The sequence below is a fragment of the Drosophila santomea genome, chromosome X (assembly GCF_016746245.2).
Source record: "Drosophila santomea strain STO CAGO 1482 chromosome X, Prin_Dsan_1.1, whole genome shotgun sequence".
Taxonomy (NCBI): domain Eukaryota; kingdom Metazoa; phylum Arthropoda; class Insecta; order Diptera; family Drosophilidae; genus Drosophila; species Drosophila santomea.
In genome coordinates this window covers 14366846-14435221 of record NC_053021.2, presented here as the reverse complement: position 1 = coordinate 14435221, position 68376 = coordinate 14366846, and the positions used below count along the sequence as shown (strand labels likewise).

Here is a 68376-nt window from a genome sequence, read left to right as displayed (position 1 = left end):
GACTCTCGTGCTCATGATTTTACTGATTTCAAGTAACATTTCACACAGCCACAGAAATCTTTGGCTCTCAGGGCATTTTCACGATTTTCCATTGTTTTGCCATCTTTGTACTACTTATGTATTTATTGGCTAAGACTGGGAAATCTCTGCTATGCTTTTAAACTGATTTTTTTAGGCATTTTTAGAAGTTAAGAACTTAACTAGTTCGTAAATATTGTTTTCTACAAATAAAGCCTAATGTAGAAAACTCTAAAATATATTTGAATTTTCTTTTCAAATGCAACTCACACTCTAGAGGGAATTACCCCAGGACATTAGCATTTTTCCAGCCATCTGAATATCCTGACAGGGCCATAAATCTGGTGTTTAATCAAATCACTCGACCAAAGCCAGCTGATTGATTGAAATGTCACACTAAATGCGCTGCTGCTGCCATTTAAATAGCACAAAAAAATTAAAAAAAAAAAGTAAAGTAAGGGAAAAAACGCATCAAAAATGCCAAATGAAACATAAATGTCACAAGGATTCAGGAGCGTTCAAAAACGAGCGGCAATGGGGCAACCGCAACCCGTAAAATCCGAAACCCCCTTTTTCGTGTGCGTTTGTTTTGTATTTGATAAGCATGAAAAAATGGCAAAAAAAAAATAAAAAAAAATATATAAAGAGACAAGATTGTTTCGGGGGGTGTAAGGATATGAACGGGACTGATGGGCGCACAAAAATAGAATCCTTAAAAAATAGTGCTACTTAAAAGTGAAAAGTGAAACAGAAACACAAGCGGCAAAGAAATGAAAAGTGGCTGTGGGGTGGGTTTTATTTTGTATTTTGTGTTTTTTTTGTTATTCTTTTTTTTTTTTTTTTTGTAGGGTGGCAGTGGCCAGCAAATGTTTTATCGCTTATACTTTTTATTTCTGCGTTTGTTAAGTTGGAAAAATGAGCGTCGATTAATTTAATAGAGACAAAAAGCCTTCGCACACAAACGAGCCTCGAGTTCGTAACCGTAAGCGAATAAAATGGGAATTTTGGGGTGAGACCTAAAAAAAAAGAAAATTGGAAAGAGGGCTATGGAAATGTACATATACATATTTAGCCCTGCAGGCTCAGTATTTGCTAAGGTCCGACCAAATATGACCAAGTACTAGGTACTTCTAGCTACTTGCAATATACTAGCAAAATATCCTTAAGACCGTTCTTTATCATTAAGCATCTTTAAAAATAAAATAAAATATATATATAATAAAATCAGCATTTGTCTTATAATTTCCTTTATTTACTTATGAATAATGCCAACTGAAGCGCTATCTGATATTCCAAAATTCCACCTATAACGAGCTGGGGAATAGCACAACTTGTGCTATATGTTCAAGATTACCCAACTGACCGCTTGAATGGCAATAGCTCCCAACAGATTTTCGTCCTGGGCAACTTTTCATATCAAGCAAACAGCGATAATACAAAATAGCCAACATTTGTCCAAACGTTTAGCCATTTATTAGGGGCTTCTCCGCCCAAAAGGATCATAAAAAAAAGGAGGAAACAAATGTATCGACCCAATAAAAGCAAAAAAAAAAAAAAAAAAAATACTAGAATGTAAAGAGCGTAGCATATAAAACTAATGAAATCCTTATTAATATGCCTTGGACCTTTGCTGTGTGCTATTTGAACGCCCTTGATGTCCTGCAAAGAACCCGAAAAACTCAAACTCAAACCCAAAACCCGAAAACCTAACCAAATTGAATATGCAATGAATTGTAAAACGCAAAAGTTTTGCATAAAACAAGAAATATATGGATAGGAGTGTGGGTGGCGAATGAACGACTCTACTTGGTCAGCTTTTTGGATGAAAAAAATGTACGCACATTTTTCAGCGCATATTATGTAATTTTTCACATTTCTCCAACGACCCAACTGACCAGTTTTTTTTCTTTCTATTTTCTTCTTCAGCTTCATCTTCTTTCCTTGGGCTTTTCATTGTGCTTCCTTTTTTTATCGTCCTGTGTGTGTGTGTGGCTGTGTGTGGGTGTGTGTGGGGCTGTGTGTGTGGGTGTGTGTGTGTGGGCGAATTTTCCTCTTTACCAAAATGGGAAATGCGTCCAATCAGCTGCCTGCAGTCGCACGATTGGCTGTCCTCGCACTCGTGGATCCGAAATCGAAGACAGGACCTCGCAGACCGTCTCTTTCTTCCGTCCATCTGCCATCTCTCTCTCTTATATTTCCCATATACGAGCATGTGCGTGTGGTGTGTGTATGAGTGTGGCGATTGATATCTGATGCGTATTCAATAGGTTTCGATGCGGAGGGGCACTCGCGCACGCGTCTCTATATCCATATCCTTATATCCATATGGATGAATGGCTATATGGGGGGTGAAAATCAGACACTGCACTCGTTCAACCCTTTGGCGTGGGTACATTGCCACATTGCCACATTGAGTGCATGCGTATATACGTGGAACGTAGAGGGTACGGATATTGAGTGGAATGGCACTTCATATATTAGGTATACAATGCTCCATGTTCCATGCTAACTCAATCAAATCGATGTATCTGAGTAGTAGACATAAAACCATTCGCCCTGCGAAAGCGTCTCTAATTTTCACTCGTCGCAAATGTGCCAATAAAAATACTTCAACTTCATTAATAAACAATTATGTGCCCCATTATTGCTAGCTAAGCGCAACGAATTAATGGCCCTTTGTTGGCTTCAATAATTTTAATGTCCTTTTCGCAGACCTCCTATGTTCGTATATATGTATGTATATTTGTGCCTCCTATTTGCAACCATCTAGAGCAGAGAACAGAGAAGGCAAACTACCTTCCTCTATCGCCCATAAAGGTCCATTAAAATGCCAATGTGTTTGCTACTATGTAGCAGGCCATAAATTAAGGGGCACATTCAAAATGAACGGGGAAAATGTAAAAAGAAAAATGTAAAAATAATTAATAACATACGAAGAGTATGTGCGAATGAATCAAGAGTGAAAATCGAAAACTCTATGGACTAGTGATTACTGTGCGTTTACCTATATGAATTCGTTTAAATAGTATAGAAAACTTGTAATCCATTTGGAAAGGCGATACAGCTGCAGTATGCTAATTTTAAGCAGATTAATGCATGATGAAAATGAGAAAACCTTTCGAAGAAAATACCAACCCATCTGAGGAGCAATAATGAAAGTGCTACCCTGGACCACTAAAATAGTCCCCCCCCAACTCCCAAAAAACTGAAATGATAATACATTATCAGGCCGGAGCATTAATGAGCTGAAGCTCAAACGCAAATAGAAACCGGGCCGAAAAAGGGTTTAGTGTGTGTGTGTGTGCGTTTGGGTTACGGAGTGCCATTAAATTTATGGGCCGCAAAAAAAGGACCAAAAATCAACGACAGCCAAAAGCCAGATGAGAGTGCCAAAGGACGAAGCAGCGAACGTAAGAGTATCAATGTGTTTTTAGTCATGGGGGCCGAAGAGTGAAAATGAAGTTTCTTTGGAGCGCGCGGGCGGGCAGCGAAGAGCTGCAAAATAATTTTATAGCATATTTTTCGGCTGTTTTTATATTTATTACATTGGGGACTTTTCATTGTTACGCATCGGTCGTTTGCCAACACACCAAAACACACCACCCACAACCACCCACTGTTGACAATGTCTTAGGTCTTGCAAGACGTAAGCTCAGCAGCAACTTGCCACCTTGCCACCTTGCCACCCACTATATCTTTTTTGGCCGTGTTTGCTTTGGCTTAAATTAACAAATGTGCTTTTGTGTGATAATTATAATTTTACATTACCTTTTGTTAATTGTTCAACGCTATACGGTGGTGCTGGTGTTGGTGGGTGGTGGTGGTGATGGTGATGGTGGGTGGTGCAAAGGTGTTAAAAAGACGTAAATAAGATGATGATGTCGCTTTGGTTCAGTTTCGCACACTCGCACACACACACACACACACAGGCAACCCTTCCACAGGATGCGTGTGACATATTGGCAATTTGATCAAGCCTTGTGTGCCACAGTCAGCGGCAAAATAATGGCAACTTTATTAATATATTTGTTATGTACAAAAAAATTAAAAAAAAAACCTTTTTTAAGGGATTGCAAATGCATGCTTTTTATTTTGTAAATAAAACAAATTCTCATAATATAAATAAGTATATTATATATTTGTTTATAAAAACCTCTAGAACGATTGATGTTCTCTTTCTTTGCCACACAACTGTTCTCACTTGTAGCACTCCCAACTTGTTGTTGTGTGGGCGTGTGTGTATGTGTGTTATGCATTAATGGCACAAAATTTTTAATGATGTGCTACGTGTTAAGTCATCTCCAGAGTGCCGCAAAAAGCCTAACGTGGCAAGTGGAACGTGCAACACCATCGGCACATCAGGCAACAACACCAAAACCCATTGCCATTGCCAAGGTAATAATCGTAAGCAACAAAATTGGTAATTTTTGGGAATATGTTTTGCTGCTTGCTGCGGGACACCCCCTCCATTCCTCTTGCCCACCATCATTTTATATAAACATGTATATATGTATGTATACGAAATTGTAATAAGTAAAATTATGTTTCCCGCTTCGGATGTGCGATGCTTTCATTATGCCCATCTTAAAAGGTGTTGAATGTTTTCGGTTATTTTTTGTTGTCGGTTGTCGGTTGTTGCTGCATCTGCTTTTGCCTAATAATGAAATAGTGTTCGTTGTGTCGCTGCTAATAGGCTTTTTGGTTAATTAGAAATTTTATGTGGCACCTGCTAATGGCTGAGTGCGCCATTTGGTGTCACTGTGGCAGGTGGCCACACTTATCGGCGGACAGTGTGGCCCCATTGAGATTTAATGCGAGTTTTACAAGTTTACAAGTTAATACAAGTTAATATACGTTATAAGTTATGTATAGTTTGAAATTGGAATCAAATGCAAATTGATTGCCAGTGCTAAAACTTGGCCACTTCGGCTTCAATTTGGCCAGCGCAATAGAAGAAAAATACATTCATCAGAGCAGATAAAAGCGATGGCCGAGGGGGAGGGGGAGAAGCGTAGCAAAACTGTTTGAATTATTTGCAACATTTGTACAAATTAACTTTATGACCGCTGGCTAAATACAGTCAAACATGGCACGGCTAGAAGATTCTGGAGAGGCGGACGCAGGTGGGCCAGGTACAATGTGTATACAACACACAAAGCATAACAAGGCAAACACAAAATATGAACCGAGGCGAAGAAGCAAAAATACTCGTATAAAACGTAAAAAAAACAAAAAAAAAAAAAAATGGAATAAAAACGAAAACGTCGACATACATACATATATATGCTGTCTGTTTTGGTAGCGAAGAAGGACGAAGGACGACGGCGGGGTGAAGAAAGAAAATTGTAAACATTGTTTCCGCTTCATTGTTAGAACCCAGGTCCTGTTCACGTTTCTCAGGTCCCACGTCCCACGTCCCGTGTACCATGTCCCGGGTCTCAGTCTCGGGATCCGGGGCGGGAAACTGTCACAGCTCTCAGCTGAGATTCAGAGATCCAGCGCGAGCCGTTCCAACCAATCAGCCACCCAATCAGACTAACAAGCCCGCCTCGGAGTCCCAGGCTTGCATTTCATAGCAGATGTCCTGCAATGCCGCTGCACGGCAAGAAAAAGTGCGTCAATCGTTGCCCATAGCTGGTATGTAACTGCAAAAGATTGAAGCAATGAAAAAGTGTTGCCCTAACTAGTAAGTAACTACAAAAGGCTGAGGCAATGTGCAAAAATGTTGCCCTAACTAGTAAGTAACTACACAAGAATAAGGCAATGAAAAAGTGTTGCCCCAACTAGTATGTAACTTCAAAAGATAGAAGCAATGAACAGGTGTTGCTACAACTAGCAATAAAGCTTTGAAAAAGTGTTGCCCTAACGCGTCGCATTGATAAGAACAGTGTTACCCAACTAATGTGTAAAACACGTGCCTGTTGCACGATTGCAACTTTGCTTTCTTTTCTAATAGGTTTGTTTATTAAATAAAGACTTCTCTATAATGCATATATCACATATTTCTCGCTGTGTATCGGTCTTTTCTCGTGTCCAGGTGCAGGCCCGGTCACAGTTCACATTTTGTTTTCTTACCGCGCTGACTTTATTTACATGGACAGTCGGGGAGGCAGAAAGCCTGAGCTGAGCCGAGCGGCAGACGGAAAATTGAGGTTGATATGAGGTCGGTTGGTTGGTTGGTTGGTTGGCAGCGTCGAATGCCGTTCGCCAAACTGCAGTAAAAACTCAATGATTTAACAATGAATGCAGCCAGCCATCGCGAGACGCACCCAGTACATCACTACATCAGTACATCAGTATATCAGCACATCAGCACATCAGCACATCGGAGCTTCGGAGCTTCGGGGCTTCAGAACATCGGAGCGAGCAGCCGGTAAAAGCAAGCCAGCAAGCTATACAAATATATGCAAGTCAAAGAATAAAAAAATGAAAGCAAAACATTGACAGACAACATGAAGGACCGAAAGGATGATGCTGCCAGTCCAAAGTGCACTCAAAAAAAAAATAAATAAATCAAAGAAACAGAAATGGTAAAAGTTATCAATAACATAGCCAACATTGTAAAATAGTTTATATCATTCGATTTCGCAGAATTCTTCCTTAATTTATTTCTGAATACATGATGGCATATACTACGAAAATCCAAGCAGCTGAGTGCTTTTTTTTTCCAGTGCACTAGCATTGCCTGGACCACAGTGTGCGTGTCGAAGGACGTCCCACTCTGGGCTGCAGCAGAAATATGAATGCCTCACCGGTTCAAAATGAATTAATAATCAGTAATTCTTGAACAAAAAAATAGGGAAAAAAAGACAAAAACAGCACAAAAAAAAAAAAAAGAAAATAGAAAACCAAGAGAAATCTCTTGGCAAAGGTCGGTCGCTGTCTGCCTTTGGGCTGCCATCGCCCACCATTGTCCCCACCCCCCATTTCCCATTTTCCGGCGCTTTCCTTTTCCACCTGCAGTGACAAGTACAGCCGGACCCGGTAGCTTCGGTGGTTGACTGGTCTGTGACTGATTGGCGCAGCTGAGCACCTGACTGAACCACCCTGCACCACCCTGCACCACCCACCCACTCGCAGCACCACCCAACGCCCCCCAAGTGGGCTGGGAACTGAAAAGGCCATGGATTTTAATTACAAGAAATTGTATGCTTTTTTTTCGCTTCTGCAAGCTTTACAAAAGATTTCGGGAGACAGCGCTGGACTAAAACAAAAGACTGCGTTATGATTTCTATATAAACACGAGATATATTTATATTTATATATATATATATATAAATTAATATGTATATGCAAGGAAAAGGCATCAGCAAATCCAAATTGCAATTTCTTCGACCATCAAATACATATTTTATATTCGTGGGTTTGGACATGAAGTTTAATGTCATGAATGAATTTAAATAATTAATTTAAATAATGAATTAATAGGGTTCAGTATGTTGTATGCACTACTATTTTATTCTTTAAGTGTGCATAGTTGTAATATTTTATTAGTTCAAAGTGCACAGTTATCATATTTTTATATTTTACTATTCAAGTGCTTATTTATTTAATTTTATTAGTTAATTGTGCTCAGTTGTCATATTTTATTAGTTAAATCTGCTTAGTTATCATATTTTATTAGTTAAATGTGCTTAGTTATCATATTTTATTATTTAAATGTGCCAAGGTTTCATATTTTCATATTTTATTATTCATGTGTGCTTAGTTATCATATTTTTTTATGTAAATGTGCTTAGTTATCATATTTTATTATTTAAATGTGCTTGCTTAGTTATCATATTTTCATATTTTAGTTATTTTATTTTATTATCTAAATGTGAATAGTTAACATATTTTATTATGTGCATATTAAATGTGCATAGTTATCACACCTGTTTATCAGCACCAATCTTTTTACACATGAGACTGTGTAGTTAATAATAATAATTAGACGAAAGCTGTGCCTTCACACAAGGAATGGGATGCCACACGCTGTTGCTTCTTTCGCAAAACAAATTGCATTTTATTGGCCAACAAATTCGAAGAAAAAGGCCTAAAAGTGGGTGGTCCGCTAAATAAGCGTGCATAAAGCAAGTATTGTCACATGATTTGGCCCAGCTGAGGCAATATTTTTCAGCCTGCCACGCCCCGTCGGCTGATGCACAATGAAAAGGGTTCGACACCGGCGCAGGATGTGGGATCCAGGATCCAGGATCCAGGATTCAGGATTTGAGACGGAATGAGATGCCGCACAAAGGGACCACCACAATGGCACGTCTGACAAACAAGGCGCAACAGAAAAAAAAAAAAGTGAGGAAACACGAATGCAAGAAACCCAAACTGAAACCGAAACCGAAAGCGAAAAAGGTATCTTGTAATATATAAAAATAGCTAAATTTATTGGACAGTCGCACGCCACCCATTTAATTTATATTTATAGAAAATGAACACCAACAGCAATGCCATATCCTTTCACAACAAAACACAAAAAAAAAAACTGAAGCAGAATGATATATGAAGAAGGATACTGAAATTGTTGAATGTCTAAACGATGGCAAAGGATGCTGAAGTTGAAAAGATTGAAAAGGATCTGCTGGGTTTTTAAATAAAACAATGATTATAGGCATTTTTTAACTTTTAAGTATTTAATGGAATTTATTGTCTATCAATAATACTTTTTATAATACTTTTAATAATTACAAATTAATTGGTAATACCTAAGAATATATCTGCAACAAGGTACTATAGCCTTAAATAACCCCCTTTTGCGAGCAGTTAATTTGGTTCTATTCATTCCATCTCAACGTCCACACGGCATTACATTAGCCATCATTCTTTGGAGCTCCTTTGCCTCAACAGGAGCGCAACAAATTAAATGTCAAACGACAAGGGGTCCGGGATAAATAAAAAAATAAATAACGAAAAATTCTCACTTCGGCTGCTGTCGTCTTTTCTTCGCCTTGTATTAAAAAACAATTTGCTAGCAAGGCAAAAAAAAAAACCGTATAACACATGAGAAAACTTGCGGCACGCGTTGCAAAAAAAATAAAAAAAAAAAGGGAAAGGAAAAGGAAAAAAGGACACGAGGGACACGTGAATTGGCCACAAAAGATGCTAATGATTTATTTAATCGATTTGACCATGAACATATGTCCTTTTTTGGTACAGGGCGTGTGAAAAATGAACAGAATTTGCGGGGGTCAAATGGTGGGTCACATCCTCTTCAATTTTATTTCCCCATTTTTTTCGCCCCTTTTTTCTTACCATTTCTTGTTTCATTTCGGCTTTTCTTCTACCCATTCTTGCAGTCAAGTGTCCGGCTGATCTTTTTAATAGTTTCGGTTACGCAATGTTGACAAGGGTTTTAGTCGTTTTCCCAGGAAAAGCAGCCGGCGAAAGGGTCAATATTGGTTGGGCGTTTTGGTCAAGTGTGAGTCGTTACGGCTTTGCTGTGTAAATGATGTTAAACGTTTGTCAATTTGTGTGATTTGTCTTGTCTGCCCAAAGGCGAAAGGTGCGCCAGGGGTTAACCCGTCCATGGACACGCGCTATTAACTCCAATAAATGTCAAAAAAAAGAAAGAAAGAAGAAAGGTGCGGATTTGTGGTCAAGTTCAATGATTTGGAGCCATGTATCTTGCTCCACATTAATAGATTTGCCAAAATGTAAATGTGGAATGTAATACACTTGAAAATGTTGTAGTTTTGGGCGGCTTTTTAGAATTCAGCGCATCGCTGTTTTCTTGCAGAGACAAAACAGATAGAAAGAAGATGGCACAAGTTTTTCTTTTTCGTTAAAGCGGAAAATGACTAACAATGGGTGTGGCTAAAATGAGCAAAAGAAAAAAAAAAGAAGAAAAGTGAAAAGGGCGGCTAATAAATCGGTTTCAATATATCAAAGACTTAAATTTCAATTTTTTTCAAATTTCCTGCCATTTAAATGCACTCCTTCGTCCGCAGGATTTTCCAAAGGGGCAGGGGGAGTAGGGGGGTAGCAAAGTAGGGGGTGGGGGAGGGGTCCGAGGACCCCATTGTTATGGTTGGCTGGTAAATGATGCGCAAGGGGGGTTGCTTGGTTGGACATCGTGGCATTCGCTGCAGAATTGTGCCTTTGCCTTTTTGAGTGAGCCAAGAATTGAATATTTCTCCACGCCATTCTCGAGTATTGCGAGTATTTTTTTTTTTATATTTTTTTTTATGCCACTTCTCTGGCGGCGGGTCTATCCAATTTTTTCTTTGGCGACAGACAACGACGCAATTCTTTAGCATTTTATTTCAATTTTCTTTGGGTTCGGGCTGTTGGAGGAGTCAACGCAGTGTACAGCACATTTACTGCCTCATCTATTTAATACCATAAATAATTGCATCTAATTAAATATGCTCAAATGAAAATGTCCGCTTTTCTTTCTTTTTTTTTTCTTCTTTTTTTGCTCTCCCCTGTCCAGGACTCTTTCGCTTTTCTTTCTTTTTTTTTTTAAAACCATCGCAACTACGTGCCATGAGTTGGCTGCAGTTGACGCGTGATGGAGCGAATGTCATTCGAAATGAAATTCAAGTTCCAATTTGGACCCGCCAGGCAAAACAAAAAAAAAAAAAAAATAAAGAAAAGGAGAAAAAAATAGGGGGAGGAGGCGGTGGAAAATAGCGCGGAAAATGGGAAAAGATTGGGTGCCAAGGAGAAATTAAGTAGCAGCGGGCAAAGGGAAAAAGAATTTAATAGTTTTCAATTAGGAATCGTTTGCAGCCTTTTCTTTTCGCACCCTCTCTGTTTTTCCCCTTTCCCTTATGGCACACACTTGATGCCACAACGCCACTCCACCGCATTCCCCCGCAATTTTCCACAATTTTCCACCGCCCTTTTCCAAGTGTCAAGCAAATGAAGTCACGACTCGACTCGTCCTCCCACTTTTGTCAGTTTCGTTATTTGTCCGTTGCCTTTGCTTATCAGATACCCTGTACAGATTTTAATTGCGAAAAAATAATTAAATTTGTTGCTCTTAGTGTTAAATATGTGCCAATTAAATTTGCAATACATTTTAATATATGCAATATCTGTTATTGTCTTTTATAAAAGTTCTTAAAGCTTACACAGAATAAATCACAACCCATATTAATATAAAATACCATTCACATTTCAATAAATTTATTGAATAATGATGACAAAAATTTACTGGGGATAAATAATTCGTAATCCTTTCGAAAGTCTCCTTACATTCTTCAGTGTTTTACTGGCAGTGTTGTTGCTTTCGCTGCTTTTAATTCAACGTAAATTTTATTTTATTTTAATTTCGCTGCAATTCTTTTAGCACACTCCTGCTGTTCTGTCTCTTTCCGCCTTTTAAGTCCATCTCCTTCTTGCACACACAGCTGGTTTTCTTTATGAACCCAGCGCTTTTCTTTAAGTATTTCCCTTCTCTTTTTTTGTTGGCGTGTATTTCTTTATTGAAATGATGTCCCGTGTTTTTTGTCACGTGACTTTCATTTAACTAAAATTGTCAAGCATATTTAGTCTTTAATTATTGCTGGCATAGCTTTAATTAAATACATACATATTTGGCAAGACTAAATATAAAGTTAAAAGTCTATTGTCTTGTTTTAATATTCACCCAATAGAATTGAGGTAGTTAGCTGTTTTTTCAATTCAAACTATGTTCATCGTGAGCAAGTAACTACTTACTGGCATTTCGATTAGAAACCAATAAATAAGCTTGAAATATTTGCAACTAACTTTCAGAGACACTTAACTTCTGGCTTGTTTCGGGAACTAGGAACTGGGAACTGGGAACTGGGATATTTATGGTGACCCCGGTGAAACTTTCACCCCAACTTCGGAATACCAGGGGCAATCAATGCAGAGGGCCAAAAGAAACAAGTCAAGACAGTTACCTAAATAACTTTGCAGCAGCAGCAGCAGCAACAGTAGAGTAGGAAAAGCGATGGAAAACGAGGCAAAAACAACGGCAAACAACGCAGAGCAGTTCGCGGAAAATTAACGGCAAGCGCGATGGAAAAGTGAGGAAGGCGAGGAAAGCGAGGAAAGCGGGGAAAGCGGGAAAAGCCGGCGAAAAGTTATTGAGCAACGACCTAAAACAACAAAATCCTTAGCCGCTGTATTTTCTGGCCTGTAATGGTTCGATGAATTTATTACTTTTGATGTTCAAACACGAAAACTGCTGCAGGCCATAAAACAAGGTCTCCAGACCTCCAATATTTCCCCCATTTCCCATTTTCCCCCCCTCGTTTTACTTCATCAGACTTTGGCGGAGTGAAGCAAATGCTATTAAAAGTTTACATGTCTCAATAGAGTGTTAAGAGATTAGTTGGCATGAAATATTTACAGAATTTCCACGGAAAATTTGAGCAGACAGCGGATCAATTGTTTGGCGCAAAGGTGAAAAGGGGTTTCGAAGGAAGGCAAATACCAAATATACAACCTCAACTGAGCAATAAATGATGATCTATATCTATATACTCGTATTTAAAACATTGTATTAACGAGCCGAGTAGCAGTAAGGTCACCTAAATGGTGTTTACACATATAACACAACTATTACGAGGTATGTTCATAAACTTGCTACGGCCTTGTAGCTACATTTTTGCGATGCACGAGATGACAACCACAATTGAAGCTCATAAAAATGACGGCTAAAAGATACAACCAGATAAGCGCACACATAATAGGATTCAAACATCGATATGGCGTGCGAGTTGGGATTGCACAAGTACATTGTAGATCTATATATATTTGGAGATTTACCCGATCGGCCGACATTGTAGTGACAGTAGAGCAGCATGGCAGGGCACCGTTCCAGAATGGGTGCACTTACTCTAGTGCTATCGATACTTCTGGTTGTCGCTGGTTGTCGAGCGGAGAAACCCTACAGCGTGGAGCTGAACACCTTTACGATGGACGACACCATTGAAAATCAGGAGAATTGGGTGGACTGGGGCACGCTGAGTATGAAAAAGGTCTCACGCAATCAGTTTGTGGTCAACGGGGACTTTGAGTTCAAACTCAATATGGCCGATGAGCAGCAGGTAAGTGCAATGTCTCTTTGCAATATCAATTCGTTAATATCAATCGTTAATATCAATCGTTAATGTCAATCGTTAAGATCAGTCGTTAATATCAATCGTCAAGATCAATCGTTAAGATCAATCGTTAATATCAAACGTTAATGTCAATCGTTAATATCAATCGATATTATCAATCGTTAAGATCAATCGTTAATATCAATCGTCAAGATCAATCGTTAAGATCAATCGTTAATATCAAACGTTAATGTCAATCGTTAATGTCAATCGTTAAGATCAATCGTTAATATCAATCGTTAATGTCAATCGTTATTATCAATCGTTAATATCAATCGTTAATATCAATCGTTATTATCAATCGTTAAGATAAATCGTTAATATCAATCGTTCATATAAATCGTTATTATCAATCGTTAATATCAATAATTAATATCAATCGTTATTATCAATCGTTAATATCAATCGTTAATATCAATCGTTAATATCAATCGTTAATATCACTCGTTAATATCAATCGTTATTATCAATCGTTAATATCTTATATTTTTTACAGATTGTTCTAATGGTGTATGTCTACGATTCCAATGCCAATCAGAGGGGTTCGATGGTGATGGCTGTTAAGAAACCGTTTTGTCAGTTCATCAAAGAAGACGAGGACTCGTATCCGAGTATACAAAAGTCCTCCAATCTACCGGACCAGGATACATGTCCATTTCCCAAAGGCAAATACACCATCGACAACTACGAAATGGAGACCAATTTCCTGCCGGACAATGCACCCAAAGGCGACTACCTATTGCAGTTATCCTTGCTGGATCGTGATATTCCTGTGGCTGGACTTGTGGCTACTGTCACCCTCACTTAGGCGCATCTAAACTAGTGTGTGTGTGTTTTTTTTTTTTTTCGTATTTTTTATATTTAGTGTTTTAGTTTTTTTGACATGTTCCGGGTGGATCCATATGACACGACAAGCGTTCTTCTGCATATTTAAGTTTACTCCTACTCTTGAATATCAATATAAATGACCTCACTTTCAAAGACCATACGACCATATTACGATTTTCTGGGAATAAGAATGGATTGGGAGGGAGTTGGCATTCATCAAGTGCAATACGCTTAAAATGGCAAACACAAATCGGATTGCACCGCAGAGTTTCAGCTTCAACACCTCAACTAATTGAAATTTCTGCAATATCCCGTTGAGTGTGCGTTGCATGTGTCTCATTGGCAACGCCCCATTCTGTTATTTTGCCACTCAAAGGCAAAGGCTCTTCAGCATAAATATAATGATATGTGCGGCACTTTTTTTTTTTTTGCTTAAAAATGATTATCTTCGCATTACAGTCCATTGATTCCACTTAAGCACCGCTAGAATGGCACCACATGCTGGGTGGTTTTTTTGTTGGGTGGGAAGGTGGGTAGGTGGTCGGCTTTTCACACACATGCGACACTTAATTAACAAATATGCATTACAAACACCCGCAACGAACAGCAATTGGTTGGTCATGTCATCCCAGTATCCCTCGGTATCAAATATCTAGTACCCACCCGTTCCCCCCCCCCCCCCCCCCCCCCCCCCCCCCAAAAAAAAGAAGCCAGCTTAACCCTTTATTTGCCACGCCCCAGCAGAAAGACCCAGGAGTCCACAAATGATAACCCCTTCGCAAAAACGGGGGCCTTTTTCACGCAGGGTTGGCATGTGTTTAATTGAAAAATCATATGCAGCGCGCATAATTATGTTTATTGCAATAATCCGATGCAAATTTGCAAAAACTCAAACTGACACAATCACCGAAATGCTTTAGACCCCGGGAAAAACCCCAGCAGTGGCGTAGTGTCAAAATGTCAAAGGGGAAAGTGCAGCAAGGTATAACAGGTTGTGGCAACTTATAAGAGGAAAGTGCAGCAAGGCATAAAAGGTTGTGGTAACTTATAAGAGAAAAGTGCAGCAAGGTATATAAGGTTGTGGCAACTTATAAGAGAAAAGTGCAGCAAGGTATAAACGATTGTGGCAACTTATAAGAAAAAAGCATTGAAAAAGTGGTTAAATACTGCAATATGCCTATGAACAATTGATTTTGCTGTGAGCAAGAGCTTTCAATTGCTTGGCAGAGTTGCTCCCCCGTTGGAAATTACCCAACTACGCCACTGTCCAAAACCCCACAGCCGTTGCACTGGGCAACCCCCCTGATTTCCAACCCCATGCAACCGGTTGCTGTTGCAGCGACGCCCTTGCGCTTTTGTGCAACTGCAACTGCCTGGTGATTTGTGTTTATATCTGCATCTGTATTTGTATCTCTATCTGTATCTGTACGTGTATGTGTAGTTGTTGCATCCGCCATCCATAACCGTATTCGTATCTGTATCTGTATCTATATATGTATATATTGCTACGGTTGTATCTGCATCTGCAACGGTGTTGTTGTTTTTGGCTGCTGGCGCGCATTAAATTGCTCTTTAAATTGCACATTTCAACGCCTACTGATTATGACAGATAATTATGTTATCGAGTGCCGCCACACGCCGCATTCAACCCCTTGCCACCCACCCAATGCATCTTCCCTTCGCAGAAATGCTCACTTTAGCCATAAGGAATATTCATTTTAATTTATCAAGAAAAATCCATTAAAATTAGATGTAAGTTTCAATACTTTTTGGGGCCTTGTTTCTTAAGCTTTTTATTATTTTTGTAATACGTAAAAATGTACATATGTGTATACATTTTATAAACCTTCCTCTTGCGTTGCGTATTCTAAAATATATATTTATTATGTTATTTCCTTCAAGAAAACGCTTCTCTCTCCATTTTGCGAGGAGTCAAAAGCGAAGTGAACTCGGATTCAGTGAAGATGGAGATGGAGGATGGCAGCATGTGTTCGCTTTGGGGACAGGTGTACTCCCATTACAATCCACACCTTCTTGCCATTTCATTTCCGCAGGTACACATATTTTTAATCATCATTAACAATAATTCGAGAAATACTTTTAATTTTGTGTTTGCGGCTGGCTCAAGACGACATGTGGTCGCAACAGGGGCGTTGGGTTTCCAAGGGGTTTTCTTTCTTATTTCCCCCATTTTTTTTTGCCTCAATGACATTGCACTTACTGTCTTCGCCTTGAAGATTTATGAAAAAATGTGCCCACCCCCTCGGGGGAATTGTTTTCGACGCCTTTGCCCGCCTTCTGTTTCCTTCTTGTTTTCTCTTAGGTTCGCTTCGCTTTTTTTTCCATTTTTTTTTATTTTCTGGCATTTTCTTGTGTGCAATATTAATTATTATGGGCGCCCCACCAACCGCCACCCGCCACCCACCAAACGCCACACAAATAAATCATAAATTAAAAGCTGGGAAAGTGGCTGCCACACCCCCGTTCGTTCGTTCGCTTAGACAATTTTTATCATTAAACGCATTTGATAATTAAAAATTGTCATTTTTTAGCAGTCCACACCCCTCCGCCCCCCCCCGCACAACTTTGGAAAAAAATGAAAAATATTAAATTACCAAAGAGAGGGGGTTTTAGGGTATGAAGGGCATTTATCATTTTGCCAACTGTTTGTTTGATAAGGGAAAAAGCGAACCAAAAAAAAAAAAAAAACGAATGTATATATATTAATGCATACAGACATAAATAAAAATTAATTGGTGAAGAGAGAGCGCGAAGGATAAAGTGGAAGATGAAGTCACATAAATATTACTTAAAATACATTCGGAAAAGCCGAAAAGTGCCAAGCCAATCTCATCATATACCTTTTCCGGTTGCCTATTTCAAAGGTTTCATTTCATTAAGTTTTACCAGCTCTTCGATTGCCCCCCATTGCAAAAGGCAATGCGGCAAAGATATGGAATGAAAATAAAAGAAAAGAAAATAAAATAAAAAGAAAAAGAAAAGAAATAGTACAAGAAATGGAAAGCGGTGGAAAACCAATGTAGACAACCGTTAAAAGTAATGGCAAAAGTGGAAACCATTATAATTGTTGTTAAATGAACCAGATAGCGAAGGCAGACGGAAGTGGAGCGGGGAAAATGCGGAAAAGCTCACGGCAAATGTGTTTTCAATTGATGGAAACCCGTTCAATTGGCGAGGTTTCCTCCGCCGGCGAAAATACATAGCAACAAAAGTAAACTGTTGGCAAGGATGCGGGAAAATGTATCCTGAACCGATATAAACGTGAAAATGTATTTCCATGCGTAGTTTAAGAAAGGAAAATAAATCTAGTGTGTGTTTGCAAGTACTTGTATGTATGTAGTAAAATTTATGTGGATATTCTATTAACACTATTAATCAGCAATTGTTTAGTCATTTTTCCTATATTTTTTCAACACGTTCTACAGGATATTTACCACACTCGCCTGCACCCGAAACTCTGCCGCTGGTGAAACAATTTTCCGGCCCTTGGCATCTTGGCATTTTCCGCGCTATTACCACTTTTCGAAGCAATAAAATATTATTAAAATTATACTTCGCCTGCCGCGAAAGGCACACACAAAGGCACAGACCAAGAAACTGCTGGCTGTAAATCAACGTCTCGATGACATTAAAATAAAATTTTAATGCCGCCAGCGAGAGAAGGACGGCACTAAACGGATAGAAAGAGAGGCGACGAGCGGGTATCATTTCGCTGCCGCGTTTTTGATCGAAAACTTTTGCACGTCTGTAGTTTTGTGGGTGTGTGTGTGTGTGTGTGATGTCCTGATGTTCCTGCAGGAAAGCCTCATCATTTCCACCTTGGTAACAGTGCAATGGCAAAAATTTTATTTGAATTTATCTGCTCTTCCCCCCCCCCAAAAACCAAAAAATCTGCCGCTGCTTTCGTCTGTGCGCCTTTTTCGGCTCATTTTTCTGGGGACTCGGAACTTGGGGCAAATAATTGTAAATATTTGATACACAATAAGGCAATAAAAATAAAATTGAAAATTGTTCGCTTTGTGCTACGTTGCCTTTTATTATTATCATCATCATCAGCATCAGTAGCAGCATCATCGTCATCATTCTCCCCATTTCGTCTGGGATTGTGTCGTAAAGGAAATTGATACATAAGTCATTTTTATTGGCATATTCTTTTGTGTAATTACATTGCAGGTAATTTAAATTTCCGTTTCGTGTTTTCTCCGCGGCTGCTTTTTGCATGCCAGGCCATAATTTATGCCCGATGAAAAACCTATTAAAAATTATATGTAATTTACGTAAATCGCATCGATTTTCAACTCGAGTGGCCACAAAAAAAGAAAAGAGGCAGTTCACATTTTGCGGCGATAAACCCAATACATTGCCAGCGAGAAAGTGAAAGAAACACATGCAATTTGGAAATAGGTGTAGCTTTTTTATTGCACCCGTTTTCTGGCCCCCAACATTTTCACGCTCAGTGCTCCTGGATCCTTTGGACGAGATGCTCCAGGACATTTACACAGATGCAATAGATGAAGATGATCTTGAAACAGTGCATGCTGAACTGCAGCAGGATTAGGCGATCCGTGGACATGGCTGATCGAATGTTTGAGAGCCCGAAATCGAGTAGAACTTTAATCAACGAGGAACGGCGTGCGATTTCCACATTTTTCTTCTTTGTAACGAAATTATTCTGACATTTAAGGCGAGGTGAATATGAGTTGAAGTAATGTCATTTGAAGTATAATATTTAATAAATATATATTTAATATATATACATTTAATAAATATACATTTAATATATATACATTTAATAAATATGCATTTAATAAATATAGATTTAATAAATATATATTTAATAAATATACATTTAATAAATATACATTTAATATATATACATTTAATAAATATATATTTAATATACATATGTACATTTAATAAATATATATTTAATATACATATATACATTTAATAAATATATATTTAATATAAACATACATAGATAGATTTAATAAATATACATTTAATGTATATACATTTAATAAATATGCATTTAATAAATATAAATTTAATAAATATATATTTAATATATACATATTAATTACATGTATATAAAATTGAAAAGTATAAATATCACATAATTGCTTAGCAAACAAAGCACCAAAGAGCTGCACAAAAAGGAAGAAAGTTTCACTGACTCCGCCACTTAGCCGTTCAATTTGGGGTTCCGACAATCCGCCACAATTGGCCCCCTATTTCCCCTCAGCCCCTAGCATTTTACTCTGTATTACCTATGTATGTGTGTATTTTCCCTAGCTTTTTTGGTGCAAAGTTTTTGCGGCTTTTTCAATATTTTATGAGTCAAGCTTTTGCGTTAACACCTTAAGTACGGAGGGCGTTGCGGTCGGAAGGAGGTGAAGGTGAAGTGAGCCCCTTTCTCAAAGGGAAACTGTGTGCACTGTGTGTGTGTTCGAGTGTGCGTTAGTGTGTGTGTGTGGCAGGAAATAACGCGCAAGTTGTAAGTTTTAACTAGCGAACAACTTGCGTTGGACCAAGACCCGGATTCAGGAGCCCCCCTTCTTCGTATCCTTCGGCAAAACGCCACCCATGGAAACCGCAAAATCGAGCCTGAGAAGCGGGCAAACAGGGGTTAAGGCCAGCTGAATGGAGGGGCAGGAAGGAAGAAGGATGTAAGGACGACTGTTGCGCCTGTTGAGCAAGGACGTGTTTTTGTTGTTGCCGTGGTTGCAATGAACCATCGAATATTGCACACAAGCAAACATTAGAACTTTCTCCTCACTTCATTCCCCTTTGATTTTCCGAGCACAGCGGAAAAAATTACGCACAAATATATGTATGTAATTATATATATTTATATTATAACTAGTAACGAATTCTCTTCATTATACTCTATTTTTTTAAATTAAATATTGGCATAGTTTTAGAATTAAAACTACTCAAAATTTATAGCTGCAAACATTTTAATTCGCTGTGCAGCACATTGTAGACGTCAACAGCGATTTATTTCCCAGGCAACTTAAGTACGCCGCTTCTCGGCCCGGAACAATGCCCATTCATATGGCCACGCCCACACAAACGCCCCCACAAACACAATCACCCATAGACAGTGTTAGTGGGAAATGGAGAAATCCAAGTGTGGGGCATTTTTGGCGCTCCAACTCAATGAGTCGAAATTAAACAATGCAAAAGATTAAGTGCAGATTTGGGACTTTATCTGCTTGTGCCATAAATTGGTATTTAAGGGATACCTCACAAATGTCTATAGCACACACACGCAAATATACACAGACAAATCCGGGGAATAAGAGCTTATGTGTGTGTGTGTGTGTGGGTGGCGCCTTGAAGTATGCTGCAAAGTTTGCTTTGCCAACAATAGATCACAGCACCCAAACACAACCACACTAAATTGGTTGCTTCCTTTTTGCAGGTGGCAACCCTAAAGGGAAAAACCAAATACAGCGCAAGTTTTCCCCGTTTCGTTGTTTACCAATACAGTTTACCGCTCGGTGGAAAATTTTTGGAAAGGGTGAAGAGCGCTAAAACATGCACAAGATTAATTGCAATCGGTGTTTTGGCATATGTTTTATACTTTGTCTTCGGCTTTTGCCTCAACTTCTGCCGCTCACTGTTCTCTGTGTGTTTGGGTTTTCTTTGTGCAAGAAGTTCTTTTTGGGCAAAAAGGGGAAAAGTGTTTAGAGTAGGGTTGGGCAGGTGAGTGCACTTGGCACTGGAGAAGGTAATTAAGCAACTATTTATGGGGTTTTTGGCGCAGAGACACCAAACACATGTAGTGTGCAAAGTTTCTGCGGCAAAACGGAACTGGCAAATTGCTAATGAAATTTGCACTCCAAAATGTTCAATACGAGCGCAATCGGTAAATGTTTGTAATTTATTGTGCTTTGAAATCCAATTTGCTGTGCAAATGCCATAATTTAAAAAGTAACCTAAACATATATCAAATAAGTGAGACTGCATTTTAAACAATTTACCACTCACAAAAGCCCCCTGCCAATAGTTATTTTGGCCAGATCTCTCAGCCAGATTGGCCTCTTAAATGCCGGCTCCATTGTTCCATTGTTCAGCTGGATTTTCCCAGTGCCGCCGCCACCACTGGCGTTGCTTATTCAATTTCATTTGCAGGCCAGGACCATAATTCGATTGCCTCATGTCTTAATGGCATAATCCTGGCAACAATAACAACACACATTGTTTGGGGCTTCCTTTTATCCTGTCCTCATCCTCACACACACACACACACAGACACACACATGCACACAGCAGCAGCAGCACTCATATGAACTGGCGAGCATTTTGCTCCTTTCCTCCTGGCATCAACACCATATCACTTTGATTACTTTATTATTGGTGGGCATGCACACCTTGCCAACCAGCCCACCCCCCTTCCCACCCCTTCCACATTATTTATTTTCCCCGATTTTTCCTTACTGATTATGGTACTTCCCCTTCGACAACGCCTTCAGAAATTCCCGGCATTATCCCACTTTACTTATTAGAAGCAATCATACAACGGGTCCAACCCCGTCGCAAAATACATATATATATATATATATATATTTATTAGGGAGTTGGGGGTATTTTTGGTGAAGTGTAAGAAGAGGCAGCAGCTGAAGAAGCAGCCAAGAAAAATAAATCATTTTTTCTGTTTTTGTTGTTGATTTATGCGTTTATTCGATGTCCCTCCCTCCGCAATCGCCTTTCTCCTTTTGTCTATAAATGTATCTCTGGTTTTTTGTACACTTAAATATATGTCGTTCATTGTTTTGAATATTAGCAATATTTTTTATATATACTTTATAAGCTGTTGGTTTTTAATTAATAATATTTTTATTGTTTGCTTTGGTTTTTGAAATAATGTACTTCTTTATAGTTAGTTTCGAATTTGAAGCTATATACAAGATATATTTTTTTCTGTGTACTGGCTGCACTTTAGCTCCTGTTGATAATGAGCCAAATCATTTTTCGTGAGATAAATTTCGCCTCGACTATGGCGGCATATAAGTAGCTGGAAAACTTATGTTCTGACCTGGCCCCAAACTCCGGTTCCTAAGCTAGTTACTATGCTTTTGTCTGGCAAGTCATTCAGTGGCCCTCCCCTCATCCCTTTGGCCGCCACTCGCTCACCTTGAGGAAAATGGGTGGAGGAAAATGGTGGGGGAAAATCGGGTGGAAGTTGGCGTCGACAAGTTCGAGTTTTGGTGCGCTCCTTGAAAGCGTTATAAATCATTGACATGATTAAGCGACGCGGCACGACACGACATCCTTTTGTTGTAGTTGTAGTGGTGGAATATATACACCCATACATACATCCATATTAAATGTGAGTGTGTGTGTGTGTGGAAAGTGTGGAAGGGGTTAGTGGTAAGGAGAAAGTTTTTCCACCATCCAGGGAGATGATGGGGAAAATGATAATTTAATATCGAAAATTGTTTTTATTGAGTTAATTTGTAAGTCGTTTTGGGACTGGCGTGAGTTACCAAAAGTACTTTCAATTCCGTGGGTATTTAAGCATTTAAAAAGTTAAATCAATTGAATTTAATGATCAAATGTTTAGCATTACTCACAACTTTTAAGCTTTAATGATGCGTGTTTCTCGCAGTGCTCATTAATTCAATTTCGCGTTTTATTTTAAGGTATTTTCAATATCCCAAATGGATATTGAAATTGCTCCCCTGAGCCGCATGGTAAAATCGTATAAAAATTGTGGAAAATCGTATGAAAATTGTGGAAAATCCGCGCTTTTCAAAGCAGCTGTTTCATGTCGTCGTCGTTTTATTTTTTATATATTTTTTCCAACCGGCGGCACTTGAAAATGCGATACTCATCCGCCACTTTGGCCCCGGCATCTTACATCATATTCCGTTTGCCTTTGCACTTGTGTCTCCCGCCTTTTTCCATACTCACACACAGGCCCATTTTTCCGGAGGTTTTCCCATACCAATTTTCCCTCGTTTCCTTGGCGTTCGCTCGCACATCAAACATATTTATGTGTACTTTAAGAAACTTTGCTAATATGTTAAAACTGTTCATTGACACCAAAAAATGAGCAAAAAGCGTGCCAGCGTGAAAAAGGCCAAGTAAGAAAATGAGGGAAGGGGTGTTTCAAGTGCTTTACAGAACCCTATCCCAATCCCCCCCCACCTCCCCGCACCATTTTCCTAACCCCTCTATTTGAGTTTCGCTTGCATGGCAGAGATTTTGCTCATATGTATGTGTTTGCAGTGTTGGAAAACACAAACACAAACTGTGAGCTTATTAAACGCCAGACGCCCCCTCATTTTTCAAAGGGAGGCTAAAGTGGGGGGAGGGGGGGGGGGGGGGAGTTCTAGTCAAATAGCAGAAATAGAAACAACCGGAACAAACTTTGTTTGCCGCTTCTGCAATATTAACTGTTAATTATGGCAGCCATTTTTACCCATAACCACGCCCCCTCAGCGCCCCCCGCCACGCCACCAATTTTCATCCATTTTTCGTCTGTCAATATTTGTTGAAACACTTTCTGATAGGCGAAAATGGTTTTTGAATATGCCCCAAAAAGTTGTGCAATTGCAGAAATTCACAATTGCAATTGCTACACCACCACGCTCACTATTTTATTAGAAAAGTTTCCATCAACGATCCGGACAGCTACCACCACCCCCCCCCCCCCCCCCCCCCCCCCCATAAAATGTTTGACTTTATGCGCTATTTTTTAATATTTATTATGGCTGATTGCGATTCCTCGAAAAAGCCAGTGGCAGTCAGACAAAAAGGGTGCCCCCCTTTTTTGTTTGCTTTGCGGCGGGCAAAAATGCTTAAAGAAGTGGAAAGTGGAGAATGGACAGAAAAAAAAAAAACAAAAATATTGTAAAAGTTTAGACAGAGGGATGACTGCATTCACGCATTATAATTTAAGTGAAACATAAATATTGATGTAATAAATTAATTTCTGTTAAATGGAAAAATGGCAACCGTAGTCTGGCAAGGAAAATGCCAGACTTCTGCCATACAGTCTATGTGCAGATGCCCTTCTAAATTCAAGATTTTTAAATGCTATTTTTACTTACGTTGTATTTTTTTTCGATTTACAAGATTTGTAAAACCTGATTTTTGTCCTGCAAATAAGCAGTAATATTCCTCTGTAATATCACTGTAATATTTCAATTAAATTGCTGTTCATATACTCTAGCATTCTCTCAGATCTTTTATTCCACAGCTAAATCAATATGCTGGCAAGCAAGCTTTTTTGAAATATCTGCGGGATGTCTATGTTGTTTAAAGTTCTCGCAATGAACTTGAGCTGCCTATCCACTGGGAATAATAATTCTATTTTTCGACAAAATAACAAATGAAGACCATCCTGTGGCGCCTGCAAAATTTGCCAACCCATTGTCTTTAAATGGAAAATTCAATTTCGTATTTCGCGAGACAAAATAGAGAAGGAGAAGCTGCGTTGTAGACGACATTTGATGCCGTTGCATTTGGATAATACAAAATAATACAAAAATCCAACCCCCATTGTAATGTCGCAAATCTTAGGCTGTCCTTCTCGAGATGTCGAGTGGTGACCCCGATCTCTCCTGCCGCTATTTTTCGTTAATTTGAAATTCAAATTGATTCTGTCGCTGCCCATTTTCCAATTTTTGTTTGTTTTTCCATTGGCTTCTTGGCGTGTTTCTCATTTTGTATTTTTTCTTTGCTTTTCGTACCGTCCTGAATGAAATTAATTGGTGTGAAATGCAATTATCTTCTTACAAGTGATTTCCTTCACACTGCAACCCCATATTTTCATATTTTCAAGCACTCCCCTTTGGTTTCAGCATAGTTTATAAACTATTTATGGACCGTACAACAAAAAACCTAAAGAAAAAAAAGGGTCAACTCAACTATGCAACCTCTTTTTCTGGGCACATAACTTCGATGATGTCTTCGACGTTCAACGTTCAACGTTCAACGTTCAGTTTCCGAGACAACAAAGAGTGCAGGAGAAGGTAGGAGAAAGCAGGAGAAAGCATCTTGGTTGGCCTGTGCAAAGTTTGCAATTCTTGTGGGAACACTTGATCATAAGTTGCACATTTTTCACTGATTTATTCTGGCCTTTCCTTGGTTTTTTTTCTATATTTTTTGTTACTCTGTTTTGTTCGTGGCATCATCATCTTTTGCATACTCTCTACTCCACAGCCAGGTAGATGGCAAAAATTTATAGAGTCCGCCGGAAGCGGAAACCTTGTTTCAGCTCCTTGTGCTCCTTGTGCTCCTTGTGATTCCTGTCCTTCCTGTGCCGTGCATTTCTTCATTCAACCCCTTAACCCATCATTCCCCTCACTCGTCGTTGCTGATGCCCATGTCCTCCTGCCACTCGACTTTGGCCAACAAGCACTTTTGGGCCATGAGCGATACGCCGCCTGTTAAGCGAGTGGCCAAAGTTGCCAACTTTTGCCAGCTAGATAAAGCCAGCCGAGGAATGCCAGGCATGTCATGGCATGGCCTGGCATGGGGTTAACTCGTATGTCACAACCTCTGCGGTCTCAGAGGGTTAATCCATCGATTGGTCGCTCGCTCGCTTGGAGGGATGTGGTTAGCTAGTGGAATGTCCGTCCGTTGACGACACGAAAGGTCAGCTGAAGGCAAAGAGAGTACCGGGAAAAATGCATGTTGCATGAGTGCACAGAGTGGATTAGATGTAAGGTTAAGCAGGTGAAATGTTGCTGATGAACCCACCAAACTTCCCTTTTTGGGTTATCAAATTCACCTGGTTAAGCTATCTATTTGCTGAAAGGCCAAACATTATAAAGTAGCTGGAAAATATTCCTACTTTCTGTGCGACACATACATAAATTTCAGCTAAGCTTAAAAGCTGCAAACTTATGGCAGACATTGTCAACTTATTATGCAATCTTTAGCCAAGTCCTGGGCAAATCAATTCCCTTTAGTGGCATTTTCCACATACACTTAAGTATGCACTTGCACCACCGTCTTAACCCACTAGTGCCTGGTCCCCCAAACCACTTGGTGTACGGACACAACAACCCACACGACACACCGCTGATATGCCACAAATTTGTCGTTGTCTTTGTTGTTGTTGTTGTTGCTGTTGTTGTTGTTGTTGTCTTGCTGTTTGCTGCTAAGACAAACACACCTTCGGGTGTTCTTTCAAGTGGGTGGTGTGTGGTGGTTGGCAGGTGATTTTGGGTGTCTTTTTAGAGGGTTCTGGATTCTGGATTCTGGTTTCTGGATTCTGAAGCGATACAAAGTTGAGACGAGCGGTAGATAAAAGTTAGTTTTTTGTTGACTTCAAATGCACAGCAATTCTCTCTAGCCACGCTACCTCCGCCCATCTTTTTCTGAGGCTGTCATGTGTCTTCTACACCAGCGCACACACACACACTTACGAACATACATATATACACACACACTTGAATCGTGTGAATTATTAAAATCTAATAAACCACAAGATTTTATGTTACACGAAACTCGTTCATCGTCGTCGTCGTCGCCTTTGCAGCCAAAGTTCGTGTGGTTTTCTTTGGTTACGCTATTGAACCTTAAATTAAGTTTGAACATAACTTCCGCCTCAGCCGCACACAGGCAAACACACTCACACACACACGCACTCACACACACACGCACTCTCATACTCACAGGATACCTTTTCTTGGGCTTGTTTACATAGGTAAGTTTAATTTTCCTGTAGCACACTTTTCGGCGCCCAACACGAAACATGTGCGTCCCAGCGATGCCACAATTTGACCGCCAAAAATCCAAACTAAATTCTTTTACTATCTTTTGTAAGGCTATGTGTTTTACTAGTTTCTAAATTTATTGTAGAATTTGCGCAAAAATTTTTTTTTTTTGTTTTAATAGCATATGCATAGACCTATTTACATGGCATCATTATACAAGTTTTTTCAAACCAAATCGCTAAACATTTCCACCAAGAATGTGTTCAAAAGTGGCCAAATCCAACATCACTGGTGTGCGTATGTATGTTCATAAATTTCCTTAATGTCTAAGTGTGAAAATCTTTGCCGTTCGATGGTGCTTTTCACACTTTCCGGACCTTAGCCTTAGCCCCATTGGCCCAGTGAAATCAAGCAGCAATGTGTAAACTTTCAATAGGTTCGTTAAAATTTTATGATTTTCCTGCCTGCTGGCTGGTGGCTGGTGGGGAAAACGTGTTGAAAATTGTTGAGCCACTTCCGACCCAAGTTGTTGCTTTTACACTCTGCTGTCGATGAGATTTTTAAGTATTTTCCTTGTTGTTTTTTTTTTTTTTTGGTTTTGCGGCTAACGAAAGTTTTTTGTTTTATTCTTTTTCTTATCGTTTTTTTTTTCTGCTTTGGCTTAACTTTTCCCAGCACTTTTATTGGTATTTATAGAATATTTATACGTTATGGAAACGAAGCGGAAAGTTTGAAAAGTTATTTTGGACGACCAGCTCGGGATTAAGTCCTCTTGATTGGGACTCAAGTTGCTGGTCATTTTTTGAGTGCTCGTTGATTGCCCTAACATTATCTAAGTTGCAGATCGTAACAGAGATTTTAAGATAGAAATGAGGAAAATAAATTAAAAGCGATAGGGAAACATTAAGTGCATTAAGCCTTACATTTTTCATATACATCGTACATCTTTAGCAAGTGCCATTTTGCACCCAACCCATTTGAAGTATTTCTGCCAGTTCTTTCGAAAGTTGTGAAACTTGGTGGCTGGGCTTTGACAGCTGCATGTACATACATATGTACATATGTATATGGAGTTCTCCTTTTTTTGTGTAGGAAACAGCTGATTTGCCAGTGCTTCGTCCTGCAGATCCTGCAGCTTGTCTGGCGCAAAAAGGTTAAGAGTAAAAAAATAAAGTTGAGAACAAGAACTTGCACTGCTTGCAGGTTACAGGTTACAGGTAACAGGTTACAGGTAACAGGTCACAGTTTCCAGTTTCCAGGTAAAAAGTAACATCACAAGCTGAAGCAGCTGTCAAAATGACAGTTGAAAAAACATGGTTGGTGGTTGGTGGATGGTGATGGGGTTGGGTGTACTGCTATATGTGTATAAGTTTTGCCCAGAAACTCAGGTGAGACTTTTGCTGCGCCTCTTTGAATGCAACATATTTCTGGACTTGGCAAAGCGCTGTGGCACGGGTAAGGGTTAAGGGTGTAGGGTGAAAACAGCAGGGAAAACACAAGGCAGCACAGCCAGCAGCCGTCAGTTGGTTTCAACTTTTGACTAAACTAATTATATGCGAAAAGAAATCAAAGCCCGTGTGTACTTGAGCACTTCTGCCCGTACACGCCCACAAGTGGACTCAATGTCTTTGTGCTTGCCACCATTTCCCCCACCCCATTTCCCACGCCCAACTGCCACCCAACTGCCACCCATTGCACAAGCTTTGTGCAACACCCAGTTTCGTTTGATGTGCGGCCCACAAAAGGCGATCGGCAGTTAGAGAACAACAATCGAACAAAACAAAAAAAGAACTCCTCTCCCGCACTTGACTTTTCCACAACAACAATAATAGGCGAAAACGGGGGAAAAACGCTAAGCAAAATGCGAAATGTAAAGGAGAAAAATCCAATATACAAAAGGGGAAGGAGAGAAATCCAAAATACAAAAAGTAAAGCAGGGAAATCCAAAATACAAAAAGTAAAGGAGCGAAATCCAAAATAGGAAATGTAAAGGAAAAAAATCAAAAAAAAAACCAAGCAGAGAAATCCCAAATACGAAATGTAAAGGAGAAAAAATTAAAATACAAAAAGTAAAGGAAAGAAATCCCAAATACGAAATGTAAAGGAGAAAAATCCAAAACTCAAGTGCAAAAAGCACGCATTTTCAATAAATTTCTCAAGTGTTTGACTGTTGTTGTTTCTGATTTGTTCGGATTTTCGGCACTTTGATTGTTATTTCTTTGCTCTTGAAATTATTTACTTAAGCGCAAACTTTCAAGAGTTGTTTAGGTTCGACTTCTTGTGTTTCAATTGTTCGCAGATAGGTTTAATTGTATGCAATATTCATAAATTGATTTAAGTATTAACAATAATAAAATCGCGCATATTATATTAATTTTAATACTCCGCATTGAAACGCGATGATTAGGTGTTAATGTGCTTTAGCAATTGTTCCTATTCATTCATTGTTTTTTCTACACCCCTTTTGCTAACCTTTTGTAACTAATAACCTGTTGCCCACCCACCGATTTTTGACCCCGGGCTTCTTGGGAGGCGCCTCCCCATTCTGTTGCCCCGGAAAATCCGCTTGTCGGTTTTGGACTCCAGCTCCATTTTCTCGAGTTGAACAGCAAATCAACCATGCAAATTTCTTAAGCTCACCGCAAGACGGCGCCGCCCCCTCGGAAAAGCGGGAAAACAACGCCATCCACTAGACAAAAAAGTCCGCGAGGCATGAAACAGGAAAAGCGGGAAAGCGGGAAAGTGGGAAAGTGGGAAAAGCTGAGCCAGCGAGGCGGCAAATGCGTCAACTTAATTAGCAGCGTCACGTTTTGTGGTGCAGAGCGGGGTGGGGAAGTTAAAGATTGGGCAAGCATATTGTTGAATATTGTATTTTCTTTTTTTTTTTTTTGGGAGGTTTGAGCATTTGGGTGATGCTCCCCATTTGCCGAAGAGAACACCCAAAACACCTAAACCGCCACCCCCACGATTCGGTTTCGTGCTAATTGTTGCGCCTCGCACAAAATTAATGAACTCAAGTTGTTTGCCGTTCTTTTTGGGAGGGTTTCCCTTGTTTTTCTTTCTTTTTTTTTCTCTCTCTCCTTGTTATTTTCGGGGAAAATTCCTTAACGGAAATTGATACGTTTAATGTGGCCAGCAATGGTGGGGTGGTGAAGTGGGGAAAAAGGCGTCGTCGCTGGCTGGCACTTGAATGACATAATCTAATTGAAAAGCCATTTAAGCGTGCTGCATGATAATTTTTTTTTTCCTCACTTTGCCGGGCGGTGAATGGGTCCTAACGTGATTTGAATTGATAATTTGAAAACAATTAGCTGAAAGTTTGATACCAAAGCCAGCAAGTCGAACACGTTGTAAAACCTTGTACAAAAAATAAGAAATTGGCTAATGAAATTTGTTTCATTTATGATTTGCCACAAGTGCCACCAAAACAATCAAAAATGGTTCTAATTGCAATATCATCAAAGCATTCTGAAGAAGATGGCTAATACTATTTATAAAGTGCTATGGATCATAAGTTTAGGTAGACTTTTAGTTGTGTGCGTTCTATTTTAATGAAATAACCAATTTGAACCAATAAAAATAATGAAAATTCCGTAAAAAGTGAAAATTTTAATGAAATAACCACTTTTGAACCAATAAAAATAATGAAAATTCAGTAAAAAGTGTAAATTGTAAAGCATAAAAATAATGAAAATTATTTTAAAGGTGCATATTGTAAAGCATAAAACTAATGAAAATTCTTTAAAAAGTGCGAATTGTAAAGCATAAAACTAATGAAAATTCTAAAAAAGGTGAAAATTGTAAAGCATAAAAATAATGAAAATTCTTTAAAAAGTGCGAATTGTAAAGCATAAAAATAATGAAAATTCTATAAAAAGTGTAAAATGTAATGCATTTTTGGTTGCAAATTGTAAAGCATAAAACTAATGAAAATTCTATAAAAAGTGTAAAATGTAATGCATTTTTGGTTGCAAATTGTAAAGCATAAAAATAATGAAAATTCTGTAAAAAGTGTAAAATGTAATGCATTTTTGGTTGCAAATTGTAAAGCATAAAAATAATGAAAATTCTGTAAAAAGTGTAAATTGTAATGCATTTTTGGTTGCACCCTTTTCGGCAGCTGCAACCCCCATACGAAAATCCCCGCCAATTTTCCAACTTACTCGCTTTTTTTTTGTTGTGTCATCGGTTTAATTGAAAAGTGTTGTCCCTGCTGCTTGTCAACATTTTGATTTCCAATATGTCGTCGTCCTTGCTGACCATTTGCTGTTTTGCCTGTCGCTTTTGGTGGCCCTTTTAATGAATGGCCAGTATGTGTGGTATGGTACATACATATATGGTATGGTATATGGTGGAGTGTGAATATTTTTGGCTAAAAATTTCACACGTCGCTCGCGACATATGTTGCCGCCTCCATTTTTGGTCACTGCGCCGCCCCTTTGGTTTTAACCACTTCCGCACAGCCGTCAAGTGCAGAGGTTGTCCTGTGGAAATCCCCCCCCTGAAAACTCCACCACCCGGCAATTTTATGGGCCGCATTTACCGTTAGCATATCAATAACACACACAGCGGCGTTGAACTTTCACCGGCAGGGGAATAGAAAGGGGAATCGGATTCAGATTCAAATTCAGATTCGGATTCGGATTTGGATACGGATACGAATCCAGACGGGGGACCCATAAAATATGGCAACGGGCGTCCGTCAACCTGCACGTGAATGGGAACGTGACACCAGCGACGCCTGCTAGTGAGCCCCCCCCCTCCCCTGGCCACGCCCCCTTTCACTTGCACTGAGAAAAAAAATGTATTTAATCAAAATAACATCTACTTAATAAGCATAAGCATGTGGCACTATTGCAAGTTTACTAGTTTGGTAAAGTGTTATAATTCACTAATATTTCCAGCAGCTATTCGTAGCATTTTCTCGCGGTGTAGCCACTGTTACTGTTTCATTTTGTTTGCCGCGAGTCCGCGAGCCGTTTGATTTTACATTTCATGCAAATTTTTGTTGGGCAGACGACAGGCCAAGTTCAGGGGGCGGTGCGAGGTGAGGCGGGGCAGAGTTGAACGGCAAGGACACAGGACGCAGGACACAGGACGCAGGACACAGGACGCAGGACACAGGACGCAGGTCGCTGTCGCATCATCGGAAATGAATCATTTGCTTCGTTTGTTGGCATCCGCTTGGCGCTTATTTCCGTTGCGTCTTTCCCCAAAACTCGACGTTTTGCCAATTTTCCAGCATTTTCCCAACGAATTTTTCGGGCCTAAAACCTGGCCTGTTTCCCGGTTTTGCCGGCGTTTTTCGAAGGACATGTGTGCACGGCACGCTTCCGTGACAAAACACGAACCAAAATCCAGGATCAGGTGTGAAGGTTTTGTTTATTATTTTTTCATTTGTTTTTATACCCGTTACTCGTAGAGTAAAAGGGTATACTAGATTCGTTGAAAAGTATGTAACAGGCAGAAAGAAGCTTTTCCGACCATATAAAGTATATATATTCTTGTTCAGGATCAATAGCCGAGTCGATCTGGCCATGTCCGTCTGTCCGTCCGTCTGTCCGTCCGTCTGTCCGTCCGTCTGTCCGTCCGTATGAAAGATCTCAGGAACTACAAAAGCTAGAAAGTTGAGATTAAGCATACAGACTCCAGAGACATAGAAGCAGCGCAAGTTTGTCGATTCATGTTGCCACGCCCACTCTAACGCCCACAAACCGCCCAAAACTGCCACGCCCACACTTTTGAAAAATGTTTTGATATTTTTTCATTTTTGTATTGGTCTTGTAAATTTCTATCGTTTTGCCAAAAAACATGTATTTAATCATATGAACTCCGCACCCCGGACCCCGGACCCCGCACCCCGGACCCCGGACCCAGTACCCCGGACCACGCACCCCGTACCCCGCACCCCGGACCCCGCACCCCGGACCCCGGACCCCGTACCCCGCACCCCGGACCCCGAACACCGGACCCCGCACCCCGGACCCCGTTCCCCGGACCCCGAACACCGGACCCCGTTCCCCGGACCCCGAACACCGGACCCCGCACCCCGGACCCCGCACCAAGGACCACGCACCCCGTACCCCGCACCCCGGACCCCGCACCCCGGACCCCGCACCCCGGACCCCGTTCCCCGGACCCCGAACACCGGACCCCGCACCCCGGACCCCGTACCCCGCACCCCGGACCCCGGACCCCGGACCCCGCACCCCGGACCCCGTACCCCGGACCCCGCACCCCGTACCCCGCACCCCGTACCCCGCACCCCGCACCCCGCACCCCGGACACCGCACCCCGGACCCCGCACCCGGGACCCCGGACCCCGCACCCCGTACCCCGCACCCCGCATAAAAATTGATAAAAAACAAGAGAGAACGCTATAGTCGAGTTCCCAGACTATCTGATACCCGTTACTCAGCTAGTGGAAGTGCAAAGGATAAATTTCCACACTGACAGTTTTTGGTGCGGTAGCACCCCGCTGAGTAACGGGTATCAGATAGTCGAGAAACTCGACTACAGCGTTCTCCCTTGTTTTTTTTTTTTGGAAAATCTTTGCGAAAAGTTGAAGCAGCAAATCTTTTTTCGTTTCTGAATTTCGGAATTTCTGGCAGCCAACACCTGTCCGTGAATGTGGGTAATATATATATCCACAGTGGGCTATCGGAAGTGTTGGACAGGATAGTGGCAATCCAAAAAAAAAAAAAAAGAAAAGGGGGGCCCGCATGTGTTGCAACTGGCACCAAATGGAAACCCATTACATTAACCCCTTTGGCCCCTTTACCCCTTTGGCTCTCTGCGCACTCTTTTATGTGTCTGTCCCATCCATCCATTCATCCATCCATCCATCCATCCATCTATCCATTTGTGTCCGCACTCATTTGAGTCCCGCATAAATCAATTGCACTTGTCATCAACTCAATTAATTTTTGGCAAACAAAGTGCAGTAAATCAATTGCTTTGGCAGCTGGGCCAACGGGTCATGGCATGGCCAACAGAGCTGCCCTTTCACGCCGCTCGACCAGGGCTTAACCCATTGAAACATTGCAGGGCAATAATGTTACTATATTGAATTGAATAATCTTAGTTTTATATGCTTTCAATATTATTTGCTTATTTTAGTGGTGTTCTGTAAATAGAACCTATAAACTGCAATCTGTAATGGGCTAGTAGGAAGTAGTTATAAATAATTTCAAAACTTATTAATAGCATTACAAAATGTTTGTAACGGGAAAGGAAGAAGTAGTTTCAAAAAATTTCCAAATTTTTTAATAGCATTAAAAAAAGTTGTAATGGGTTAGTAAGAAGTAGTTTCAAATAATTTCAAAACTTTTTAAGAGCATTACAAAATATTTGTAATGGATTAGAAGAAAGTAGTTTCAAATAATTTCCAAACTTTTTAATAGCATTACAAAATATTTGTAGTTTCAAATAATTTCAAAACTTTTAAGAGCATTACAAAATATTTGTAATGGATTAGAAGAAAGTAGTTTCAAATAATTTCCAAACTTTTTAATAGCACTACAAAAATTTGTAATGAGATAGGAATAATTAGTTTCAAATAAATTTTGTTTTCAAAACTTTTTAATAGCCTTACAAAATATTTACAAATTTCTGAAGCTAAATATACGCATTCATTTAACACAATTGCATAAATAAAATATTTGTGGAAATTTGGTATATTTTGACCCCCGACTATTGATGGGTTAATGCCCTTTGGCTGGACACACAGGTTTTTTTGTTTTTTTTTTGACCCATTGCTGTTTGCTTTAGTAGGTTTTGCTTTCTTTCTGCGTTTGTCATTGGCATTTTTTCGCCATTCTGGCTGCTATATTTCCCCACGCCGCCAAAATCGCAAGGATACTTCTGTTTGACTCTGTTATTTTTTTTTTGTTTTTTTTTGGATGGAGGGGGGAGAGTGGGGTTTGTTCATTTTATGAGCCGCCGCCTCGTGCATGTTGACACTGTATCAAATGGGGTTAAAAAGTGATTAAAGTAGGTTTGGCAAATGTCAACAATGTTTATACCATTGGCAGGGTCCTCGGACCTTGGTCCTTGCGTTTTTCGTCCTGTCGAGGGCTTAGGCGTGTAACTGTCGTCGGACTGCTCTTGACGTTTCGGTATGTAGTTCCCTTACCCAGTTCCCATTTCCCATTTCCCATTTCCCTTTCTTTTTTTTTTTGTTTTGATGGCACCCTTCTCGTTTGGCTACCAATTCGATTTGCAATTTTTTACACAATACGCCCATTCCACTGACCACCATCGAAATGCACACACACACAGATATGCGGCGGCATTGTCCTTTGGGGAATTTCAGGGAGTGTCAGCGGTAAATTATGCAATTTTTTATTTGCCTTTCGCCAAATTGAATTTATGCATTTGCTCTGCAAGTTAGGGTGCGGTGTCAGTGTATTAAAACGGCCAAAACGAGTATCAATTCAATGTGCTGTGCGGTATTGGCATTACTTTACCTTCGATGGCTTTAATTGATAGCCAAACTGGTTGGCTTTCCTTGAAAGCCTGCTGTTGCAAAGGATAACGCTGGCGAAAGGATAACGCTCAGGGATGACATGCGAAAGTATTTACTTAGAACATCGCCCTGTTCTGCACTTGCAGTTCCTCAGCACTTTCAACTCGAAAGCCTTTCGGTCATATGTCATGCTTGGGCAGGCGATTTATTCTCAACGAAATACTCTTAAAAATGTTGCGTACATAAAATGCAAAATGCAGAATGCAAAATGCAATGCAAAATGGGTGATGCAAAAAGCGATGTGAGTTTGTGAGCATGTGAGTGCAACCCAAAAGCCAAACAGACAGCAGGGCAAACAGCTTGGATTTTGGATTTTGGATTTCGTTGCCTTTGCCGGCTAGTTGCATATATAAATTACACACCCACATATATAAATTACCTTTTGATAAATCTCAGTCGTCGTATTCGTTTTCGGGAGGGGGTTGTGTCGAGGGGTATGAAAAACTAGAAAGCCCCAGAAAACATATAGAAAAAGCAAACGGGTTAAGTGGCGCCCAAGTTGAGTTTTGCACAGTTGAGAAATCTTTTCGAACGTAAATCAATCCGTGCAGCTACATCATCGTCCGACTGACGACGCATTTCCGGCTCTGTTCAGGTCCGCTCTTAACCCTTGGCCCCCTGTAATCCCTAACCCCTTAACCCCTTAAACCCTAACGAAAACGGAGTGCACCAATTGCTTTTCTTGATTGTTTTGTGGGCTGAAGTATGGCTGTGCATAGCTGTATAGCTAGTGCCATTGCTACTGTTGGCTGGACCAGTGCCACATATCGAAATGCAAATTCAACTTGCAGTTAGAATATCCTAGGGGCTGTGGGGGGTTAAGGCGGCGACTGCTGCTGCTGCTGCTGCGTGGGTGGGTGGATGGGTTAAGGGTCGACACAAAACAAAACTCCGCAAAACGATAACGACACTCATCATCAACCAAAGTCGGATTTTGGTATGCCTGCAACTCCGCCACCTTAACCCACTCTTGACCCCACACTTGCACCCACACTTGCACCCACATCTTCTCACATGCATTTCAGAAACGCAACAGTAAACGCAATTTTTGGCCATGGCCACAATTCGTTTACTTTCAACTGCTGGGCTGCCACTGGATGCCCAGTTGGAGTCGTAGTCGTAGTCCTTCTTCTCTTGGTTTTTGCAGCACCCGAAAAACCCAACACCCCAAATACAACTGGTAGTGCTACTTTTCCTCCTGGTTTTCCCTACTCCAGGCATCATTCCGCTTTTTGGGGTTTTTCCTCGGCACAATCATCCTCCTCAGACGTTGCTGGGTTGCATTTTCCGTTTTCGTTTACGCATCGTTTGAAATTTCTATGAATTGTAGATGCAATCGTCCAGGCCATGGGTGCTGCCTAAGACTCATGTGTTACATGTGTGCCTGAAGCCCCTTTTGGTCCATGGAAAACAAACTCACCTCCCACCTCCCACCTCCCTCCCCCTAGTCCACTGATGGGTTATGGTTCACGAACCCAACCGACCCCAAAAGTCAGTCGAGTGCATTTCACTTGCAGTGCATTTGGTAAGCTCACGACGAAGGCAAAGTTGACGATTCTCCTCCAGCTCTGGTTTTGTCGCCCGGCTTGGGTCCGTCCTCCACCATGGCAATGCAAATTGAAAACACCATTTCCCACACCCATTTTGGTTGGGATACGTGGAAATGCCACTGAAGAAGATGAAAGCCGGGGAAAGAAATGTACAGTTGGCCCCGTTGGTTGGCCAAAAGGATTAGAGTGAGAGGAAATGGAAATGGAAACTGGTACTGGTTGCTGTGCACTGGGTACTGGGTACTGGGTACTGGGTACCGGTGGCGGGGCCAATCTTTCATGACGAAACAAATATCCTCATAATTCAACAGGAAAATTGCCCCGCAGTTGGCAGACCCTGAAGGATGCACTCCGCAAAAAACCATTGATGCACAAATAAATGTAAAAATACATAAAAGTTAAGTTTTAAGGATATTAGGTGCATTGTAATCGTTGTAATAGACTAGTGCTATGTGTGAATTAACTGGTATTAAGCCACATTTTCGCCAAGTGCATGCACCGGGGTGCTAGAAGTTTTAGGGGCCTGAAACTGAGCCCGGGCCTATGAGGTTTTTCTGCGGCATCGTTTGTTACGCCTCCGGTTTTGTGGGCCAAGAGGGTGAGCTACTGAGTGGCTGAGTTTCGGTGGTCAGAGATTGGGGTGTCCACAGAGAAAAGGAGGTGGACCCGAGGCCCTTTGTTGGTTTCTGGTGATTTGCTTTGTCAGTGACAAAAATAATAACAGCCAGCCGCAGGCGAAGCCAAAGAGCTACGTTTTTCCCCCATGCCACCGGTCACCGGTTTTCTAGTCCTGTTTTCTGCTACTGCTACTGCTACTGCTACTGCCACTGATTCGGATGAGGATTCTGATTCTGATTCTGTTTCAGGCTTTGGCTTTGGCTTTGGCTATGGCTATGGCTATGGCTACCCATATGTCAAGTGCTACGGCCAGCATGTGTGGTGACCATTTTTAATTACCACAATTTGAATTTCTTGAATAACTATTTGGATAAGAATCACAGGCAGCTGAAGAAGAGGCCTAATGGATGGGGGCGACACACATCACAGTCACAATCACAGTTACAGTCACAAATGCAGTCACAATCCCAGTCACAATCACAATCACAATCCCAGTCACAATCACAATCACAGTCACACCAACAAATCCTGTTGCGTTTTGTACCTCTGCTCAAAGACAAACGCTTTCAAGCTTGCCTTCTGTCTGTCTGGCCAAAGTTGTCGCTCATAAATAATCAAGCAATTATTTTCCTGTCAATTTCAACACGGCCGCCGAAAACGCAATGCCAACGCCTAAAATGGCCAAAAAAAAAAAAAGGACGTTGAACGACGAAGGACGAACTCTCTGTTCGCAGGACTTTTGACAGAGAATGAGCGAGTGAGCAGGGAACATGCAACCCGCTGAGTCCTTCGGACACGCAACACGGCCTCAAGGAGCAATAAATTCTTTCTGGCTGCGTCGGCCAAGAAATCCAAGCACTGCTCCAAAAATTCCACCAAAAACAAAGCGCTTCAAAACTGAACAATAATAGTAAAGTCTAATAAATGAAATACAAACATATTTGGTATCTAAACTAAAAGCATAAAGTGCAGTTTCAATTTGTTGTTTACGGTGCATTGAATGCACAAAGGCATCAAGACGATGCCAAATTGCGAAGCCTTCGAGTCTGCCGGTCCGTGGCCATAGTCTGTTGATTTTGTCGAGCGGCCCAAGAAGTCCTCGGAGTCCTGGGAGTCCTGCAGGTTCTGGCTTTGAAACTTAAAGCCTTTTGTGCAGTGGTCCCCTCATCCGGTTGCGATTCGATTTCACGGCCGTATATCATTGCGATTTCAGTTACAGTGCCCCCTCTTGAATGCCAGTTGCTTCGCATAATATATATGTATATGTACGAGTATCTAGATTTCTTTGCCGTTTCTTTGCTTTTCCACGCACCGGTCGGAAGTCCTTTAGCAGATTATCTGGGCAGGCGAGTCCTGTGAATATCCCGTGAATATCCCGTGATTTGTAATTGAAGGGCGTGTTCGCTGTTCCCCAAAAAAAGAGGAAAAGCACTCGCCGCCGAATGGGGAGTTTTCGAGTGGAAATGGAAATGAAAATGAAAATGGAACTGGAACTGGGGATCCATGCGCCTGTCTAGCTGATTGCATTCCTCGAAAGGAAGTCGGAAGGGGCCATTAAGTGATGCCAATGATTAACAACGGAAGTATAGATTTGGCCCACGAGTCTGGCCCTGAAAATGCTTATAAAGCTGAAGGCACAACGAATCGATGGCCTTGGCTGGGCACTTAATGGCATTTTGCCATAAATCAAATCGCCGACTAATTGTCCAGCAATAAAGAAAACTCTGCTTAAGGAAAATCTGTTAGGAATCTGAAACAATTTTTTTTTTTGTAGACTTATAGGATAAAGTATATTATTTGTAATTAGTTTGTGGCATACTCGAAAATGTTACCCAATCGATAAAAGCTTTAATTAATTGAGCGTACATTTCCGGACTATCATCCTCTTTGCATGCCAAAAACAAACGGCTAAAATAAAACAATAAACGTAAATAACTTTCAATTGAATAGTTTTGTGGCGGCAAATTCACGTTCCTCGTGGAACGGGTGCGAAATTCTGTGGCCGTTAAAACCGAGTATTAAAAGGAGTGAGAGGAGTGAGAGGAGTGAGAGGAGTGAGAGAAGTGAGGGGACAACTGGCATTTCCGCTCGACAATGGTCCGCCATTAGCAGCATTATTCTTCCAGGGCGCCCAGTGCCATTTGAACGCCCCTTTTTGGATCGCTGGTCTATAAAGTTCGCTATATAAAACCCCGTTCTGTGTAAAACATTTTTGCAAGTGTCCCTCTCATATGGGTTACGCTTTTCCATCCGCCATCCCTTTTCCATGTTTGATTGTAATTTTGTAATTTTCTCAGTTTATTATCTGTCAACATTATCGCACACACACAAACACATACCCAAACACAAACACACACTCGACCGAAACGGGCATTAAATTCTTGGCCGTCGCCGTCGCCATCGCTCTTATCTTGTGTCGCATAAAACGCCGAGCGACTTTCACATTTCCACATTTGCACATTTCCAGCACGCACAACAAATAAACTCATCGAATTTCTCTTGTTAATTGAAATAAAACTATTTCAACTCCATCTCTATCTCTATCTCCTTTGACCCCTTAAATCAACTTGGGCTTTCGGGCCGAAAACTTTTCATTTGCTTTTGGGGTTGCAAAAGTTTGTGCACACCCCAAAGATACTAAGATACTTAGATACTTAGATACTAAAAACCATAGTTTGTTACGCATTGAGTAGAAATTTCAATTAGTTTTGAATTTTCGATTTGAAAATCAAACTTTGCATGATTTGCAATTCTCGTTCGTGGTACTAAGTTTTCGCCCAAAGTAAATGCGAATTTGTGGCTCTACTAAGTAGAAAGCCACTTAAAATATAAAAAGTGCAGTCGTGAGTGCCAAGGAAAGAGACAGCGTTACAGCAATGTGAAAGAGACGGAATTACTCACACACACTCACACGAAACTCATAAAAATGCTTTGTGGTTTGGAATTTCTTTTCTCTTTTATTTTTTGGTGTTTTTTTATTGTTTGATGGCAAGGTTTTTGTGTCCCATTCCCAAAACTCTCTCGCTCGGAATTCTTCAACTTTGGCTCCTGCTTTTGAGTTAACTTTTTTTTTTATTTTTTTTTGTTTTTTTCCCAGAAACTTTACAAAGCATTAACACCTCATAGATGGCAGACACAAAAGCGGGGGTTAAGAGCGCAAAAAAATCAAGTTAAAAGCCACAAAACTCCAAACTCAAATATCGTATGTCACGTCACACATTGGCAGGACCAAAAAAAAAAAAAAAAAACGAAAGAGGGAGAAAAAAAGGACTTTGCTGAAAAGGAGTGCACGAAGATGGTAAAAATTTGATTAAGTTTATTAGGGCCACGACACTCACTTGACATTTTGCAAAGATTTTGTTTCTCAACTTGTTCATGGCTTATTGGCCACTTTGTTTCGCTGAGAAAATAACGCCTTAGTACTTAAGTCAATTAAGCCATTATTTATGTGTAGTCTTTGGTAAAACAAAAAATTTTATTTCACCTAAACAATTTTTTCTGGGACAATTGGCAGGAAAGCTTGAAACGAAAAGGGCTTCAAATTGTAGAAGATTTCAAAGAGAGTTATTTTTGGACTTCTTTGGGCCAACTTCTCCGAACAGCTGCTACCAACAACTCTGCACAGCTCTACACTTGTCAGTAAAATCTGCTAGAAAGCGGCCATTCTTACTCCAAAGCGTATATGTATGTATATAAAGCCTCGATTAACTTCCGGTGATCATCCTGCACCTTCGTTTCCCCCATTTTCGATTCTTCGGGTGGCAATGCTAGACGACAGTGGCCAATAGGACCGTAATGTCATCCGGTTTTCCACCCGACGCATCGATGTTGAGTTTCCGGGCATTCTGACTGAACGGAGAATCGTGTTTCGGATTGCGACTCAAAGTGCGAGCCATCAATGCCACCGCATTGGCGGCCATTTGGAGGCGCACAGGATTGTCAATGCCAGAGATTTCCGCAAGGACGTCGAGGAGAAAAGTTTCGGGCACATTATCGTAGACGCCATCGGTGGCCAGCAGTATGACGTCGCCCAATTGCATGGGAAACTGTATGGTATCCGCCGTTTCGGGTCCATCCGATAGTGCCTTGATGTCATGACCCGGCGGCGGTGATGCCAATTGATACGGCGTATTAAAGTGATGCTGCTGCTCCTTGGAACGGCAAACCACCTGACCGCAACGCATCACCAAGAAACCACTATCCCCGATATTTGCGGTATATAGCGTGCTATTAGCCCGATTTAGTGTTAGAATACACGCCGTACAGCTGCCCACAATGGGGCACTTTTGCTCGAGCAGATCACAATAGGCACGTTTCAGCAGCAATTCCGGTCTTTTGGGCGCAAAATCCGCAGCATTTGACATACGTTCGCAGGATCGCATTAGGAACATACTGAATTCACCGGGATCAACGCCATAGTTACGCCAACCGCCCACACCATCGGCCACGCCCATTATGTAGGCCTGCGAATTGGAGGACATGAACCAGGCATCCTCGCCAAACTTGCCACGATTGTATTGCGAATGTATTATCTGATCCTTGGCAAAGCCGCAAGCCACGCCCACAAGACGCGGCAATTGAGTTTCGATTTTATGCTCATGCCGCAAGTAATCGCCCTCGCCCACCAAGTTTCCGGCTCCTGTTGCCTTAGTTTGGGCACTTTTAGTGGGTTTATGGCTCTGATGCTGCGATCTGGACATCGTACCATCGCCAATATCTTCTGGGCATTTTGGGGCAAGCTCCTGGCTCGATCCTCGCCACAAACGGCGCAAAAACTGGCCACTTTCGTGGGTCAATAGAAGCGCTATCTCAAGCAGTTGCTCGCAGCAACTGATGAATGCCTGCTGAATTGTGCGACGAGTTCCTCCGATATCCAGACTTATTTCCACATCCATCGTTGGCGCTTCTCCTTCCTTGGAAACCAAACACTGTGTATGTGTAAAACGAAATCAGGGCGATTGTGTGCTATTTAAACGAATGCCAAACAACAAATAACATTTTAATACGTGTCAATCGGAAATATATATTTAGACCAAATCAAAGCCAGCTATCTGCTGTCAAGAATGGAATAATTGTTATAGCAACTTTTTATAATCGCTTATATTAAAATATTTAACTCCTTTTGAACTGCCTGTAATCATTTTCGTAAAACCAATACAGAGTACTTTACCCATTCGCCTTTATTGCTCCATCATATGAGCCCGTTCCACAAAGAAACCTCTGAAAATGGAGGGCTCAACTCAATTATGCACAATTACGGACACAAACAGATACCAAGTGGTGCCACATGGGGCATGTGGCATGGGGGCATGGGGAGCTGGTGGAATTGCCCCTCGATCTGCAAATCCCCATCAAACCAACCGAACATTTTTGGGGCTTCCCCGTGGACTGTGCACTTTTTTGGTTGTTGTCTGGGAATCGGAAGGCAGTCGCTGCAATTGCAGTTGCATTTGCAGTTGCACTTGCAGATGTGGCACTTGAATTGCATGCATAGCTCATTGCTTGCCACTCGACTGGGATGAAGTGGTGCAGCTGCCATGTGGGTGGTGCAGGTGGCGCTGCACTCAAAAAAAAAAACAAAATATATATAAATACAATTACATTTTTTAATTTTCTAAGAACCCTTTTATATGCATTTTTAGGAAGCTGCGCTGTATAAAAAGTATTATTTGAGTGCAATACTAACATAATATTTTTATTAAGTACATCTAGTGCTTAGCCACTTTTTTTACTTTTGAAATCAAAGTGTCATTGCAAATTATGATTCTCTTACATTTTTTTGCACTGTGTGCTGTTTTTGAAATACCATTGAATTGCTTAAATACATTCATCGTCGTCATCGCTTAATGGCTTGCCTTTTTTGGTTGCCATGTCTACTTGGTTTCGTGTTTTTGGTATTCGGTTTGAGTTTGGGTTTTGGGTTTTGGGTTTTGGGTTTGGGGATTGCTGCAAACCCAAAAAATGGCGATGCAACATATGCGAGTGGCATGAATAAACGGCCTGCTTGAACGAGTGAATGAATGAATGAGTGAACGAATCACTGACTGAATTGGATGCCTGATATGAAGTGCAATCAATGCAAAAACGTTTTCAAGTGCCCAGCAGTTAGTCAGTTAGTCAGCCATCCAGCCATCCAGCCATCCATCCATCCATCCAGCCATCCATCCAGCCATTTATCCAACCATCCATCCAGCCATTTATCCAACCATCCAGACTAGACAATCCCAGCACCAGATGCATTTTACCCCCCAGTCACCAAAAATGTGGCTTGTGGAATGGGAATATTAGATGCACACCAAAGCCATGTGCGTCGATGTGTCGATGTGTCGGTGTGAAAGGATTATTCACACACTATTGATTTCAAATTGAGTTGACTTCAAATCCATCTGAAATTGACAGCAGACGGCAGATGGCAGTTGGCAACACATACATACCATGCTCACACTCATTATTCCCCAATTTCCGAGATCCCAGCCAGGAAGTTGACTAATGAATTTAATTTGCTGTGGGTGTTGAGGCAAATACACGTAGAGTAGCTTACAGGAGCCAAAGGACCCCCAGGACACGCAGGATTCACAGGAGTCATAGGAATCATAGGAATCACAGGAATCACAGGAATCACAGGCACACAGATCAGCGAACCGGGAACCAACTGATTGACTGCTCCATCCGATGTCCTGATATCCTGATGTCTGCTATCCTGATGCCTGTAAGTAGGCAACTGTTTTTGTTTACCCACTCGAGGACCCCACATACTCGATTCTCAATTCTCGATTCGTCGTCCGCAATTGATTGTGATTGTTGCCACAAATATCTGACACCAAAGGATTTTTGCACCTGCATTTCTGCATTCTCCTGTGTGTTAATGCACATATGTAAATATAATTTGGAGTTAACTTACCGGTAAGTAAAAAGTTAGCTTTGCTCGATTTCTCTAATCTCAACACAACGAACAAAAGGAGTAAATGTTGCTGAATTTTAGCCAGTGCTTTGGAAATGCCAGTCAAATGCCAGTGCTGGTCAAGAGGACAAAAAGAAGTTGGCCGCAATTGTTGACTGACCAATGATCAATTTAATAGGAAAACAATATTGATGGCCGGGCCGAGTGGCACTTGGCTGGAATTTCCTGTCCCAAGGAGTGGCTGCTCGAAAGGCGGAAGTGTTGCGGTTTTTGGGTAAATTCAATGGGGGTACGAGTAGCAAAGTCCGGACTTTTGTTTGTTTGCCTCGAAAACTTGGCAAACTTTTGGTGTTGGTGTTCTGTGTTCGGTGTTCTGTGTTCTGTGTTGTGTTGTGTGTTGCGTTGTGTGTTGTAACTAAATTTTCGAGAGGACAAAGGGCAACACTTTCACTTCGTCTCGGCGGGTAAAACTCTCTGTTTGGTTTCTTGTGGTTTATTATTCACGCCTGAATTGATTGTAAATTAAAGTTTGTGTCGTTGTGCATTTTGAGGTCAGCCTATGGCAAAGTTTTCTTTTGTGTGTGTGCCAGTGTGTGTGTGTGGGGATCTTGGGTCCTTGGGTCCAGCCTTTGTCCTCTGCTGTCCTGCCATCCAGTGAGTGAGTTTGTCTATGTGTGTGTGTGTGTTGAAGTGCTGTAGTCCTGGGCCCTTGATGCCCAGCCATATTAGAAGCCAAAAGGCATTCGAGTGCACATAAGACGATTACACATCATTTAACCGAGGCACATTGCAAAACTATGGGCCAAAACCGAACCACCACCATCCATTTTGAAATACCCATCTCCTGCCAAGGTCCTGTGTAATTGTTGCTCCTTCTTATTGACTGCTGCATATTGATTATAGCACCCCGTCGCCTTGGAGTTTCCTTGCCAAGTTCATTTTCCTCATTTTCCTTCTTGACTTCACTTGAGTTAAGTTGACTTGACTCGACTTTTACTTGAATTGACTTGACTTGATTGCCGGCATTTCTCGTTCTTGTTTAAAATTCAATCGCTGCACTCAACTGTGCACGAAATGTATTCATGTGTGTAACTCTAGTTTGGGGCTTTTTGAATTCTATATATATATATAAACTATATATGTGTGTGTGTGTGTGTGTGTGTGCATATAGTTGGGTGTTTGTTGCGAGACAAAATTAATTTGGTGTTAATAAAGTGAAAGTGCGGCCAGGCTTCAGTCTTTTGTCTTTTGCTATGGAGACTTTAAGTTTAAGAAGGCTTAAATTGATTGCCACTCAAAAGTTTAAAGTGCCAAGTTTGATTGGTCCACTTGGAAAGGGATATGTTTAAATTTAAGTTTTACGGCTTTTAATAGCTTTGTAAGTTTCACTTCCATTTGTGTGTGTAATACATCAATGAGCCATCCGATTTTAATGTCAGTGAAATATTCTTTTAAATATTCTCTTAAATATTCTCTAAACTATATCGATTTAAAATGCAAACCAATAAAGTCTCGCAATCTTTTAGCAACTTGCTACCTCTGGTGGGCACAGGTGTGGCAGTGGGCGTGGCCACTTGCGGAATTGCCGCCCAGATTTTCAGAGCGCCCAGCAGCAGCAACAAAATGCGATCACGTTTTGGAAATCTAGGAAATCTGCGATTTTACAGCGGCGGTTTTCAGGTAATTCATATGCGTATTTAGCATTTTCTTGACAATATAGCATTAATTCTTAAGGAACGCTTGACGCCCCGTGAAGCATCACAAATACTGGGCAGTAGACTTAATGCCCCAAGGATCCAAAAGCGAGTCATGCTGGCTAATCAGCAGGATCGAGCAGCAGGATGTTGCAGCAAAGAAACCCGTTTAGATAGAAGATAGAAGATAAAAGTCTAAGCGCCAGTCGACTCAAATTTAAGTGCAATCAAATTAAATGTAAAATATTCCCCTTACCCTTGATGAGATGGCAAGATATTAAATTATTTAGCAAGCAGTATTATTTGCACCACCGTATGTTAAATGCGTAAACATATCCAAGTATGTGGCAGGGTGTGCATGTGAAACTCTGCTGCTAATGTCCGTGTTTCGCAGGATACTATACGCCTGATACTTTTCTGATCCTTTTTGGCCTGCCCCACGTACGCCACAAAGTACCTGTGCGCATGGGAAACGTTGTGTACTTGGGTCAACTGAACTGCTTTCTGCTGCTCCTTAAGCTGCCAAACTTTTGCCACTTGGCCACATTGCTCGTCGAGTGGGCGAGAGGCTGCCTTCACAGGCTTAACCCCATCAAATTGCTACGTATCTGATGCAAATACACATTTTATTTCATTTATAGTTCTTAGTCATAGCGAATAAACCAACTCAAGTAGATGAAAGCTTATGATTTAGTTTTTATATTATTTAAGCATAAAAAACAGCGATGATTAAGCACTGTTGACATTTGCGACTTTTGGCTTTTAATGGGTTAATGCGCAACGGGGCAGCTGGCCAATGTCCAGGCATGCACTTGACGGCTGCTTGCCCCGCCCCTGGAAAATGCATCTCCTTTTCCAGTCGTCTTGGTACATCAAAGTTGGCAACTTTCGAGTTGAGGAATTTTCGACAAGGCGAGCTTGGACTTGGCGCAACTTTTGTTACTTTACCTTCGCCTGCCTGGGAAAAAGGAAAAGGAGCAAAAGGACTCAACTCGGCAACGGCAACGGCAACGGCAACCGAAAAAGGAGGTGGAATTAGAGGCGGCAAGTTTAATTGTTGTGTGTTGTCCTGCCTTTTGGCCGGGGCACGAGTATAAATTCAAGCGGCGCTCAGGTGTCCTTAGTGGTGTTCTAATTACTAACAAACTTAATTTGCTACAAGTTATTTTCTTGCGGACACCGCTTACTCGTACTTCTACTACCACTACCACTTCCACTACCACTACCACTACCACTTCCACTTCCACTACCACCACCACTTCCACTGTCTTTTTATGAGCATGGCCACTTGACTCGCCACTCCTTTTGGGCCAGAACACTTAAGCCCACGCGAATCCTGTCCTCTTATTTTCGAGAGTTTTCGCCGTACCGAAACACGAGGGTCGAAGGATCCCCCGAAAAAAAGAATAAACTCAGGAACTAAGTCGGTAGATAGCTCTTGGTAAGTAGTCCTGTGACAAGGGGAACTGGCAAATTCACTGGCATGCAAATGAGTGCGAATCCGAGTCGTAACACTCGCAGATAGTTTTCAAAATGCTTACAACTAAGTTAGTAATTTAAATAACTGACTGCATATAACGAATATATAAGATGTTGCTATCGCAGTTGCACGATCGAAAATCGTTGAGTTGCAAGCAAATAATAAGCAAATTTGGATTAAAAGCAAATCAGATAAGCTAAGAAAATATTTGTGTTATTCTGGGCACTATTAATCACAGCTCCTCTTTGGCCAAACCTAAGCACTGTTTTTCTTGAGGGCAACCACAATCGGTGTTAGTTGCATCCTTGGGTCAAAACTTCGACTGGTGCTCCTTGGCTCACCCAAGATGAACTGGCCGCAACCGGCACTTCATTGGCCAAGACGGCAAACGGCCATGGGCACTGGATACGGTTTTAACGGTTTGAGTATGGCTATGAGTATGGCTATGAGTATGGGTATGAGTATGAGTATGAGTATGAGTTTGGGTATGAGTATGGGTATGAGTATGTGTCTCAAGACCTAGAAGATGGGGACTCCCCCTGTTGTAAATTATGCGCTTTGGCTTACAAATTGCATGTGCCTGGCAGCATGAAACATGTGGCCAGTCAACTGGCGGACTCCTGCCGAGAATGTTGCTCTTCTGTCCCTGACTTGGCATCGTCACCTTCGTCCAGCTCCTTTTGCGTACTTATAACGCTTTTCCAGGGGGCACTACCGCTTTTGCCTTGAATTTAGCATATTAAAATTAATAGTAATTAACGCACTTATTAATATTTCATATTTATCAAGCTGAAAAACATATAGAATAAAGCTTGATTCAGCTATCTAAACACTGTGCAGTTAATAGAACTTATTGATTGCAAGTTAAATGCATTTGTAACGATAGTATAAAAAGTAAGACTTGCATTCATAATGCAACCGCAGTTTTTCTTCAAGGGTATTAATAGGTTCGGTATTTTACACATTTTCCCTACCATTTGCAGCCAACAGCTTCCAACAAATGCGTGGTCAAAGTTGTTTGCATGTCCGAGTTCGTAGCCGGGTATTCAAATGAGCGGCTTGCAACTTGTTTTTGCGGCAACTGGGCAACTTCTTGGACATACTTTTGCCCCCGACTCAAAGGCAAATATTTTATGCTTTACGTGGTTAGGTTACTTGAGAAATTACGTGGCTTTCAGCGCACTTTCCAACCCGTTTTCATTGTCCTTTTTTTGATGGCAATGGCGATGGTGCATGTGGGGTGAGTCCATTTCCTGCATTAGTATTTAACATGAGCTGCTGCTGCTGCCTAAAAGTATGCAAAGTTATTTCTTGTGTGCGTCTTGCGGGTTAACTAAATGCTACATCCTAACTCTAAACGCATTCAACTTGACTTTTTATCTTCCACCACCCCCATACACATTCCCCTCTCATATCCCCCCCTTCTGCTCAACCACCCTCTTTGTAGACAGAATGCTTTTGTGTACTTAGCGGAACCGCAAAAAAAGTTGTAAAAATCGTGTAAAAAATTCTCGCACACAAAACGTGCAAAATGCGTTTTAGTTTGTGGCCACACTGGACACTGGACTCTAATAATTTATTTTAATGATAATGCATGCTAGTCATTCCGAGTGGTCAGCCGAAAGTTGCTTTCTGGGGTTAAGTAACCGCGATGTTTAACTGACTGACTGACTGACTGTCACATTCTGGCCCAAAAGAATGGGAAAAAGAAAAAGAAAAGAGTTTATAGAGCACCTAGCCCGAGAAATCAGTTTTCGTGGATATATATTGTGTTCGTTCGCCTAATGATATGCCAGAAATATTAAGTGCTCGACACGCCCACTTGGACCGTTTTGGGGGCGGGGCGTGTCGCATATAGCGCATCATTGTAAAACCCTTTCGGCAAGACAAGTGCAAAGTTTTCTCCACAAAAACTTTTATGCTACCATAAAACTTGTGCATTTTTCTACAAAACAAAGACGAAACAACCAGCAAACGCAAAAGAAACAAAAAAAAAAAAAAGTGGATAAAAAACACCCGAAAAACAGAAACAGAGTTGGTCTCACTTTTTTTTTAGCTGTCTCCTTCCATTGCTTAAAACAAAATGCAAATAAAAAAGTTTTCCCTAGGAGGGCCGCTTTTTCCACGGTTTTTCTTTCTTTTTTTTTATTACTTTTCTAAGAACTACTTGGGCTGAAGGTTGCTTTGGTTTGGTGGGGAAAACCACAACGATGGGTGGTTTATTGGTGGGAAGTCGGTTTAGCCCTCGGGCCCGAAGCAAAAAGGTTTGACCCAAAAATCCGCCAAGGGAATTGCTATTTTACCACATTTATGGTGTCTTGTAAGATTTCCACAGCAGTTAGAAATATATAAAAATATATAATCTACATATAACATATTTTGTTCTCTAAATATTGATCTGGCATTTAATGTTTTTAAAAGCTTTTATTTTTAAATTATCATCATAAATAGTAAAAAAAAAAATAATAAAAAAAAAGTATTTAAAAAAGTATAGTTTTTGAATATTATCCACATTGTCTGTAACATTTCAATTTGTAATGGAGATGACTACGAGTACAGGGTATGAGTAAGTACTCCTATCTCCGCTTGATATCAACGCCTTTTTGAAGAGGAACTCGTTCCCACAACTGTCGAAATCCGCCATCTGCTTTGCGGGGATTGAAGTGCGCGATCGTATCTCTGGTATAACCAGTCAAAACTCGAGGCACTTCAGCGGAGAACTCCTCGTCCAAGTGGTGATCGTCCTCGTTTCCCAGGAAGTCTTCGTCCATAAACTCCAGTGCCAAAGTCTTAAAAAAAAAAATATTTCACTTTTAAAAACCTTCTGTAGAGTTTGTTCATATTTAAGTACAAATTTCTTAATTTTCAATATACCATTTGGATGGAAATGGCGGCCACTGCCAAGAGCGTAAACAGTTTAAAAAGAAAAGCCATGACCGGAATGGAAAATAAAGTCCGCAGAAATAATGCCCGTAGAAATAAAGTCCGTAGTTAAAACGCCTCGCAGAACATTTTACGTGGAACGACGAATGCGAACTGAAATCGCAGTTCAGTAGCGATTTGAGCCCAGCAAATCGACTGAAAGGCATTATAATCGCGGCCCCACGTGTGCCGCATACCAAAAAAAAAAATAATAATAAAAAAAGCTCCATTGACCCTGCCTATAACACTATATACTCGTATACTCGTATACCCGTATACTCGTAGTACATAGGGTTTATTTTTAGCCCACGGCGTCATACCCACCGCCCACTTCTCACCTTTGCGATTCACCTGTCGGCTCCGTTGACTCATTCAATTGCCCGCTTTAATAATGGAAATTGCTGTTTTTTTTTTTGTATATGCCACTACTACTCGCAAAGCCGCTGTTGCCGTTTGATTTGTGTTTTAATTTCCATCAATGGCTTTGCGAATTATTGACCAGAACGCGAATGAAAAAAGAAAAAATAAATAAAAAATAATAATAACACGGTGTGCAATTTATTTGTGATGAATGAGCGCAAAAAGTGTCAGTTGTTCTGTTTGGCGGTAAATTATCACCACTGCTGGTGAATTGGATTAATCGCGGAAAAATGGCAGCCAAATATTTAATATTTACTTCAAATTACCTACTGCTAAAATAGTAAAACTATTTAATATTTACTTCAAATTATCTACAGTTTAAGTTCAAATAGTAAAAATGGCAGCGAAATTTACTTCAAATTATCTAGTTTAAGTTAAAATAGTAAAAATGGCAGCGAAATTTACTTCAAATTGTCTACAGATTAAGCTAAACAAGTAAAAATGGCAGCCAAATATTTAATACTTACTTCAAATTGTTTAGAGTTTAAGCTAAAATATATTTAATATGTTCTTCAAATTGTCTAAAGATTAATATAAATTGTTTAATATAAGATACCCACCCAAGTTCCTACAGAAGTGTGACTTAAAAACGTGAGACTGTCTTAAAGTTTAAAGTCTCATCTTTTCAATAGCACGATTTATATTAAGTCCACCACCTAATTTGTACTTATCTTCGTAGTAAATTAATATTTTGACGATGCAGTATTTCGCCTATAAATACCTATTTTTGGAGCTCTCTTAGCTCAGTTTGAAATAAGCCTTACTTCAAGATGAAAGTTACCATTGCCATTCTAGGACTTTTTGCGGCTCTCATTTGCAGCCTGCAATCGCCAACCGCAGCGGTAAGATCCTTATACAAATATTAATTTATATAATACATTATAATTCTATTTTCGCTAGTGTGATGTTCAAGCAGTTTATAATCAAACCGTAAAGTTCTGTGAAAACCTTACATTTGTGAACATATTCTTGTGCGCCGGCCTGTCTTACGTAAGAAAGCATATTAATACTTATAAAAATTACTTTAAAATTATACAACTATTACCGTTTAGGGTGTGAGCAACGAAAAAGTATTTCAGGCGCTGCAATCTCAACAGAAGTTCGTGTGTGCCATACCATTTTTTGGTGAAATCTGCAAAGTCTGCGATTTTTCGTCTATTATTTCCAATAATCAGAATGCCTCGATTTCAAGCGGAAATTCAACTGCAGGCGCCACCCGAACTTTGAATCTTGAGGATCTGACGCTTTAAACGAACTTCTGTACTGGAAAACGACCGAATTGCGAAACAAACTGAATTAAACCTAACCAACTTCTTTTTGGCATGTCTGCCATTAAATAAATTACCCAAGCATTGCAAAATATTCGATGTGTTTTTTTCAATAAATAAACCAAGGAGAGATTTAAGCATAATTGTAATAAAAACTGTTCTTAGTGGATAAAAATGAAGGAACTAAACTAGAAACTCTACAAAACATTTAGTTGTGCTATTTATCTTCGATTTAAAATTCTTGGGCATAACACAAAGAGATAAACACCTATTTCTAAAAAGATTTTAAAATTGTTTTAAATAAAATATTACTTAAAGGAACAAATAAACTTAAATCGCACTTGAAGAAATCCCTTGAACGTACACAGACATTTTTGCCACTAAGTAAATAGTTAAAATAAAATGCAAAATCAACTGACTCCAGATTCATTTATTCATTTATTTATATGTTTGAGAAGACAGGCAGAAAAAGGCAAATGCCCAACAAGGGATGAGTGGCAAAAATATTCATTTATGTCTGGTAAACATACCAAAACGAAATAGATTATGCCCAAAATCTGCAGATAGTCTCCTTTTTTTACAAAAATTAATACAACACCAAATATACATTTCTTTTTTATATATTATATTATTTGCTTTATTAAAATTTGTAATATGTGCTCCCATATTTAACTTTATAAATGTACAATTTTTCTTTTTTAAAATGATAATAAATAAAAAAGCAGCCACAGAAGCCGCAGCCAAAAGTCAGAATGTAAAGCGTCCCTCTCCATTTCTCCCCACGTACTCACCCCTTTCCTCAAGCTCTCCTCTCTTCCACGTCAGAGCAGAAAGCTGGTTGCAGCTCCTGGAAAATAGCCAGCTCAGGCAGTTCCTCCAGTAGGTCGAAATCACATTATTGGTATCCTCTGCTGCCACTTAAAATCACTGCACCACTCACTCACATTTAGTATTTTTTTTTGAAAAACATCGAAAAAGTGGTTTGCTTACGTAGGACTTTTGAGAAGCGCAGAGGAGGGCACTAATATTTTGGTATTATTTAGTATTATTTGGTATTAAGTATTTAGTATTATTTAGTATTTAGTATTTAGTACTTATTATTAATTATTATTCATTATTTCCTTTTAATTTAACGTAATACTTTCAGCTATTTTACTTATAATTTTATAATTTCACTTTGAATGCCAGCTAGAACAATGGAAATAGAATATTGTTTATTAAGTATAAATATTATTAAATAATATATAAGATTATAAGATAAGAAATAAGAGAATAAGATATATAAGTTTTATGCCGGTGGCTGGCTGCAATTCTCTGATTCGTAGGCGAATTAATTGCGTAGAAAAACGTTTCCATTAAGACGACTTTCACGACTTTCACGATTAGTATTGAGCCACGACTGGAGTTAACTTCTTATCGTCAGAAAATGTAATGGAAAAAGTATAAACTTCTTATCGCCAGAAAAAGTAAAAGGAAATGTAATGAAATTCCTGTCTATAAAAGCCGACGTTTTGAATATTGAGCATCAGTTAAAATTGTTTCGAGGCAAAATGCAGATTTCTACAGCCATTCTTGGCCTTTTCTTGGCTTTCTTCTTCAGTGCACAAACGCCAACATCAGCTGTAAAATCACAAAGATCACTTGCACAATATTTGTGTAATTCCATAAATTAATTGATATTGATTTGATTTTTTTGCAGTTTTTCCCACCACCGCCATTGGTTATTTTCTGCAAATATTTCCCCAATGCTCTTATTTGCGCCGGCTTAGAGAAAGCAACTACACCTGCACCATCTGCAAATGCAACCAGCAATGGAACTTCTTCAGCAGGAGGTCAAACGCGTTCTTTGTTGCCACCATATGATTTCCCTAGTTTGGGATAAGTGGTGATAATGCCGCCAGAATATATATCTACTATCTACTAATATCTACAGGCATGCCAATTAAAAACTTCCAAATAGCAAAAATTCTTTTTTATAAATTCCTGAAGTGCAGAATTGATAGTTACTCGCTTTATAAAAAGCCAGCTAATTAATCAGTGATTTATTACTTAAATTCTCCACTCCCCCAGCAAAGCAAACGAAAATTTCCATATACTTAATCACCCTGCTGGATTCCACACACCTCGCAAAAGTCTTTCAGTAAAAATTCAATTAATTGCGAGCTCTATCGGCGAATGCAATCGCTTATGAACTCATAAGCACTCATCAGCACCCTCCACTTTTTTTGTTTTCCAACATCTAACATCAACTTATTACACACTGTGCCCCGTATTTAGTGGACATAGTTAAAGATCGTTATCCAATTAGTCAAAAGCTCGTGTAATAAATTGCCCGAATTAAGGTGCGGAATTTTAATTACATAATTTACGCGTGCGTTGCGTGGCTATCGAAGATCCGTGGCCGGGGTTTGGTTACTCCACATTAGGCCACCGAATCGGGGATTTCTGGTCAAAGTCTAAAGCCAAAAAAAAAAAAAATAGAATAAAACAAACAAGTCAAGCGCAGTCGGAAAAGTGCGTTTGATAGCTCATCTTAATAGAAAAGTACACGCAATTTGGGTGCGCGGGTCATTAGAAAAATGACAGTAATAACAATAATTATGAATTTTATCCGATTAACGGGAAGAGCCAACTAACGGCTGTATATATTCAAATATTTAGTGCAATGCGTGCCATTGAACAATTAATTCTTATCTAGTTGGGCTGATGCAACAGTCCCTCCGACTTTTGACCCCTAACCCCTAACCCCTGACTTCTGACTCCTGAACCCTCACTCGTGACCCCTGACCCCCTGACTTCTGACTCCTGACTTTCGAGTGCTGACTGCGGACCGCGGTGGCATTTCTCACATGTCATCGTGAGCCAAACTGTAAGAAAATTCGCGCATAAAAGGATCATATCATAAAATGAGTTTACTTGAATAACATATATGACTATATATAGAAAACACATAAAAGGATCATGTCGTAAAATGAGTTTGAATAATCGAAGGAAATCTAAATTGCTTTACTATTAATATTGCCGAGTACCGTATTATATATTTCTCTCAGTGCATCACCAACTGTGGGGCAATTGCGTGTCAAATGCGCTCAATTTTGTTATGACAATGCGATGTAATTAGGGGCCACGCATAGGCCCGATGACGATGACGATGCCAAAGCCCATAATATATGAGTCCTGAGTCCCTGAGTCCCTGAGTTCCACTTTCCATTTTCAGTTCCACTCCATTTCCTAGCAGTTCTTAGCAGTTCCACCAGCTAATCGCCATCCCAGTTTTTGGGTGTGTTTCGCGCACTTGATAAATATTGTAAATGGCAGCACCCATTACATGCCTTTCCCACCGCTGATGACCGAAGTGTGAATGACAGTGGCTCACTGGAAAACAGGGGGTAGGATTTTTATGGAGGCGCTTTTCCGAGGGTGGACATTTGCATATGTAGTGTCATTGCTGGCTGGGTGTGGTTTCAAATCCAATTGCTGCAGTAGAATGTACGAAAATAGTTTGGTATGCATATTATAGGGAGGCCTTTTTTAATTAGAGTTCGATAACACAAGTATTTCTTTTATAAATATATATAATATATACATAATATATAAATATAAAAAAGCCACCACTTTAGTTGGAATTCGGCAGCAGGATACGTAAACACGAGCACGGCGAAAAGAGGCTTAGGAAAAATCGGGTGCGGAAAAGTAGGGGCAACTAATTAAAACCACTTAACAAATGCTTTCTCAACTGTAAAGTTGGCTATAAACAACAAACACACTCACACACACACACATGTGCAGAGAGACATATGCAACTTGAAACAAAATTAAAAAGCAAATAATTTTCATGGCATTTTCCGAGCACAGGGGCGCAAAAAAAAAAACTAAAAAAAAAAAGAAAAACACTCGCAAACGGCGAGCAAAGAAAACAAGAAATTCCAACATAATTCCAAATAATATTACAACACCTGCGAAACGGTTTTGAGTGGCCCCCACCAAAAGTGGGGGGCGGATTTATACATACACATATTTATATATACATACATGTGTGCGAAAAGGGCTTTTTCTTGAAAAATCGCTCCACTGGAATTAATTAATTTGCCGTTGACGCTGTAGCGCAAAAAAAAAAAAATACACAAATAAACAAGAAATGCAGGGGAAAAATCAGCCAGCGAAATCAAAAAAGAAAAAAATACAAGAAGATATATGCGACGACACCCACTCATTCAAATTACAGGGTAATTAATGCATTGTAGTAATTAAAAACAATATTTTCTAATTCATAAAGCACAAAAAATCACAGCCTTTAAACGAAGTTTTGCAGTACAAAAGTAAATATAAATGCCAAAAGTATTTTCAACATAAGTCTATTATACTTTATTATATAAATACCCGATTTAGTGAGCAGTTATAAAGCCGACTTGGAAAAAGTAGCGCATTCTGGGAATCTGTGTATTCAGAGTATTCATTTGAAGAGTGGCGTGAATAAAAATTCACTGGGTACCCACTGCAACGCATTTTCAAGGTGCAAAACGCATACAATTTTTGATTCTGATTCACCTGAGTGTTTCTGTGTGTGTGCGAGTGTGTGTTTCTGTGTGAGTGTGTGTTTCTGTGTGTGTTTGCGTGAGTCGGTGCATTTGTGTGAGTGTGTCTCCAGCTGTGTGTGTAGTGGCACTTGCTGCTCATTTTATGCTTCGATTACCACTAAAGTGCAGACGTTTTTTGCCACAGCTGAAGCTGAAAACTGAGGCTCAAGCCATCTGCATTTTGAATCAGATTCTGTAGTTATATAAAATCTTACTTTATTACTAGCAATTATTTGAAAATATATACCTTTAAATACCGTTTGTGTTAAAACAAAAAATGCGCGATAAAAATCGGTTTTAGTTATGGGTCATTTGACAAGTATTGAGGCACAACGATCACAACATTTATATGCAGTAATCGACCGTGATAATATTTTGATTAGTGCGGCTCTATAAAAGTGCCCAGTTCTACAAAATTCATGGCACAGTTTCACAGTTACCAATCAAAGCAATGGCCTATAATATTTCTCTACTTCTGGCCCTGATTTGTATCCTGTTTATGGGTCAGCATTGTTGGGCTGCTTCATCGGCTGATGATTTGGCCAAATTCGGGGAAATGGAACGATCCATCAAGGAGCTGACCAGTTCGATCCTGGCCATGAGTGGAGCTACTCCCGGTGGGTTTACTTTCACAGAATGTCATGTGAATTTTTTAATATATTAATTTTAATTTCATTGCAGGCATTAGAGCCGCGGCTAATAATGCTTGGCCCGAAGAACTTCAGGCTTAGGTTTTTGGCCAAAAAGCAGTCAGCTCGGTCTACTAAATCGCGTTTAGCAGTTCTGCAGTTTATTATTTTGCAATACTATAATTTTTTTTGATTTTTTTTTTTGTTTGGTTTGGGTAATAAAGTATTAGGCACAACATAAACGTATTTTGTTCTTCTTCGAAAATCGTATTATTTTCTGTGTATTCTTGGGTACACACAGGCCAGAAGAAAAGGCCCCTTGATAATTCAAAATCACATTGACACCCGCAGTTTACATAAGCAAATCCGAGAGACCGCAATCCAAGTGCCGATCGCGTTTATGGGCAATTGGAGTGCGAGGCAGGAGGACGGGTCACAAATTGCCGACTAAATCTAATCAAGTTAATTTACACAGTCGCACCCCATTCCTCCTGCACTGGAAAATATGCCAAGTAAGTCTCTTGCGAAGTTAAAAAACATTATTTAAACGAATTAGAAATACTACGGAATATATAGAAGAGTGTTGAAAGCTTAGAGTGTTGATATCTTAGAGTGTTGATAGCATAGAGTTTTGATATCTTAGAGTATTGATAGCTTAGAGTGTTGAAAGCTTAGAGTTTTGATATCTTAGAGTATTGATAGCTTAGAGTTTTGATATCTTAGAGTATTGATAGCTTAGAGTTTTGATATCTTAGAGTATTGATAGCTTAGAGTTTTGATAGCTTAGAGTGTTGATAGCTTAGAGTGTTGAAAGCCTAGAGTGTTGATAGCTTATTGTTTTAGATGTAATTTGTGTATATTTTCATAAAGAATAATCCTTTTTTTTGAAGTGTAACCAATTTGCCTTCTAAGTCCCTCGAGCTGTGCACTCTCCAAGGCAAAGACAACGCGTCGGCTTAAGTGCCCCGCTGGCGACTCAATTTGCTATACTGCAACCACTGACTCAATTAGCCCAGTGGGTGGTAGGGTGGCTCTGCAGACCATTGAGGTGGGTGGTGGTGGTGGTGTTGTGGCGAAATCAGCTGGCCAGTCAGCTGTTGTGAACCAGATCCAGGCAAAGTTTTAGTCGCCAGCGCAGCTGCCACGCGAAAAGTGACGACGAGCTCGCCGGTCGGTTGAGTGTGTGTATGTCATAATATCATTAATAAAAATATAAAACAATAATAGTTTTTTTTTGTGTTTGCTGTGTGGCAACAGCTCAATTGCACTGTCATCTGCCATCTGCCACTGTGATCTGGATTCTGGGATCTGGGATCTGGGATCTGGAATCTGAAATCTGGAATCTGGGCTCTGGGCTCTGAAATCCGAACCATAACCCAGCAGTCACCTCTGATGCGTGCCTCCGAGCGGTGCGATCGCTCTCCATTTTTTTCCCCATTTTTTATCACTTTTTTTTTTTGTTGTTGTTGTTTTGAGTGAGCAAGCAAGTGAAGTGAAGTGCCGGGAAAATGCACGTGGAGGAGCTGAGAGCCAGCCTGCAGAGCTTTGGATGGCCGGATTATGTGGTCTTTTGCCTGATGTTGGCCATTTGTGCCGTGATTGGCATTTACTTCTGCCTGCAACTGCGTGGCGAGTCCAGGAAAAAGAAGTCCTTCGGCGAAGAGGAGGCGGCCACTAGTGCTGCCTCGTATTTGGTGGGCGGCAGGCAGATGAAGATCTTTCCCATCACCATGTCACTGATATCCAGGTGAGGCATAGCTTCAAAATCTTCTCCTTTAACTTCTTTTCAAATGAACAGCATAGCACACTTTTGGGCAACAAATCCCAGCATTAAACCAACTCAAATAAGTACTATATTTAAGTACCTTATATGTTAAATCCAAAAACAAAATGATACAAACGCTTAAGGAAACTATAAAAATTGTGACACAAACCAACTTAATTAGGAAGAATTCTTTCTACTACAGCCACTTGCTGAGTATATTATAAAGTCGAGATGAAAAGCCCCATTTTCCCCCCCTCTCACTGCTAAGTGCTTAATGTGCCTGAGATAAGATGGAATTAATCAAAGTTCCACGAAAAACCCCTTTTGCTTCGCAACTAACAAGCTACAGGAAAAAGTACAGAAAAATGCCGACATAGTGTAGGTAGGTCTGTAGTTTGCTCCAGTTTTCGAGCCGTTTTAGTACGTTGCTTATTTTTAGCATACTTGCACAGCTCGCTCCTATCAACGCACCAAATCAAAATGTTTCATAATTAATAATTGGCTTCCACGTTCGCGGGCAATTCGAGCTACCCGCATATGCAGGGCACTCAAATTGGCGACGCTCAATTGGCGACTACGACGACGGGTCCACTTCCCCACTTCACCTTCCCCTTCCCCAAACCCCGAACCCCAAACACCAAATCCCAAACCCCAAATACCCCAACTACCCCATCACCAAGTAAGAACTAAGAATATATGGCAACTTGACTTGGAGACCAGAGAGAATTGCGACGACATTGGTGCTAATTGAATTGCATAAAACGCACTTTGATCTCGCACTTTGATCTACAGCTGATGGCGGATCGTTTTAAGGTCAAGGCCCAAGAAATACTATTTAAATAATTCGTTTTTATGTGCTAATTAAGATTAAATTTTATGTTTTTTTTTTGCAGCTTTATATCTGGCATCACGCTTTTGGGCACGCCCACAGAGGTGTATCTCTATGGAGCTCAGTACATGTATATCATGGGATCGCTGGTTTTGATGGGCTTTTGCATGTACTATTTCTTTCTGCCCGTCTTCCACGAACTCAATTTGATATCAACCTATAAGGTAAGCTATTTACCTAACTTAAATTATACATTAATTTGATATGATATTTGATTTGATATATTTTGTTGCAGTACTTGGAGCAGCGTTATAACAGAAGCTTAAGGCTTTTCGGCTCCGTCATGTTCATTGTGGCTTCGGTGGGTTAATATCTATTATACTTACACTTGCTCTAATAATTTATTTCTTTTTTTTTTTTTGTTTCGATTACTTAGCTACTTTGGCTGCCAATTGTGATTTACGTGCCGGCCATAGCTTTCAATCAGGCCACTGGCGTTAACATACACATAGTGACGCCCATTGTGTGTGTGGTGTGCATTTTCTACACCTGCATCGGCGGACTGAAGGCGGTGGTTTGGACGGACGTCATCCAAACGTTGATCATGTTTGGCGCCATGGCCTTGGTGCTGATCAAGGGAACACTGGACATTGGTGGACCTGCGGTTGTGTGGCAGCGGGCGCAGGAAACGGCGCGACTGGAAGTGCCCAACTTTAGTGGGGATCTGAGTGAGCGGTATACGTTCTATTCGCTGGTTTTGGGCGGTGTAGCCCACTGGCTGAAGTCGAATGCCATTAGTCAGAATATGATACAGCGTTATTTATCGCTGCCCACGCTGCGAGATGCACGCATTGCCATTTGGACATTTATCGCTGGTGTTTTGGCCTTCCTGATGATCTGCGGCTATACGGGTCTCCTCATCTATGCCACGTACTCGCAGTGCGATCCTTTGGAAACGAAGCTGGCCCAGCGAAATGATCAACTTCTGCCGCTGCTGGTCATGGAAACTTTGGGCTCATATCCGGGTTTGCCGGGTGTATTTGTGGCCGGTGTTTTCAGTGCCGCATTGTCATCGCTATCAACGGGCTTGAACTCTCTATCCGCCGTCGTGCTGGAGGATTTCGTGAAGACCTTTAGAAAGCGTCCACTGACCGAAGGACAAACCGCCTTTGTGATGCGCAGCGTGGTCGTTGTGTTTGGCATTATATTCGTGGCACTTGTGTTTGCCGTTGAGAAATTGGGCGCCGTCTTGCAGCTGACCATTACGCTTTCGTCGGTGGCGAATGGTCCACTTTTGGGCATCTTTACCGCCGGTGTTATGTTGCCATGGGTTAATTCCAAGGGCGCCCTGCTCGGTGGCTTCAGTTCGCTCATCGTCATGGCCTGGATGTGTGTCAGTGCGCAGCGGGATCTGGTCACTGGGGATCTCGTTTATAAGAGGAAGCCATATTCGACGATGGGCTGCAATTACACATTCGCCGGCGAGCCACGCGAGTTCGCCAGCCTGCCACTAGATGGCGCCATCAGGTGAGCAATTATCTATAGAATATTTACTCATCAATTTCCTCAACTTAAATCCAGTTCCAGTACCAGTGCGCCTTTCCAGCTGTATCGAATATCGTATTTGTATTTCACGCTCTTTGGCGCTTTGGTGACGATTCTAGTGGCACTGGCCACGAGTCTGCTGCTCCGGGAAACGGACTTGGATGCAGTGGATACACGTCTGCTCACTCCATTCGTGAGGCGCTGGCTGGAGCGACGTCGTCATCGCCGATCGCAGATACCAGATCCGGGTCGAAAGTCCAGCCACAAACAGGAGACGAAGACGTGAAGGGAATTTCTATGGCGAATCAAGGAGATGGTTCAATGGAGAATGGAGTTTGGTGCTGACCGGCAACATTGTGGCAAAGTTCCTTTCGGTAGCTTAGCAAATATTTAAAATAAAACACAATTCATAATTATTTCGGCTCCTGTGTCCTGTGCGAAATGGGTTCAAAGCAATTTCCTCAGCTGCTGCCCTGTGCCCTGTAATTAGAAAAATGCCCGCAGTTATGGGGCCAGGACTCGAAAAATGGTCAAAATGTAGAAAGGAGCGGATGTGGGTACATATAACCCGAACCGACAAATCAAAACGCCGGCTGCCCAAATAGACGGAAAATCACAAGCAGGAAAAAACAAAGTGCGGGCCACAAATTGCTGATTACAAAGTCGAAGATTTTCATACTCTAATTGCTGCGCTGCTGCACAAGTGCTTAAAGTATTTTCGGCACTACAGAGATCACAGAGAACACAGAGATCACAAAGAACACAGAGAACACAGAGATCACAGCGATCACAGGTCAAGTATATATATTCTTTATAGGGCCTCCTTCAACTCGTGCATATGCATAGTTTCCAACGAATCCAGCATACCCCTTAACTCGACGAGTGGCGGGTATCAAAAGGGCCAGAATCAGAGAGCCCCTGTTGCAAGTGAGGGTTTCGTGCCGTTCCGCTTTCAAGTGGCAGGCACAAGTGATTGGGCAGTGAACTCTGTCTGGCCAAGGTCAAGTGGGTTGTGGGTGAACCCCCAACACCCACCCAACAAGGGGCGGTTGTGGGGGTGTGGGGGTGTGGCTAACCCAAAGGGTTCCGTTTTCACATTAGTTTTACCCTGTGCCGTTAATTGAATATTTACTGCTTTTCATGTGTGGTCGCTCGGTCGCTTGGTCAGTCTGCATCCGAGTTGGAGGAGGTGGGTTGGGGGTAGCCAACTATTTTCCGTTTTGGGTCACATAGCCCCCACATCTTTATTTGTATGCTTAGGTCGTTTATGCAGCAAATTGAATTGTTAATGAGCTGACAAATGTTTGCGAAATTAGTTTTTGCCTCAGTCAGTCTGCTGCTGTGCAACTCCTTCATCTACGTACTTACTTACTCACTCACTTGCTCCTCGAAAAACTTTTATCGATGATGAAGACGACATATGCTGTATGTGCACATACATATACAATCTACGAGTGCAGGTAAAACACACACACGCTTCCCTTGAATTTTTGTCTCTTAATTAGCCGTCTACAAAAATAATTTTGGTACAAAGCGCAGAGACGGCGGCGAAAATATCATCAGAATGCATAATGACAGTTTCCGGACTGTGTGGGTTTTTCTTTGTTTTTTTGTTTTTTGTTTTTTTTTTTTTGGAAAATCTGGACAAAAGCGTGGATGACACAGGTGCGCCACCTCGCGGCATATTCAAAAACTATGCTGTATGCATGGCCAGTGACAGGGGTTATGGGTTAAGGCTTACGCGGCTGGGGGCAAAGGGGTTAACATAGGGGGAAAGGGTGGAAGGGGGTGCACAGCGACAGTTGTCATATGGGCGGATTGTTTTTTGGCCACGGCAGGAAACGGAAGCTGGCAGCGCTAACGTGCCAAACTGCCAACTACAAAAGCCAACAACTCTGCGCTCTGTTAACTTGTTTATGTCGCCGTGTTGCTTTTGTGTTACTTTTTATGCTCAAACATAATTTGCTCACTGCCCACAGCCTCAGCCCAATTTCGCATTCATTATCCTTTTGGTTTGAATAAAGTCATGCCATTTGAATTCGAAACCTGAGTTATTATCAAACATGATCATAAATATAATCCAAAATATAATGGTAATAATTAGTGAGTTTAATTGTTTGGTAAAACCTTTTAGCACTGTTTGCAAATATATATTATAAAATATATATAATTGGTTAAATTTTAAACTATATTTCGAAATTATAGGGTATTTTAACTATGCGGTATTATAACTAACCATGCAAATTTGCAGAAAACAAAGCCTTCGCGTGTGTAGTTCCGTTTTCTAATTTTCAGATGCCTGTTGGCCATATAAATGCTAGTGACAATTTGCAACGGGCCCACCTCAAGCTCCTTAACCCTCTTTTACCCCTTTTTAACCCCCTCTTAGCCCCTGTGAACACCGCTCTTAACCCCTCAAGCAACAAACGGCACAAAAGTCATTTTTGATTGTTTTCATGAAAATGAGCATAGAAAAATTATAATTAAAATTCATATGGAAATTGTCGAAAAAAGGCAGCCACTACAACATGGAAGGCGAGAACAATGGCTCACTGATGTTGTTGTTGTTGTTGACCAAAAGATTTCATCTAAAAAAGACCCAAGAAATGCAGTGGTCGAAAAAGAGGGAAGCCGAGCTGCGGGTTTATTGTTTGCGGGGAACATGTGTTCCTCCAACAAACCCCATTCCCCTCCACCAGTTCCCTCACTCAATCTTTTGCCTGCCAAAAACAATGTCAGCTTACAGAATTAGAAGAGCTCCAAAGGCAGTTACGGTGGAGCAGGGGGTGCTCTCCACCTGTGCACCGCACACATGGCCAAAAAAGCACGGAAAAAAGTTTTCTCTTAAAATAAATCTAGTTTTCAAATCATCTTCGTTCTTTAGTTGGCTTAAAGGAGATTATTATTTCAATTATTAAAGTGGCATTATTTCAATAAAATTTATTTGAATAATCTGTTTCGAAATTGCCATATTCCGTTTCACATTATTAACAGGCTATTTTTTTTTTGCAGTGCACACGAAGCACAATGGTCAGAGGAGCCAGATGGAAAAACGCATGCCGGCTGCTTATTTTCTTGTTGTCGTTTCATTTTTGGCACTTTTATGCGATAAAATATTTAATTATATTCGGCAGCTTCGTTTGTGCATTGTGCGGTGGCCTTTCACAGCCTTTTTAGCCCATTTTACATCACCTTGGGGAGTGGGCGTGGCTGAAATTGCATTTCGTGTGTCTGCCGCAAAGTATGCAATGATTTCGGATGCCTTTTCTATTTCAAAAATATGTGGACGGGATGTTGAAGTTGGCTTTACAATGTTTTCAATAGCGCAAACTAAAGATTATCCTTTGGAAAAAGTATTGTATTTCACAAGCTTATTGGATTTTAAGTAATTTGATTTAAACCGATAAACCGGAGAATATATATGGAATTGATCACTGCAGTTATCCAGTGAAAATTGCTTATGTTGAATGCGGATTAATCCTTTCTTAACCAGTGGCCGCAGTGGTTGCTCTGGTTGTTGTGGTTGTGGTGGTCGTGGTCGTTGTTGTTGTCGTCGTGGTGGTGGCCAAAGGTCGCTTGATGACTGTAATCCTTATGCAACCGGCATGATCCGGATGCTCACCAATGGGCGCCGTGTCGCCAAGGGTCAACATCTCCAGGGCAATCAATAATGCGAATATGTACTTCATGGATTGCCTCATCGTGTTACTCGGTGTGAGAAGTCGGCCAAACAACTGATCGTGTTTCACGGCGATTCCATTCATTTTTATAGTTTTATAGCTCGCTTTTCTTGCAGCCCGCCATTCAATTGGCCACAATGACGACGGACAATTGGAAAATGTTGTATCAACAAATGCGATCGCAAATTGCAGTCTCACCTCTGACCATGGGCCATTTGAACTGGCCTATGGCCAGTAAATGTATACTGTATTTTCTGTCCAACATCAGATAGCTTTAATTTCATTTTTTGTCGCTGAACTTTTGTCAAATTAATGCCGATTTCAATCGCTTCGTGGCGGGAAGTCCGCTCAATGGCTATAGACGTTAGATATCAATAATGAAAGTCGCACAAAAGCAGAGCGATTTCTAATAATAAATGAATCCACTCAGAATTTCATATTTCAGTGCTTTCATTTCGGTAGCTTTAAATGAGTTAAGGTAGGTATATAACCAATTATTACAAGTTCATAAAGTGCTCTACACTACTGATAAAATATGAATTAAAATAGATTTAGCTTTCTTTGCTGCAATCGATTTTCTTTATTTTGAAGGTGAAGGATTATAAAAAGCTAGGGTTCATTTCAATGGTCCGTCAATGGGCTTTGGTCAGTTTTCTCCTGCCTCCTGCTGTGTTTCCCATCCATTTAGCCCGTGGAGCTGGCGGTGGTGGTTCGAGGTGGTGGAGGAGCACCACGTGGTGGTGGTGCGCCCGTGGAGTTGCGATGATGACCGCCAGCCTCCAGTCCGCGCACCAAATTCACGCCAGCCACGGAGAAGTGCTACAGATACAAATCGCATGAATATTTGTGCAAATATCCGCAAACTGCAATGTTATCGGGTGCTAGTGCTCAACTCACCAGCAGGCAGCAGCTCAGGGCCAAAAAGAAGAGCAGATAGAAACGCATCTTGATGTGGAATGGTTGGCATTGGCCTCGAAAACGTCGCTTTTATGGGGCCACCAATTGTTTATGAAGAGTGTGTGTATTTGTGTAATTGCTTACGTAATTGGTGTGTCACATATTAAATATCTAATTGAGGTGTTGATTTTGTAATAACATTATTTCAACTCGTCTGCAATTATCATGTGCACTGGAGCTCTTTTTTTTTCTCTCTCGTTTTCGATCAGACAACTGCGGAATTGTGGATCGGTTGCAGTTCAAATGTGCTTAATTCTATATATTGTTTATTCCCAAGTCAATTAAAATGGCATTTTTTGGTACGACTGACTACTGCAACGCTTTAAAATAATTTGGGTTTTTTCTTCTTCAGTAACTATGCATTTTTAATATTTAAACACCGCCTTTTGTCTCTGCTCCTGTACCAAATGCACCAATATCTTATTTATTTTGAACACATAGTCGAACACGTCTCAGTAAAAAGCGCCTGTGATGTCTAACTAATGAAATGTACGAGTATCTTCCTTATGAGCAGATATACCAACCACCCCCGACTAATAACTAATGCCATAAGCCACTTCAGATTGCAGCACTCGTGACTTGTCGTCGAGCATTTGATGAACTGCCACAGAATGTGGGATATGTGGATATGTGGATATATATTTGGATTGGCATTGAGATTTCAGATCCACTGCGCAGATAGGCATAAACGTGTCGGGAAAGTTTTATGGCCAGTTCCTTTTACCTTACTCAAAATCCCCCATCGAAGGCGGCTACTGAACTTTGACATATTTGCAACACTGCGAAAAAAAAAACCTCGTTCCGCCAGTCATAAATATGTATTTGAAACAAAAAACTTAAATCCCTATTTAATACTTAAAAGAATTAAATCGCAGATACTCTAGCGATAATTAAGTGTTTAATTATTATATATAAAAAAAGTTACAACGTGTTACTGAATTATTCTCTGTGTATCGAAACCAAATCCAGTCATAAACTACCAAATGTCAGCAGGAACAGGGGAACAAAAATCATAAAAGTCCCCAAACCGAATTCTGTGGCCCACTTTTATTGGATTTTTACGATAAGCCTGGCTGCGTGTGTTACTTTTTAGGTTTCTTACTTTTGTCAATGATAATTCGAAAAGCACTTTCGCCGCAAATTGCTGCTGTTATCGCTAATCAAATGGCACAAAGGACGCAGGACTTTATATATCTACATATATATATACAAGTATAACGGAATATACATATATAGGCGCAAATCTGGCGATTGTCTCCCGTGTCCGTCTCCGGTTAGAATGCAAATCAAACAAACAATAAATTGAATCAGGACATTGTTGAATGTAACAGATAGCCCCCAAAAACAATGAGCAAGCCTAGCTGAACACATGCATATCCTGGAGACATTAAGGATATCCTTGAGTAGATGCAATTTTCTAACCAATATAATTCATAAATTTATTTTCAATCCTTTCCGCACATAAATTTTCATATTATGCACACTCACTCACAGACAGTGGTGTCCTCGTTGTCCTTACCTCGACCCTATTTTTCTCCCAGGCCTATTGTCCTGCGGCATGTCCTGTGTGCGTTTGGTTATTATTTGTCGTCGTGCTTGTCATTATTTATATGGGCAGGCGAGAGATAAGTTGCTGCAATTGTGGCACACCTCCCCTTTCCCCCTGAAAACCGAGAGCCCCAGAACCCCAAAACCCCAAGCCTCCACACCAAAACAGGATGCAGTCCAGGTCCTGGCAATTACACAAGCACAGATACAAAGATACACGGCTGCAGAATGTCCTTCGGTGTGCGTGTGTGCATGTGTGCGTGTGTACGTTTGCAGGTTGTTGGCCCAAAATTTTGATTTATAAATGCCAACACCGAGCAGGTTATATCACCAGCAACAGCAACCTCCTCATCCCTTTTAGCATTTTGCGAAATTTCCCCCAGGAAGCTGCAGTTACTTTTGGCTGACAAACGTGCCCAGGATCTGAAGAGAGTGCAACTCAAGTGGCCATTAATATATCAGTTCAATTCATATTTGAAATTTTGCATTTCCTAACAGGACGAGCAACGAGGACGAGGCCACAGATCCTTGCCCAGCTGGCACCTAGATATAACCACTCCTTCGCCCGGAATTCCCCCGCTCCCACCACGCATACGATTATGATTTGTGTCTTACTTAATGCACAGAGTCCTACGAATTTTGTACACTTCACGAAATGAAGTGTATATACATATTTAAATATGGGCATGCTTCATTAAAATACTAATATAGTATGCTCAATAGAATGTTAATATTAATATACATATATAAATATTATAAATGAAATATTGCGTATAATTTGACTTTGGCAAGTTGACCCAATTTTCTGGCAGTGTAACAACAGTGCCCAACGGCACAGAACTGAAC

The 68376-nt window shown here is 40.6% G+C and overlaps 11 protein-coding genes across 13 annotated transcripts; 6 read left to right on the top strand and 5 right to left on the bottom strand.

Annotated features, from left to right (window-relative positions):
- The first annotated feature begins 12782 nt into the window (after window positions 1-12782).
- On the top strand, window positions 12783-14071 carry LOC120455795. The gene is made up of 2 exons (XM_039642252.1): window positions 12783-13037; window positions 13588-14071. The coding sequence occupies exons 1-2, from the start codon at window positions 12792-12794 to the stop codon at window positions 13897-13899; spliced, it is 558 nt and encodes a 185-aa protein (XP_039498186.1). The 5' UTR covers window positions 12783-12791; the 3' UTR covers window positions 13900-14071.
- Window positions 14072-18052: 3981 nt separating this feature from the next.
- LOC120456252 lies at window positions 18053-18640 on the bottom strand. Its single transcript, XM_039642972.2, has one exon. The coding sequence runs from the start codon at window positions 18511-18513 to the stop codon at window positions 18394-18396; it is 120 nt and encodes a 39-aa protein (XP_039498906.1). The 5' UTR covers window positions 18514-18640; the 3' UTR covers window positions 18053-18393.
- Window positions 18641-40766: 22126 nt separating this feature from the next.
- LOC120457064 (protein phosphatase PTC7 homolog) lies at window positions 40767-42336 on the bottom strand. The gene has a single exon (XM_039644242.2). The coding sequence runs from the start codon at window positions 42208-42210 to the stop codon at window positions 41083-41085; it is 1128 nt and encodes a 375-aa protein (XP_039500176.1). The 5' UTR covers window positions 42211-42336; the 3' UTR covers window positions 40767-41082.
- Window positions 42337-44235: 1899 nt separating this feature from the next.
- LOC120456031 lies at window positions 44236-46206 on the top strand. Of its 2 annotated transcripts, none has more exons than XM_039642600.2 (3): window positions 44236-44490; window positions 45743-45896; window positions 45973-46206. In XM_039642600.2, the coding sequence occupies exons 1-3, from the start codon at window positions 44408-44410 to the stop codon at window positions 46081-46083; spliced, it is 348 nt and encodes a 115-aa protein (XP_039498534.1). In that variant the 5' UTR covers window positions 44236-44407; the 3' UTR covers window positions 46084-46206. The 2 variants fall into 2 exon arrangements, with proteins under 2 accessions (XP_039498534.1, XP_039498533.1); XM_039642599.2 differs by having other exon boundaries at window positions 44262-44490; window positions 45951-46206.
- A 3593-nt stretch (window positions 46207-49799) lies between these two features.
- LOC120456044 lies at window positions 49800-50434 on the bottom strand. The gene is made up of 2 exons (XM_039642617.2): window positions 50265-50434; window positions 49800-50179 (listed from the first exon to the last, which is right to left on the bottom strand). Exons 1-2 carry the CDS (start codon window positions 50322-50324, stop codon window positions 49967-49969), a joined length of 273 nt encoding a protein of 90 aa, XP_039498551.1. The 5' UTR covers window positions 50325-50434; the 3' UTR covers window positions 49800-49966.
- Window positions 50435-51421: 987 nt separating this feature from the next.
- LOC120455985 lies at window positions 51422-52094 on the top strand. Its single transcript, XM_039642541.1, has 3 exons — window positions 51422-51574; window positions 51633-51722; window positions 51785-52094. The coding sequence occupies exons 1-3, from the start codon at window positions 51503-51505 to the stop codon at window positions 51980-51982; spliced, it is 360 nt and encodes a 119-aa protein (XP_039498475.1). The 5' UTR covers window positions 51422-51502; the 3' UTR covers window positions 51983-52094.
- A 1410-nt stretch (window positions 52095-53504) lies between these two features.
- On the top strand, window positions 53505-53966 carry LOC120455974. Its single transcript, XM_039642523.1, has 2 exons — window positions 53505-53622; window positions 53700-53966. Exons 1-2 carry the CDS (start codon window positions 53551-53553, stop codon window positions 53880-53882), a joined length of 255 nt encoding a protein of 84 aa, XP_039498457.1. The 5' UTR covers window positions 53505-53550; the 3' UTR covers window positions 53883-53966.
- Window positions 53967-57028: 3062 nt separating this feature from the next.
- On the top strand, window positions 57029-57318 carry LOC120457011. The gene is made up of 2 exons (XM_039644166.1): window positions 57029-57194; window positions 57259-57318. The coding sequence occupies exons 1-2, from the start codon at window positions 57029-57031 to the stop codon at window positions 57306-57308; spliced, it is 216 nt and encodes a 71-aa protein (XP_039500100.1). The 3' UTR covers window positions 57309-57318.
- Window positions 57319-58662: 1344 nt separating this feature from the next.
- Window positions 58663-61741, top strand: LOC120456921 (sodium-coupled monocarboxylate transporter 1). 2 transcript variants are annotated; one of them, XM_039644061.2, is made up of 5 exons: window positions 58663-58953; window positions 59865-60024; window positions 60096-60161; window positions 60237-61327; window positions 61388-61741. In XM_039644061.2, exons 1-5 carry the CDS (start codon window positions 58715-58717, stop codon window positions 61629-61631), a joined length of 1800 nt encoding a protein of 599 aa, XP_039499995.1. In that variant the 5' UTR covers window positions 58663-58714; the 3' UTR covers window positions 61632-61741. The 2 variants fall into 2 exon arrangements, with proteins under 2 accessions (XP_039499995.1, XP_039499993.1); XM_039644059.2 differs by having other exon boundaries at window positions 61382-61741.
- A 3068-nt stretch (window positions 61742-64809) lies between these two features.
- Window positions 64810-65064, bottom strand: LOC120456649 (fe-S cluster assembly protein DRE2). Its single transcript, XM_039643577.1, has one exon. The coding sequence runs from the start codon at window positions 65044-65046 to the stop codon at window positions 64831-64833; it is 216 nt and encodes a 71-aa protein (XP_039499511.1). The 5' UTR covers window positions 65047-65064; the 3' UTR covers window positions 64810-64830.
- Window positions 65065-65581: 517 nt separating this feature from the next.
- Window positions 65582-65985, bottom strand: LOC120456164. The gene is made up of 2 exons (XM_039642809.1): window positions 65923-65985; window positions 65582-65844 (listed from the first exon to the last, which is right to left on the bottom strand). Exons 1-2 carry the CDS (start codon window positions 65968-65970, stop codon window positions 65710-65712), a joined length of 183 nt encoding a protein of 60 aa, XP_039498743.1. The 5' UTR covers window positions 65971-65985; the 3' UTR covers window positions 65582-65709.
- Between the last annotated feature and the right edge of the window lie 2391 nt (window positions 65986-68376).

What these genes read in the sequence shown, in the direction of transcription:
- LOC120455795 (XM_039642252.1), top strand. Translation starts at nt 12,792, where the DNA reads ATGGCAGGGCACCGTTCCAGAATGGGTGCACTTACTCTAGTGCTATCG. An exon ending in ATATGGCCGATGAGCAGCAG is followed by an intron (nt 13,038 to 13,587) that starts GTAAGTGCAATG and finishes TATTTTTTACAG; the next exon opens with ATTGTTCTAATGGTGTATGT.
- LOC120456252 (XM_039642972.2), bottom strand. Translation starts at nt 18,513, where the DNA reads ATGTCCACGGATCGCCTAATCCTGCTGCAGTTCAGCATGCACTGTTTC.
- LOC120457064 (XM_039644242.2), bottom strand. Translation starts at nt 42,210, where the DNA reads ATGGATGTGGAAATAAGTCTGGATATCGGAGGAACTCGTCGCACAATT.
- LOC120456031 (XM_039642599.2), top strand. Translation starts at nt 44,408, where the DNA reads ATGGCCGGGCCGAGTGGCACTTGGCTGGAATTTCCTGTCCCAAGGAGT. An exon ending in GGAAGTGTTGCGGTTTTTGG is followed by an intron (nt 44,491 to 45,742) that starts GTAAATTCAATG and finishes GCAATCTTTTAG; the next exon opens with CAACTTGCTACCTCTGGTGG. An exon ending in TTTACAGCGGCGGTTTTCAG is followed by an intron (nt 45,897 to 45,950) that starts GTAATTCATATG and finishes TTAATTCTTAAG; the next exon opens with GAACGCTTGACGCCCCGTGA.
- LOC120456044 (XM_039642617.2), bottom strand. Translation starts at nt 50,324, where the DNA reads ATGGCTTTTCTTTTTAAACTGTTTACGCTCTTGGCAGTGGCCGCCATT. An exon ending in CCGCCATTTCCATCCAAATG is followed by an intron (nt 50,180 to 50,264) that starts GTATATTGAAAA and finishes TTTTTTTTTAAG; the next exon opens with ACTTTGGCACTGGAGTTTAT.
- LOC120455985 (XM_039642541.1), top strand. Translation starts at nt 51,503, where the DNA reads ATGAAAGTTACCATTGCCATTCTAGGACTTTTTGCGGCTCTCATTTGC. An exon ending in TGCAATCGCCAACCGCAGCG is followed by an intron (nt 51,575 to 51,632) that starts GTAAGATCCTTA and finishes TATTTTCGCTAG; the next exon opens with TGTGATGTTCAAGCAGTTTA. An exon ending in TGTGCGCCGGCCTGTCTTAC is followed by an intron (nt 51,723 to 51,784) that starts GTAAGAAAGCAT and finishes ATTACCGTTTAG; the next exon opens with GGTGTGAGCAACGAAAAAGT.
- LOC120455974 (XM_039642523.1), top strand. Translation starts at nt 53,551, where the DNA reads ATGCAGATTTCTACAGCCATTCTTGGCCTTTTCTTGGCTTTCTTCTTC. An exon ending in CACAAACGCCAACATCAGCT is followed by an intron (nt 53,623 to 53,699) that starts GTAAAATCACAA and finishes ATTTTTTTGCAG; the next exon opens with TTTTTCCCACCACCGCCATT.
- LOC120457011 (XM_039644166.1), top strand. Translation starts at nt 57,029, where the DNA reads ATGGCCTATAATATTTCTCTACTTCTGGCCCTGATTTGTATCCTGTTT. An exon ending in CATGAGTGGAGCTACTCCCG is followed by an intron (nt 57,195 to 57,258) that starts GTGGGTTTACTT and finishes ATTTCATTGCAG; the next exon opens with GCATTAGAGCCGCGGCTAAT.
- LOC120456921 (XM_039644059.2), top strand. Translation starts at nt 58,715, where the DNA reads ATGCACGTGGAGGAGCTGAGAGCCAGCCTGCAGAGCTTTGGATGGCCG. An exon ending in ACCATGTCACTGATATCCAG is followed by an intron (nt 58,954 to 59,864) that starts GTGAGGCATAGC and finishes TTTTTTTTGCAG; the next exon opens with CTTTATATCTGGCATCACGC. An exon ending in TCATGTTCATTGTGGCTTCG is followed by an intron (nt 60,162 to 60,236) that starts GTGGGTTAATAT and finishes TCGATTACTTAG; the next exon opens with CTACTTTGGCTGCCAATTGT.
- LOC120456649 (XM_039643577.1), bottom strand. Translation starts at nt 65,046, where the DNA reads ATGAGGCAATCCATGAAGTACATATTCGCATTATTGATTGCCCTGGAG.
- LOC120456164 (XM_039642809.1), bottom strand. Translation starts at nt 65,970, where the DNA reads ATGCGTTTCTATCTGCTCTTCTTTTTGGCCCTGAGCTGCTGCCTGCTG. An exon ending in CCCTGAGCTGCTGCCTGCTG is followed by an intron (nt 65,845 to 65,922) that starts GTGAGTTGAGCA and finishes TTGTATCTGTAG; the next exon opens with CACTTCTCCGTGGCTGGCGT.